This window comes from Suncus etruscus, chromosome 12 (genome assembly GCF_024139225.1).
Source record: "Suncus etruscus isolate mSunEtr1 chromosome 12, mSunEtr1.pri.cur, whole genome shotgun sequence".
NCBI lineage: Eukaryota > Metazoa > Chordata > Mammalia > Eulipotyphla > Soricidae > Suncus > Suncus etruscus.
The window spans coordinates 14,283,456-14,355,544 of record NC_064859.1 but is presented as its reverse complement, the minus strand read 5'-3'; the positions used below and the strand labels follow the sequence as shown (position 1 = coordinate 14,355,544).

Genomic DNA, 72,089 nt, shown 5'->3' with positions numbered 1-72,089 from the left:
TAGGATATGTATATAAAGGCCCCATCTCAGTACATTTCATTTTTGGCTTATACTAATGTCAACATATTATATATATGGAAATCTACATGCTAGGTGTCATAAGAAAAGTTTAACTCTTTTTTTATTAATAGTTTTTATTTTGACCAAATTGGATTACAAATTATTCACAGTAGTATTTCAGGTACATAGTGACATGGAATCAGGGGCATTCCCACCACCAATGTTGTCCTCCCTCCACCTCTGTTCCCAGCATGCATCCCATATCCCCCCTTTTTTGCCCCCCCAGGCTGCTAGTGTAAGTAATCTCTTCTGTGTCTAGCCTGTTATAGATTGGGTATCAATTCTATTATGATTGGTTTTTGATTTGGTGTTCATGTCTGATCATTTTTTATTTCTACTCAATGTTCATACAACTGTTTGGTCTTGGTGCCCTCCATTATTTCCCCCTCAATTTGTGAGGCAGAACAAGATGGTTCAAGTTATCTGGTTCTGTTTGAAGGTTAAAAAAAAAAAAGAAAAAAAGTAAAAAGTAAAAAGGGGGAGCAAAAATTCAAACAAACAAAAAACGGGAGGAGTTCTTCTAGAGACTATAAATATCAGTTTAAGAAAAGAAAGGGAAAAAAGAAGGAAAACCTAAAAATAATACAAGAAAAGTCAACCCCCCAAAACAAAAACAAACAAAAAACCTGAAAAGCACCACAGCAATAAAGACAACAACCAAACACTAACCACGGTCCTGAAATAAAAATGAATCAAAGCACAGGGGAAAAAAGGCAAAGAAAAGAAAGAAAAAAGGTTGTAGGGGCTGCGGCGATGGAGGTTCCCTGTTGCCAGGGCATAGCCCTTAGGCCCGTTCTGGCATGGGGGCACCATGCTGGCTCTTGCTCTTTGTGCAGGTGGCCTTCATCACGCTGGCCATTGCTGCTGCCCTCTATTACTTAGCAGACTGATAGAAGAATACACTGTTGTCACCAGCAGGATCATCAAATACATGACCCAGCTCAAATTATTTTATAAAAAACAAAACAAAACAAAACAAAAGAAGAAACAAAAAAAACAAACAACAACAATTACAAAAAAAAATTTTAAAAAGTAAATTTGTGCTTTTTTTTTTTTTTTGCCTAGGCACAGTAAAAATTGGGGAGATTAGAAAGGGAATTGCCCTGGCCCAAGAGATACAGGGTTTCTCCACTCTTGAAGTATACTCTCATGGGTATAGCTACAGCCTCTGTACATGCTCTTTTACTCTCCCCCAGGTCCTTTTGTGATGTCTGGAAGTTTTCCACTTCGTCGTGGATGATAAAATCAGACCTCTGGAGCTAGTGATCTTAGTATGGATGGAGTCTTCTTTACAGTTTCAGAAGTTTTGTTCCATTACTGTTGTTTTAATCAGTCTTCTGTAGTTGGTGGTCTTAGTTTTTGCACCAATCCTAGGACAAAGCCTAAGAAAGAGTCTTATATTTTTATACTTGAGGTTTTCTTCTCCCTTTCTTACTGATTTAAAGAGTCCATCTTTCTTTTTTTGTCATTTGGATTACAAATATCTTGGTGCTGGTCTGTTAGAGTCTGTTTTGTTTGACAAAGGTTAACTCCACAAAACTCAAAAAAATGGGGAGAGGAGATGAACAGGCACTTCTCTGAGAAAGACTAACATATGGCAACAGACACATGAAAAAATGTTCATCATCATATATCCTTAGGGAAAACCAAATCAAGACAACAATAAGATAACAATTTATGCCATGGAGGATGGCACATATCAAAAATATTGGGAACAATCTCTGTTGGTGAGGATGTGGTGAGAAAGGATCTCTCCTCCATTGTTGGTGGGAATGCTGCCTGATCCAACCCCTATGGAAAACAGCAGGTAGGGTTCTCACTAAACTAAAAATTTAGCTGCTACATGACCCAGTAATCCTCCTTTTGAATACCTATCCCCAGGATAGAAAAACATGCATCCTAAAGAATGTACAGACACCACTAGTTATTGCAGCACTCAGTACAGTAGCTAAGACTTGGAATCAATCTAGATGTCCAACAGCAGATGAGTGGATCATGAAGATGTGGTAATTATATACAATGGAATACTACATAAATGAAAGGAATGATACTATCATGAAATTTACAGCAACAAGGATGGAATTAGAAGATATTACGCTAAATGAAGTAAGCCAGAAGGATAAATACAGAATGATATTACTTATTTGTGGTATTTAGAAGAAATGTATGAAGCAATACAATGGTCTACTTGGTAGTTGTCCTTAAGAATATTGGCCCCAGAATATAGCAAGTAAAAGAAAAGCAACTGAGTGGAAGAGAAGAAACACAAAAACTTATATTCTCTTCTAAACTTCAAAGAGATCTTCAGCAATGGATACAGCTATTTAGACTGAGCAGGTTTCCAATCAGCTGCTCTTTATAGATGCCTATGATAATGTTATAATGCTTTTATGACAGAAAAGGGTGCAGAATGCATTTGGAGGCCATGGACTCCCACTAAAGTACTTGCTATAAGAAGTTTTAATGTTTTAATTTTACTATGTCTATAATAACTTCTTTATCATTTTGTCCATGTGGTACTTGGAAATATAGGTTGGTTGCCCATATCTCAAAAAACAATGTAATACTATATTAGACTCAGAAGATATTTCTCATTCAGATAATGTCTTGAAAAACATTCTAATTTATACATTTTCTAACTTGTTATGCCTGCTAATATAATCTAATGTTTATGTCCACAGATAACAATGCAATATGCAACTGCATGCCATAACCTCCTGCTACAAAACTCACTTATTGAGTATGTTATTGTAATTGTATTGTAATTGAGTATGTATTGTAATTGGTGTCTGCACAGGTCAAGGAACTGAGTTTATGCTGAAGTCTTTCTTTGTGGTTCTAGGAGTTCTAGGAGTTTTAATTTTAGGTTGATCATAATTTTAGTTTGCTTTTAGGAAAGAAACCTGGATGCTCAATACCCTCGAGAGAAATCTTTATGCTGTAGACTCCTCTTACAGTGCTCATTACCATAGTGCTTCATTTTCTAGACTTAAAAATTATGGTTATTTTTAAAAATGCCCTTTGTACAATCTAACTCATGAAGCCTTCTTACACAATCTAACCCATAAAACTGTTCTTCAGTATAGTTTACCCTGACCAATGATGATTGGACTAGAAAATAAAAAAATCATTTCTATCAGACTTGCTGACTTTATATATTTTAAACATACTCACCCATTCCATCTGGGTCAGTTTTTCAGCTATAACCCCAAAATCGATCCTCACTGTCTGTCTATATGTGTGTGAGTGTATGTGTTGGGCACCTCAGTGTCTATCTAAGGTCCATCTGTAATATACATTTCTGTCTATGTTCTATATTGTCTTTCCCCTTCCTTTCCCTCCTCCTTTCTGCCCTCTACTTACCAGTTGACAAATACTTTTTTTTCTAGACCTTCACTCTCTCTCATCCCTATCCATTATTCGTCCACATTTAACCCTTTTTACCCTAAGTTCTTAAGTCCTCAGGAACAGGAACTTGCCACCAACCCCAGCCAACTGTCAACCAGTTCCCAAGGGAAAAGAAATACTACTTCAGCCCGAGAAGAAGCTGCCACAGCCTCTGCTGCTGATTTGCTTTTGATGGCCCCTATTGCCTCACCACCCTTCACTGTGGACTGTTGCTTGCTACTAGATTCAGTTTCTGAGAACCCCACATCTCGAGGACATTTCCTGATATGTGACTGCTGGGAGCCATTTTTAGACTCCAAAAGACCATGTCACAGGCTGAAGCTGTGCTCCAGATTTTATCCCCTCAGGCCAGACTATTTCAAAAGATTTAAATGTGACATGTTTATCTCCTTCAAATATTTCTTTAGATGTATTTCCTTACTAGGTATAATTCTTATTGTCTATCTTCTTATGTAGCAGCAGTTCTCACCATTTTTTGGATCTGTTTAGTAGGATGTTCTAATAGATAAGTTTCTCTTGGGTTCCAATTTCATGATAACCATGTTATCAGGATTGTTTAGCTTGTTACTTTTACCTCCATATGCACAAGTAGTACCATGTGCTACTATTGTTCTTTTTTGCATAGGCACATTAAAATGGGTAAATTTTACATGTGGAAACAAGTTCTTATTTAATAGGGATAGGAATACAATTTTTTTTACTGCAGTGGGGACTTACACTCTGAACTCTAGTCATAGTGACCTGGCTTAGACTTCAAAAAATTGCATATTGGCCATTCACTCCTGAAACTTGATTCCCATCTATGGAACCAGCACGGTTTCTACTCCATCATCAGGAACTGATCTCCTACCAAGGAAGGCCCTAATGCTCCCCTGGCATCAACTTGTTTTAGAGTGTGTTCATATGACACCCTGATGACTTGGTAATAGCAACAATCTGCTTTTAGAGCAGGGTTCTCTGCATTGTCACCTAATGGTGACCAGAAGAATCTCTGTGTCACCCTGATTTTGACATAGGATCTGTACAGAAACCAGGACCTCTACAGAAACCTGAACACGACAATCATGATTGTGAAGAACTTTTACTAGGACCACAGAGAAAGACTCTGGAGTTAGACAACTTAATATGTCCAGAGCCTGTAGTTGATCTTATGCCAGAATGCTTCATGGGTAAGGTATCCCTGCTTTTAGGCCAAAGGTTTTTTTTCTATAAAACTAAGAAGAAAGGAGAAAAAATAAAAGCTGAGCTCAGGGGCCAAGTGGTCTTAGACGCATTGGTGGGGAAAAACATAAGGACAGAACTAAATATCCAAGTCAAAGTCAATGATAATAGAATCAAGGAACCTAAACTTTAACTAAACTTAAAGGGGCCTGTTATACTGGCAGGCCAGGGGACAAATGGTGGTGGTACAGAATTCACTCTGGGTCCATTGATGGAAGGCGGTTGATACTGGTGGTGAGAAGGACCCTGACTCTTCGTATATCTGAAATTCAACTATGAAGGACTCTGTAGATCAAAATTGTTTCAATAAAATAAAATTAAAAAAAATAATGTGAAATGCAACAATAGAAAATACCATTTACCTTAGTAAAAGATCTAACTATTGTTTTTTTTTCCAGAAATGACAAATAGCTACTGTATACATGACGTCAGTGAAGCTTTTAAGCAAATTGCCCTCTTGTATACCAAATGCTACAAGTACTTTTGTTAATTATTTGTAATGGAAACAGTGTAATAGAAGCTCTTATGGTGTTCCATAAGTGCTAATTAAATTATATGGTGAATACATGTGCAATTGATTTAAATGCTTTAAATTATTTTTAGCATTGTTATGAATAAATGCACATATGCTTACAGGTCCTAATGTGGTACTTTATTCCATTATCCTGAGTGTTTTGCTTCTATATCTGTAATGAAAAACATGAGAGGGAAAATGTGGGTTGTCAAATGCCCAGTGCAATGAGAAATAAATTATTCCGAGAAGTACCATAAGAAGAGTACTAGCTTCTGGGAATATAAGTTTTATAGTCTCATCTGCTCCTATTTATTCTAAATGTGGCTTAGCTACTTAGACAAAGAAGAAAGGAAGTCAAGGAAAAATTGGGTTTGTGGCCTGTCTCAGAGGATTACTGTCCTAGAGGCATTGACACAAGTGGTTTCTAAAGGTGGGTGTATGGATCCCACTGACAATATTTTGATTTTACTAGGCCCTGGGAATAACTTTTAGTATGTATTTTTAACATTATTTTTATTTTAAAGAATCTGTGATTGTCTCTTTTAGGCTTTTAAGAAAGGGTATTAAAGTCATCTTTTTATCTGTAATGAGAAGAATACATGCTTCTCTGTTTGAGTTTTGTATTAATGTCATTTCTTATAAGTGTCCACAGCTATTGGTTACATCTAGAAGCTCCAACATTCATTACTTGCTGAGGATCCTCACGATATTTAGCCTCTGAAATTATTTTTTTTTAATTTTTGTGAATTTGAGTGACTCAGGCTTCTCCCAGAAGTCTCTTCTAATTATGAGGATGTTAGCCTGAGCCCTACTGAGGTCTAATTAGTCCTTAGCATGAGAAAAATCATTTAAGAAGTATTCTATTTAACTATGACTGTTGTGGGTACATCTGATAGTATAAAGAATGACCTGAATGTAAGTCAATTAATCACCAGAACTCATGTTGATTTCTGTTATCTAGACCTGAACTCTTTACCTGGAGAACAAATCAGTTTATTTCCTAAAATATTAATAAGCATGCTAATGGTGATAATTGGACTTATGTATAGAGCTGCATCACTAAAGAATATAATCATCATCTAACTTTATACATACAGTTGATCTCTGAATAGATTGAAGTATCCTTTTAAAAATTAATGACTATCTCAAGACAAAAAAATGAAAAATAAAAAAACAACTTTTAGTTGTTAAGTCACTGAAATCATATTTTTATCATATTTGAGTACATTTTTCTAGAGCAATAATATCATGTTGATCCTCCAGCAGTGGTCCTCAAACTTTTTAAACAGGGGGCCAATTCACTGTCCCTCAGACCATTGGAGGGCCAGACTATAGTAAAAACAAAAACTATGAACAAATTCCTATGCACACTGCATATATCTTATTTTGAAGTGAAAAAAAAAAAACAAGAAAAAAATACTATGTATGACCCGTGGGCCATAGTTTGAAGACCACTATGTCTAGTGGAATTACTTCTCTAGGCCTCGGTTTTGAATATTGAGGATTAGTTTACATTCTTTTTTCTCTTCATAGGAAAAGAATATACATATTCAGTTAATTAGAAATGAAATGCATATATTATATATAAATACACACATATGTATATATTACATATTGTGCTAGGGACCTGGAATTGCAAGGATTATGCTCTAATTTTAAGTCACACCTCCTTTAGGAATGTTGTAGCAGTAATACTAATTTATCATGGGCCTACTTGATTTCTCCTTCATATCTGTGCATCACCTATGTTTTCCAGTTGTTTCTTAAGGGCTTTAGAGCCAGAAATAAACCAGCCCTCAGAGAAAACTGCAAGTTTTTGGAATCTGATCTGTTCCCTCAGAGCCACAAATAGAGTTCTTGCAACTCTGCTGTTTCATGAGACCTAGAGAGAAGATACCTTGGATACCTGGTGAGCCCAGACCTGAAAACAACTACATCACAAAACTCTTCATGAAATGCCTCCATTGAACCTCTGAAATTAGGCTAAGAAAGCAACATGGGCTCATTGCATGGTGGCACACTTTTGGCTGTTTTAGCGAATTCCTTCTTTAACTCAAGTCAATTTGGCTCTTTGGTGGCTAAGTGTGGCAAAGTTGGGAACATTACAGTGGAGTGGATAATATCAACAGTTCCAACATCCTCTTCTGTGCCTATGAAAGTGGGCATAAATACAAATCAATTCAAAGAAGAACCCTGAGGAACAAAATGTTTCCTGAGGTAATCATGACAAAGAAAATTCTGACCTTAGCTTTTATTTTTAAATGAAGATTAATATAAGGCCAACTCTAATTTGCAAGACTTTAAAAGACTCTGAGAAGTAAAATGATTTAAAGTTTTAGTGTGTGTGTGTGTGTGTGTGTGTGTGTGTGTGTGTGTGTGTGTGTGTGTGGTTAACAGGGCCAGAACTTTTCTATAAGCAGAACTTTGCATTTTTTGCACAGTACTAAGCAGCTCTAAATTGAATTATAACAGATTTTTGCAAACCATCATGAAGAATATGTATTTACCAGTTTGAAAAGCTTCCAGGAAGATTTAAGAGGGCAGGAGTAATTCAGTCACAATCCATTAACCCTATTTATCATCCATTGAAAATGTCTACGTGTGAAACCATTTTCAATCTCTGCTAATGTGCCTAGAACTGATATAGCATGTCATAGTTAATTTCCACAGTGCATTATGCAGTTGTGTTTTGTATTTTTGCATCCAAAGATGGCAGATCTCACAAATTCAGAAATTCATCCCTGCAATCAGTCAGCATGGCCTAGACTTGAGCTTTGCTTTTCCTTCCTTTTTTTTTTTTTTTTTTTTGCCACACCCTGCAGTGCCCTGGGTTTACTGCTGGCTATGTGCTCAGAGACCGACCTGGTGACTATATATGGGATTATATGTGGTTTCTGAGATTGAATACAATCAGCCATCTTCAGGATAAATTCCTAAACTGTTTACAATCTCTTCATTCCTTTGACTTGAGCTTTGCCTTTTTTTTTTCTTTTTGTTTCATTAAGGAACAGAAACCAGAGTTATGCAAAGTTGTTCCAATCAGTTCCCTCCTCAGTAACTCCTACAATCTCCCTATCCAAGAAAAAGAATCCAGCACAAAAAAAAAAAAAAAAACTCTACATGAGTTTGACTTATAAATTCAGTCCTGATGAATATGTTGATGTGTGCCCTTATTGTTTTTACTTTTTTCTCCATCGTTACATCTACTATCTATGAATGGGTATCCATTAGTACAGTAAGGACACATTTATTAAAATCGGACTTTTCTTAATCACTATATTAGTTGACAGTTACTGTATTATTAAGTATTTGTAACAATTTAAGCAATGACTTAAGCAACTCTGGCATTATCATCATTAAAATTTTACATGTTGAGGAACTAAGACTCAGCACAGTTAAGTAACATGTCCAAGGACAAAGTTATTAAACATGTATAAACCAAGTACCATCTGACTATAGAACTCAACTACTCAACTATTATTCTACAAAACAGGAAAGGTGCTAAAAGAACAAAAATAAACACAAACACCTCGCAGGTAGACGATCATAAATCATTTAAGAGAAAAGTAGGAGAGAAGTCAGGTTAACACTTAGGACAAATCTAGAGGGAAAATACTTAGAAAGGATCCAGTATCTGGATTTCAAGTAAGAAAATTTAGAGAGCCATGAAGTATCTAAGAAGGAGAGCAATGATATGCAGGAAGAGCCATGGGGCTTGCAGGAATGAGGTCAAAGAGACCAGAGTAAGAATTCAAATAAAGCTCAGGGCACCTCTATAAGCTAATGAGGACAACTCAAGCTGATCTGTTGGTAGAAGATTCCAGAAAGAGTGTTGTTGTCATCTGTAAAATTATAGACACCTATCAAATCACTTTTTTTCTTTTCTCCTTTCACCTTTTACTGAGTTAATTAGCACAAGCTTCCTTAATTACATCAGGTGATTTATGTTAAATTCTGGTTAATAAAATCATCTCAGGGAAGAAACAGGTAGAATAGCAAGTTAGAAGACAGCTAGCTACATACTAGAGGCTGCTCAATCCCTTGGGCCTCTTTTGCACCTTTTCTGGTGACTCGGTCTATTTCCTTCTTATGCAATAATAACTCTAGCTACTGACCCATCCACCCCCAAGGTCAGCACAAACATAAACACAGCAAGTACTGTGAACTGAAGGAGGCTGGCAACAGGCTTCAGGTAGTCACTGTCACCCCCAGGAAACCAGCTGAGAATTATCTCCTCAGATAATGGTAATGTACAAGTAGGAAAGAGGAACAGGGTAACACTCTAGATATTGTGAAAGGAGTAATCTATATGCTTCATACTATCCACACACATGCAAGGAGCTTTCTTTACTCCATACTATCCACACACATGCAAGGAGCTTTCTTTACCCCAGGTCCCAACTGGTATCTGGAAAAAGTGATCATACCAATACTCCAGAGCAGGCAGATAGTTCAAATAGAGACGATCATGTCTGAGTTCAGTCCTGCATCATGTGGAGCCCTGAACAACACTGGGGTATTTTGTGAAGCCCCAAAACTACCAGGTATGAGCAGCACTGCACCACGAAGCATAAGTACTGAACTGTCAGATATGCATTAACCACCACCCACCCTCACCATGCCAGCACCACTTGTTATGCTCGCTATGCATGATGCAGCCCACATACCAACAATATTAAATCAGTTAAAACCATAATTACAAAATTTCTTCTGGTATTTCCAAAACACTGAACAGGTAACCCTGTGAGGCACATAATAAAACAGTGTTTGCCTCACACGCTTGCTTACTAGAAAGTGTTCTAAAGCTATAACCTTTATTAAAGATTGTAACTATCTTAATGATTCCCTTAGTGACTTACCAAGCTTTGCATGATTAATTTTATTTTCCCTTCCTCACTATCTGTAGCAATATTCTCGGTCCTTGAGACTTGATTCCCTGAATCTCTACTGCAATGGGCAAAGCTTCCTAGGAGATCTTTGGAGCAGAAGCTCATTGTGCTTGTGTCTTGGGCCAGAGCTTGTTTTAGTAGCTCTGTGAGGCAGGAACACTGGGACATATAACCAGCTTCCCACCAGGTATCTGTGTGTCCCTGTATTTTTGTTCTGTTTTGTCCTTGTTCATTCCCCAGTGTCCTTATGCTTCACCCAGTCATCTGAACCTCTTCTCTTATTCTGATTCCCATCACAGATGGAAATGGAAAATATAGCTTACTTCAGTGGACTCACAGAGACTCAAGTAGATTAATAATTCTAAGTTTGGAAATGACTGTGCTCACTGAGGTAAGCAGAGAACATAAGATTTTTCACGCAGGGAGAGTGGTGAGTTCTGAACAATGGCTTTCCCAGAGGTGGTTCTCTGTGTAAAAACGAAGTACATTGATTGTCTGGGGCCAGACAAAACCATGCTGATTGCCGGGGTAGCAGGCGGGGGAGCTGAAACTCTTAGAAAAAGCACATTTTGTGCTAGGTTCTTCCTAGCTATTGTCCTACTTCCTTAATGTGTTTCTCTGAGAAATAATTTTATGACTGAGAGTGTGACTTCTGCCAACATGCAGATCTGAGTTTAAATGACAAATCTACCTACAAGTTACTTAATTTTTTGAAGATTTAAAAATTTCCTTATTTAGAATACAATTACTTTCAGGAGGTACTGTCTATGTCTAGAAAACATTCTGCAAATATTAAATGTTATAGCCACACTAAATCTATCTGCCAGTGACAATTCTTTATAGCCCTATCATGCCCTATGTTCTCACCGGTTTTAAGTATAAATTGTGACCAGATATTTGCTTTTTGTTGATGTACCACAGAACATGCATTGATCTATATCTTGAATCAACCTTCAGCACCTCACATTGCTGTTCAGATCTCTTTTACCTTCTCAATACCTAAAACAAAGAGAAAATCTCAGTTAGATTTTCAAAATCAGTTTCAGGAGTCAATGGTGTGGTTCTAAAATAGAGTTTTTTTTTGTCATGTGCAAAACCCTTAGTTTGATACCCAACACTGAAAAAATAAACCAACAACCCCAGAAATATAAATTCTTATATACTAAAAAAGTTTCAATTTATCCAAGTATATTTTTGTATTTGATTGGAATCAAGTTTTTAATACATCTGAAGAAGGTGGTAAGAGCCATACCTGGTAGAGTTTATTCAGAGCTTACTCAGAGATTACCCTTAAGCATGGTACTTAAGAATCACTCCTAGGGGACAGAGCAGTGGCACAAGTGGTAGGGTATTTGCCTTGCATATGCTAACCTAGGATGGACCATGGTTCCATTTCAGGGTGTCCCATATGGTCCCCAAGATTGAAGCGATTTCTGAGCGCATAGCTGGGAGTAACCCTGAACATCACCGGTGTGGCCCCAAAACGAACAAACAAAAACAAAAAAAGAATTACTTCCAGTAGTACTCCCAGAACAATATGCAATGCAAAGGGATGCAAATGGAGGTTGGTTTCATGCAAGTTCAGTTTTATAATATTTTAAAAGATTTGATTATGTTTATGTGATGTTGATTTATTTTACCATAATGATTTGTCACTTGAGTGAGATTTTTAATTCTTATGTATGAGCATGTAAAGTTGACTAACAACTCATTGTGGTTTGGGCCATATTAATAGAAAAAAAATGGAATTTAAGGGGCCAGAGAGATAGCACAGCAATAAGGCATTTGCCTTAGATGCAGAAGGATGATGGTTCGAATCCTGGCATCCCATATGGTCCCCCGAGCCTGCCAGGAGCGATTTCTGAGCATAGAGCCAGGAGTAACCTCTGAGCACTGCCGACTGTGACCCAAAAACCAAAAAAAAAAATGCAATTTATGAAATCAATCTCAATTAGTTTTATTATTTTAATTTTATGTTACTTAGATTTTTCTCTTTCATTTTTCTAGGTTGGCAAGAAACATGGTCAAATACTGTAATTTTATATTTTCCACTATTAAATATTTAAAAAACAGTTCTAATATTTTATTATCTTTTCATAACAAAACTCTAAAGTTATATTAATTTGATCTCTTATGGGTAATTTCTAATTTTACTTTTATCTTCTTACTCAGCTTTACTTAAAATTTGTCAGTTTCACTAAACTTTTTGATCACCAAATTTTATCATTGTAAATTTTGACTATTCTTTTCTATTTCATTGGCTTCTGTTTCACTTGTATTAATTTTTAAAATTTGAAACACATTGATTTAAATTTTCTTTTCTTTTGGGGGGAGGGCCAAATCCGGTCACACTCAGGGGGGTTGCTCCTACCTATGTGCTCAAAAATAGCTCCTGACTTGGGAGACCATATGGGATGCTGGAGGATCAAACCACAGTCCGTCCTAGGCTAGTTTGGGCAAGGCAGATGCCTTATCACTTATGCCACCGCTCCAGCTCCTAGAATTTTCTTTCTTTGCTCTAAGCTTCCCAATGCAAAACAAGATATATAATTTTTAAGTAGTCTTTTAAAAGTACACATTTATAGCTATATATATTGCTATGAAGCATTGCCAAGTTCATCCTACATCTTGGAGTTGTCTTCATACTCTCCATTTAGCTTGAAATGTTTTATTTTTCTAAGTTATTTTGTATTGGACCCCTGACCTCTTCAGCAACACCTTTTAATTACACATTATTTGATAATTTTATAAGTACCTTACTACTATTCATTTTTTGCTGAATTACCTGGTGCTGAATCAACATTGTCTATAATATTTAAGCATTTTCAAGTATATTTAATTATTTTGTGAGAGGTGGAGAGGTGCTTTCTAGTGGTGTTCAGGTGGTCTAGAATTACTTATTATGATTCTTAGCCAACTGGGCTGATAGTTCCATGAAAGGGATTAAGAAGGTTGTGGTACTTGGTCTTTGCAATGCCCAGGGAAACATGAGGGTCATTCATGGTGCTTAGGGGCCTTGAGAGCAAATGGCACCATACCTGGGATACCCTGTGGTGCTGGAGATTGATCCAATGCATTTCTATGTCAATCATGTTTTTAACTGCTCAACAATCTCTCTGATCCCAGATAATTTTACTCCTTTTCTTAATGTTCTCTAAAATTTTTGATATTAATATTTTCTAAATAGAAATTTGGTCATTTGCACAGATTATGTTTTTCAGAATCTCCATATACTCATGAATTCTTTGATCAATATTTTGTCACTTGCTGTCAATAAAACACTAAAATTTCTCAAGGATGATTAGAAAATCTATTTTTTACTTATTTTGTATGAGTTCTGTTAACTTTTACTTTACAAAATCTAAATTGCATATAATTTTGAAATTATTGTATCTTTCCATTGAATTTGTCCTTTAATTTTATAAACATATTTGTATGTAATAGTTTTCCCCTTTTATGCTATTAGCATTACATCATTTCTAAAATTATTCTTTGAGCCATCTGTGTCTTAATTTTTATAAGTGTTTTTACTTTTATGTCCCGACCTTGGTATATTATCCATTATGATATTATCTAACTTTAATTAGAGAGCTTACAACATGAATATACTAATTTATGATTGTTTCTTAATTAGCCCCATGTAATTTTACTTTTTACAATTTTCTCCCTCTTTTACTGATCTTTTTGTGCTATTTAAGCATCCTTTGTTTTCCACTTTATTTCCTATATCCACTTTTCAATGATGGTCTCATTAACCTCTTATAGTCTGTATAGACCCAATATTATAAGTCTGGAGAGATAGTACCATGGTCAGACATTGCTTATGATTCTATAGTTTTAATTCGTGGCACAACATATAATTTTCCAGTCACCACCTGAAGTTACTATTAAGCATTGTGCTGGGAATAGCCCTTGAGTACTGTGGGTATGTACAAAGAATAAAAGTCAACAACATGGTACTAGCTCACAATTTAATTTAATTTTTTTATTTTTTGTTTTTCTTTTGTCTGTTCATTTGTTTCTTTGTTTTTAGGCCACACCCGGCAGCACTCAGAGGTTACTCTTGTTCTCTGCTCAGAAATCGCTCCTAGCAGGCACTGGGGACCATTATAGGATGCCTGGATTTGAAGCACCGTTGGTCCTGGGCAGGCTGCTTGCAAGGCAAACGCCCTACAGATGTGCCCACAATTTAATTTTTCAATTTATCTTCATACCTGACTAGTATAATCTTCTAATACCATCATTCCATTTAAAACCATTCCCAGCACTTTTGTTCCAGTTACATGTATTGCATTTGATATAAATCCCAACTTGCAATCACAATATTTCTGCTGTAAACAATCATGTACCATTCAAGATACTTTTTTTGGCCTCACATATCCAGACATTTTTTATTAAAAATCACCGTTGTGAATAATATATTAAAATGGGATTGTATTATATTATGTTGTGTGTGTTTGTTTGTTTGTTTTGGGGGCATGCAGAGATTTGCTCAGGACTTATTGCTGTTCTTTTATATTTTTAGTATCTTTATTTAAACACCGTGATTACAAATATAATTGTAGTTGGGTTTCAGTCATGTAAAGAACACCCTCCCTTCACCAGTGCAACATTCCTACCCTCAGGGATCACTCTGGTGTGCTCAGGGGTGCTGGTGACTGAATCAATGGGAAGTGCCTTACCCACTGTACTCTGGCTTCATAGTATCTTCTTCTGAAGAGTCCTGAATTGACTTGTTTATCTTATCAGAGAGTTAATATTTGAATAACTATCCATCATTCTGTAGGAATTTAGTAATATGCCTAATAAACTTAAGCCCACCAAAGAATGACTTCTTTCTTGAGAGAAAGAAGCAATCCTCCAAGATGACTTTAGAACCATTAAATCCAATCTCTGCCTTCTCATCACTGAATTATCACTATGATTTTGTGCAAGATCCATCTTTATTCGAGAATCAGAAGACTGGTTCCAGTTAGAAACCTAAGGTGAACATGACTCAGATGGTTGTCCTGCCCATCATCAGTGTCTCAAAGCATTGCATTGTTGAATTGGCTAAATATAAGAGCTTGGTCAACTCTAACTCCAAAGATCAATTCATGTCATAGTTGGCATCTACACATATTTTATTTGTTTGGGGCCAATACCGAGTGGTTTTCCAGACTTACTCTCAGCTCTGCAATTTGGAATGATGCTTGGGGACCACAGAGAGTACTGAGTATTAAACCTAGGTTGGCTGCATGTATGGCAGGTGCCCTACCTGCTTTACTATTGCTTTAACCCCCAACTCTACATATTTTAATAGAAAGCTTACAATGTGAATATGATTAAATGTTGGTATTTATAGGGCATAGAATTATAGTATATAATTTCTTATTGTATATTATATAATTATAGGGCATATAATTACATTGAAAACAGTATGATTGTGAAGTCACATTTTTATAATATTTTATTTGATGATAATCTGATCTGAAGAAATGCCTAATTTTTCCAATAAAGAATGAATTCAAGGACTTGAGACATAGTATAAGGGTTAAAACATTTGTCTTGCACTTAGCAAACCCTAGTTGTTTTCTCTGCATCATGTATGGCTCATGAGTACAGAGTCTGAATTAAACTGGCACAGCTGGGTATGATTCAAAAGCAAAATAAATAGGAATAATAATAAATCTGTACCTAATTTATTCCCCCAATAAAAAATCATAAGTATATTGTCAAACAAAGATATAATAAAAAGTATGCAGTTAAAATATGTTTAAAACAACTAAGTATTTTAGGTAACAATAGCAATGTTATAGGGACTTTAAAATGTTTGCTATCATTTTTCTGAAATTTGCATTTTATGGTATATTATTTCCTTAACAAAGCATTCACTAGACTGTGTAGGTTTCATTCCCTTCACAATGTAAAGATTAGAAATTTCATATAGTCTTTAAATGATATAAATAAATCAAGAGAAGATTTCTAAAAAATATAATTTGGAGCATTTTGACTTAAAGCAATATGTAATGACTTTAAGGTGGAGGGAAAAAGAGAGCAAGATTAGACTCTAAGAGAAAATCAATCCCTTCCTTGTCATTTTTCTTCTTTTATTTTGATGAAAGAAAATTCCAGGGTAAAAAATGTCAAAAGCTCAATGAAAATAATTGAATGTGTTAAATAGGAACAATGTGGGAGTAACTCTATCAACACACTTTACAGGAAAGCAAATGTTCAAGATTCAAATTTCAAGAGTAATGGGATATATGTGTGTGCACACATAACTGCAATTTTTTGTGAATCCCTAATATTTTTATAATATAAATAATCATATGTTTATAACTCCCAGTTATTCATAATATAAATAATGATGTATGGAAAATTAAATCTATATACATAGTGATTGACAATAGCAAAAATGCTTCCTTCCCCTCTTCTTTAAACCCCAATAATTTCTTGCTTGGAGGAATGGGGAGAAGCCATGATGATTCTCTTATCTGTTAGGCTTAATTAAGACAACAGCTGTGCCCCAAAATAAATAAGAGAAGAGGCTATTTTGCATAAAAATGCATTCTGGGTAGAGTAAGGAAATGGCTTGATCAGGGATGATAGAAAATTATTACTCTCTTCACTTTTCCAATGTTTATGTGACTTAAGAACCAAATCCCTGTTCCTTGTCAAAGCCAGTTAAGAATAGAACTATATTTATATTAAATTTTTTAATTTTTTACAAGATTTTTAGAAAATAAGTGAATTAGGGCCATTCCCACAATTAGTGTTGACATTCCTCCACTATAGTTCCCAGCGTGTATCCCATGCCTACATGCTTAGCCCCCTAGACTGCTAGCATAACAGGTCCATTTTGTGTATAGCTTGTTATAGTTTGGTTCTCTTGATTCTACTGTCATTGACATTGGTTTGGATATATAGGGCTGATTTTTTTTATTTCCTTTCTATGCTCCTAGGACCATTTGGACCCTGGGTCCCCTCCATCTTTTTTTATATTTCCTTTTCTCAGTTTGTAGAGAGACATATAAGTTGAGGCAGAACCAGATGATTCATGCTCTATAATTCTGTAAAATAAAAATACAGGGGCCCCTATATAGAAGCTATCAGTATAAATAAGATTGTAAGAAAAGGGGGTAAATGAAAATATAATGGGGGTGGGCAGATGTGGCAAGTGTTTTGTTTGTTTGTTTTATTGATTGTTTTTCCTCCTCTTTCTGCATAGGCAAAGTAAACATTGAAGGAATTAGAAACAAAATTTCCTTAGCCTAAAAAATTCAGCCTTGAAACATATTGTCATGAGACCGAGGATAGACTCTGAGCTTGTTAGTTGTCAACCCCCAAGATCTTTCTTTATGATCCCAGGAAAAGTTCTGTTCAGTTGCGGTTGTCAGAATCATTCCTCTGTAATTAGAGATTTTGATGTTTTTCACAGATCCTAGGGTGATGTCTTTGTGGTACCAGGAAAATATCTGCTAATTCAAGGTTGTTGTAATTTTGTTTAATTAGTGATCTTGGATTTTGCACAGATCCTAAAAGGTTTTATGATTTCATCTCACTGTTAGGCTGTGAGATATGGAACCTGCCCTTAGATTAAGTTGTTCCTGCTTCCTCATCCTCAGGGTGTCATATGAATCTAACCTGGCATGAGATGGTGCCAGAGCAGTATTAACTATTAAGGGGAAGTTTGATTCCTGGTGCAGGAAACATTGCCACTTCTAAGACTGGGATCCAGGGATCGAGGTTGGGTGGTTGATGTTTGATTACATTAGGTCTATATCAGGTCCCCGTGATGAATGTTCAGGGTGGAAGGTGCCCCTGTATTATAAAATGTATGAGTTCTTATTTCTATTAGATAGGAACTTATTTCTATACATAAGATTTCCCTATTTTAGTGTGCCTATGCAGAAAGAAAGCCAAATAAAATGATGCCAAATTATATTACTCGTGCATTTGGGGTCAAAGTAACAAGCCATAAAATCTCTGTGGTCTGGTTTTGACCTGAGTTCTTATCCCAAGCAAGAATTTTTACTAGAATTTCCTGCTAAGCAGAATCAAAACAGCCCCCCTCACAATAAAAAGAAAGAAGAGGGGAAAAGAGAAAAGAAAGAAAAAAGAAAAAAACAGGTGGTAGGGGAGGGCTACCTCTATATGTGGAAATAAACACTAAGAGTCATAACTATTAAGGAAGTAAACATACAAAGAAAATGTAGATATTTCCATTGAATCTTTTGAGGGACTTAGGGGAAATAAAGTTCAGGGCTCATTTTCATCTCACACAGTGGTCTTGTGGAATCTGAACACTGGTTTGCAGCAGTCAGGGTCCTCAAGTAAAGCCCTCAAGCTGAGTGTCCCTCTGGAGCTGAATCCTGTAATAGGCCATAGTCCACATTGAGGGGTGGTGGGAGAAAGAGGGCCTCATAGAGTACGTGCTGCAGCTTCTTGCTGGAGTAATAGATGGCAGGCTGAGATGTCCTTTTACTTTGGTAGCTGTGTGACAGCCTACTGGGTGGAGGAAGATCCCGTCTCCTGGGGAGTTAAAGACTGAGGGTAAAGAGGGTTAAATAAGAAGAGATAATGAATCAGGGTTGAGCATGCAAGAGGATAGAGGGAATTTTGTAGGGTGGTGGTTGGGGGCGAGAGTCGAGGGATAGTATATAACATGGGCTATATACAATATAGGCAGGGACTATGTACAATCTAGGTTAGACAAATATAGAGGAGTCCAACACATACACACTCACACCCACTTATGTACAGATATTAGACACCTATTCGTAGTTGGAGGTCTGACCATTACGAGACGGATCAGAGCACTTAAAAAATAAATAAAACTAGAAAAGGCTGGCACACTGGAGGGGAAAGGTTTTCCAATTTTTAGGCCCTTCATTGATAGTGGGTGTGAACTTTGCCTAATGATGCTTTCGGGGTTAGGTTGTGCATGGAGTACATTAGGATAGGATAATTTTCATGCCTAGACTACTAAGCAATATGGTAATGAGTTCTATAATATGAGTCTTCTCCATGTGGTATCATTCACTCTGTCCTATGCATCGAGAATATCACTGGCTGTGATGACGATGTCTTTTTCAAGCCAGTCTAGTAAGGATGTGTGCCCATTCTTTTTTGGCAATTTTGAGCCTACTTGCTGTTCCCTTTTGGCAAAAATTTGGAGTCAGGTTCTAAAAACAATGTTGGCAACATAGGTCTCTATGAATAAAGCACTCTGGGTATTTAAATTGAATTGAAAATGACACTACATGATATGTTTTAAGACCATTGCTCAGTGAAAAGTTGAGAATCAGAAATCCCTATGTCATTCCTGTTTTATGTAGTAAATTTTATAAATTTATTAATTTTGTAAATTCTATTCTTCATTTCCATGCTTTTCAAATGTTTCTAATTAAAATTACCCACTTGTAGTGTCTTCTATTCCTTCAACTTTTGAGTGCAAAGTTACTGTTTTTTATACATCTCATAGGAGAGCAGAGTAACATTTTTGTTTTTTAATTTAATCTAATTTAGTTTAAAAAACATGTATCACAAAGTTGACATAATTCATCATAAGACATTTGTTTCCAGATAAGTGGGACCAAAATTACTAGAAAAGAAAAGGAAAAGAAAAAGAAAGGAAAAAGAAAAGAGAAAAAAGAGTATGGCAACAAGTGAACCTGTGAAAATTATTGTTTTTGAAATGAGGTTATTAAGTGATTGACAGAAGGTTTGGTAAGTTCTTATTAGTTAACAATTTTGTTACTTCTTTTGTTTCTGAATATTGGGTAGCTTAAAAAAATCTGTAATCCTACAAGGATGACAGAATAAAATAAAAAGAGTTGTTGTGTGAATGCAGCTATGGATATTCCAAGCACTATTCTGTACTGGATAAATGGGTACTAATACAGAGGCTATGATGGGGTGTGTTTTCAGCTGTCAGAGCTTCTGGAAATCCTAGAAGGGAGGGGTAGAATGTCCCCATTTACACCATAAAAAGTCCTAGTAATATTGTACAAATTCTGACATACTATGAGTTCTGGTATGCCAGGTTAATGTCTCTGTAGAGATCCATAGAGGAGTGTTAAAGCAGGGCCATTGGCAAAGTAGTGATTGTGAGTGATGGATGCATCAGGATTGTCTTAAGCAGGGCAAGGATTTGGTCCACCCTCTCCTTTTAAGATCACCAACTCTCAATTGCATAGTTGATGTACCCATAATTTTTTTACATCTCTTGTGAAAACAGAATAAGTCTATGCAGCTATCCAGGTATAGATATGTTGATTGTTTTTGAAGAGCTGAGTAACATTCTGAGGAATGAAAATAAAAGAGATGCAGAAGTAACAGTAACAGAAGGTCTAGCTCTTTATTGTCAATATTTCATTTTAAATCCTCCTACCAGGGGGAGGTGCTGGTTATTGGGTGTAGTTATTGAATGTTGTTGGGTACTCACTCAGTTTTCCATGAAGAAGACCCACTGCACTTAGGGTAAAGTACAGCACAACTATGAAAGAAATATTGTATACAGTCAGTGTACATACAAAGCATCTTGGTATTATGAAAGTTTCTATTTAAATTGAAGGTTTGGTTTCTGCATTAGGTGGGCTTTTATGTTTTCTGACTGCACAGTGAGATACATAATTTTTAGGAAAAACATTTTTATGGTTACTTTTTAATCACATATTAAATATCCAATCAGAAACTAACTGCTTTCTATTAATAGACTAAAACTAAATTGAATCTATTCATTTTGAATTCACAACTTAAATCAGTTAAAGATAAATTAAGAGGAGGTTGTGTGGGTTTGATTTCAGGGTCACGCCCAACTGTACTCAGGACTTCCTCCTTCCTTAGGGAATATTATGATGCTTAGAAGACTACATGTGGGGCCGGGGAGGTGGCGCTAGAGGTAAGGTGTCTGTCTTGCAAGCGCTAGTGTAGGACGGACAGCAGTTCGATCCCCCAGCATCCCATATGGTCCCCCCAAGCCAGGGGCGATTTCTGAGCGCATAGCCAGGAGTAACCCCTGAGCGTCAAACGGGTGTGGCCCAAAAACCAAAAAAAAAAAAAAAGACTACATGTGATGCCAGGTACCCAACCTGTGTCAGCCATACTATATCTATTGTGCCCCACTTAAAATGTTTTTCTTATTTTTAAATTGTCAAAAACTTAGTTTTATTACTAACATGTTAATTATCTAAAAAATTCATTTTATAAGAAAAATAGTGGCTTTTTTCCTGGGGCCTATTCTTAGGCCTTTTGGCTTTGGCCTCTTCATGGAATAAAGAGCTGTTTTCTTCGAAAGCCTGACTGCCTATTGGCTTTCTTCCCACCGCATTCACCTCAGTAACGCCAGCTGAACAGGGTAACAGACACGTGGTCCTAGGTAGAGGAGAAAGGCCTCATCCTCCATCCCTCTATCAGTCAACCTCATCAGGGACTGATTTGCAACACTGGCAGGCTTAGGGGAACATATAGGATGCCAGGATTCAAACCACCAACCTTCCTGGATCAGGACCACACTCAGCAGTGCTCAAGGTCTGTACTTAGCAAACTTACTCTTGGCTTTGTACTTAGTGATCACTCCTGGTGGGCTTGGGGAAACAAGGCAAGTGCTCTACACAGTACTATTACTCTGGTATCCTGACCACAACTTTTACACCTGTACATGGTCATCTGTACTTGGGTATTTGGAAGACTCCATATTTTGGCTATTGAACTAAGAGCAACAGTAGCTAACCCTGAGGGATGCCCCCACCTGCTGCCTGCTGTACACTGTGCATGGAATCTAGAAAATGCTCCATTCTTGGGGAACTAATGACTGGATGAGTAATCAGCGAAGTCAATTTTTCTGATGACTAAATATTGCTGGGTATCATTTGTGGGCGCTTATTGCCCTTTTTGAATATCTTCTTTGGTGAAGTCATTCTCAAGATTCTATTTTTAATTTTTTGTTGTTGTTTTGAGCCACACCTGGCACCACTTAAGAGTTACTCCTGGGCCCAGAAAGGGGAAGCTGCTGAACTCTGCTAGAACTCAGATGCCACCACCCGTATCTGCCTGTTTTCTGTGCTGTGCTCCATTTTCGGCCTGATTTCATCCTATGTGTGGCTCATCTGCAGATGGCTCGCCTTCCCTGGAGCCTTCCCTGGAGGTGAGTTTACAAGCCCAGGAAGAGGAAGCCGCTGAACTCTGCTGGAACTCAGATGCCAGCACCCCTATCAGCCTCTCTTCTGTGCTCTGCTTTATTTTTGGCCTGATTTTATCCTGTGTGTGGCTCCTCTGTGGATGGCTTGCCTTCCCTAGAGCCTTCCCTGGAGGTGACTTTACAAGCCCAGAAAAGGTGGAGCCAGAGGAGCACGGCAGCTCCACGTCACTTCCCAGCCATGCACATCATTTAGCCAATGAATACAACAACACGTAGAAAAACCCACAATAAAAGTGTGAAAATTTGAAAACAATGCAGGCCAGCGCCAGACATAGAGAATGATGATGGCAACTCTGATGACTTGAACATGACCAACCAACTAGTCAGTTTCTCAGGTAAGGAGTTTAGAGTCGCAATATGGAAGATGTTCAAAGAACTCAAAGAAAGTATAGAGAGAACACTAATAAGAATCAAGAGAATATGAAAATAGAAGTCAGAAAACTCCAAACTGAAATTTCAGGTCAAATAACAGGTCTGAAAAACTCAGTAGATGAATTGAAGAAAAACATGATTGAAATTTCCCATGGGTTAACAGCAGCTGAGGATAGAATTAGTATACTGGAAGATGAGAAATAACAATTCCATACAGCAGAAGAAATTAGAAAAAAGCCTTAAAGCAAACTAACAAACAATGGAAGAATTACTCAAAGAATGGGAACAGATGAAAATAGAAGTCTATGATAAGCTCAACAGAAACAACTTAAGAATCATTGGAGTCCCAGAGACCCAGGAAGAAAATCTCCAGAAAGAATCAATGGTCAAGAACTTCATTAAAGAGAAACTACCAGAGCTAATGAATACATGCGATCAAATACTGCATGCACAAATAGTACCAACAAAAGAGACCCCAGAAAAAACACCCCAAGGCACATCCTAGTCACAGTGACGAATCCCACAGACAGAGACAGAATTCTGAAAGCAGCAAGATCAAAAAGAGAAATTACATTCAAGGGAACACCCTTGAGATTTAATGCAGACCTGTCACCGGAAACACTCAAGGCCAGAAGGCAGTGGTGGGACATAGTGACAAAACTCAATGAAATAAATGCTTCACCTAGAATACTGCACCCAGCAAAACTCACTTTCAGGTTTGAAGGAACAAGACATGGTTTCACAGACAAAAAACAGCTCAGAAAATTTACAGACTCAAGACCATTCTTAAGAAAAACTTTACAGCCTACTTTAAGACAAGACTGACCAACAGACACACCAAACTTCGATATAAAGATGGCACTAACACCCAGGACAATTCTTTCTCTCAATGTCAATGGACTAAATGCACAAGTTAAGAGACACAGAATGGCTACATGGATTAAAAAAAAAACTCAATCCAACCATCTGCTGCCTACAAGAAACACACCTGAATAGTCAGAACAAATATAGGCTCAAAATAGAAGGCTGGAGGAAAATCATCCAAGCAAACAACACCCATAAAAAAGCTGGAGTGGCCGTACTAATATCAGATGATGCAAACTTTATACTTAGGAAAGTTGTAAGGGACAAAGATGGACATTTTGTATTAATCAAGGGATATGTACAGAAGAAAGAAATCACTCTCCTAAACATATATGCACCAAATGAGGGGCCAGCAAAATATTTAATAAAATTGTTGACAAATCTGGAAAATAATATCAATAACAATACAATAATTGTGGGAGACCTCAACACAGCATTGTCAACACTTGGCAGCTCAACCAGACTGAAACACAATAAGAATATACTAGACCTGAAAAGAGAAATGGAAGAAAGAGGCCTAGTAGATATATACAGTACGCTCCACCCTCAGAAGCCTGGATAATCATTCTTCTCTAATATACATGGGACATTCTCCAGGATAGACTACATGCTAGCACATGAAACATACCTCCATAATATCAAGAGGATAGAAATTTTTCAGGCTACCTTTGCTAATCACAAGGCCCTGAAATTATATGTGAACTACAAACGGACACAGAAGAAAAACTTTAATACCTGGAAGTTAAACAGCCTAATACTGAATAAGCAGTGGGTGCAAGATGAAATCAAAGAGGAAATCAAAACCTGCCTAGAAACAAATGACAATGGAGACACAAACTATCACAACCTATGGGACACATCAAAAGTGGTACAGAGAGGAGAATTTATAGCATTGCAAGCACACATCAGGAAAGAAGAAGGGGCATACCTGAATAGCTAAAAGACGCCACTCATAGAATTAGAAAATACTCAATAAAAGGACCCAAAAATAGGGAAACAGAAGGAAATAAAAAGATGAGAGCAGAAATCAATGAAGTGGAAACCCGAAAAACAATCCAAAAGATCAATGAAAGAGAAGTTGGTTCTTTGAAAAAATAAACAAGATTGATAGACCACTGGCAAAACTAACAAAGAAAGAGAGAAAGAGAAACTTTAAACTCGTATTAGGAATGAAAAAGGAGAGATCACTACTGATATGGTAGAGATCCAAAGGGTAATCAGAAACTACTTTGAGAAACTCTATGCCACTACAAATGAAAACCTGGAAGAAATAGATAAATTTTTGGATTCTTATAATCTTCCACTTTGAATGAAGAGGATGTAGCATATCGAAACACACCCATCACTATTGAGGAAATTAAGACAGTAATCAAATATCTGCCCTAAAACAAAAGCCCAGGCCCAGATAGATTTATTAATTAATTCTTTCCAATTTTTCAAGAGGAAATACTACCAATCCTAGCAAGACTCTTTCATGAAATCAAAAAAACAGGAACACTTCCAAATAGCTTTTATGAAGCCAACATCACCTTGACACCTAAACCAGACAGAGATGCTACCAAAAAAGAAAATTACAGACTAATATCGCTGATGAATACAGATGCAAAGATCCTCAACAAAATCCTGGCAAATAGGATTCAATGCCTCATTAAGAAAATCATCCACTATGATCAAGTAGGTTCCATCCCAAGAATGCAAGGATGGGTTAACATCCGTAAATCTATCAACATAATACACAACATCAACAATAAGAAAAATAGAAATCACATGATCATATCAATAGATGCAGAGAAAGCATTTGATAAGGTCCAACACCCATTCTGGATCAAAACTCTCAGCAAGATGGGAATGGAAGAAACCTTTCTCAATATAGTTAAGGACATCTACCACAAGCCAGAGGCAAATATTGTCCTCAATGGAGAAAAACTGAAAGCCTTCCCTCTAAATTCTGGCACAAGACAAGGTTGTCCTCTCTCACCACTCCTATTCAACATAGCACTGGAAGTACTTGCTATAGCGATTAGGCAAGAAAAAGGTATCAAGGGAATCCAGATAGGAAAGGAAGAAGTCAAGCTCTCGCTGTTTGCAGATGACATGATACTCTACCTAGAATACCCTAAATTCTCTACAAAAAAGCTTCTAGAAACAATAGACTCATATAACAAGGTTTCAGGCTACAAAATTAACACACAAAAATCAATGGCCTTTCTATACACCAATACTAATAAGGAAGAAATGGACATTAAGAAAACAACCCCATTCACAATAGTGCCACACAAACTCAAATATCTTGGAATCACTTGATTAAAAATGTGAAGGACCTATACAAAGAAAAATATAAAACTCTGCTCCAAAACATAAGAGAGGAAACGCAGAAATGGAAGCACATAACCTGCTCATAGATTGGCAGGATTAACATCATTAAAATGGCAATACTTCCCAAGGCATTATACAGATTTAATGCGATCCATCTAAAGATACCCATGACATTCTTCAAAGAAGTGGATCAGGCACTTTTGAAATTCATTTGGAACAATAAACACCCTAAAATAGCTAAAGCAATCATTGGGAAAAGGAACATGAGAGGAATACTTTCTCCAACTTTAAACTGTACTACAAAGCAATAGTTATCAAAACAGCATGGTATTGGAATAAAGATAGGCCCTCAGATCAGTGGAATAGGCTTGAATACTCAGAGAATGTTCCCCAGACATACAATCACCTAATTTTTGATAAAGGAGCAAGAAATCCTAAATGGAGAAAGAAAGCCACTTCAACAAGTGGTGTTGGCAAAACTGGCTAGCCACTTGCAAAAAATTGAACTTAAACCCCCAGCTAACATCATGTACAAAGGTTAAATCCAATTGGATTAAATACCTCGATATCAGATTTGAAACCATGAGATATATAGAAAAACACATAAGTAAAACACTCCAGGACATTAAGACTAAAGGCATATTCAAGGAGGAAACTGCACTCTCCAACTGAGTGAAAGCAGAGATTAACAGATGGGAATATATTAAACTGAGAAGCTTCTGCACCTCAAAAGAAATAGCACCCAGGATACAAGAGCACCCCCACTGAATGGGAGAAACTATTCATCCAATACCCATCAGACAAGGGGCTAATCTCCAAAATATACAAGGCACTGACAGAAATTTACAAGAAAAAACATCTAATCCCATCAAGAAATGGGGAGAAGAAATGGACAGATAATTTGACAAATAAGAAATACAAATGGCCAAAAGACACATGAAAAAATACTCCACATCACTAATCATCAGGGAGATGTAAATCAAAACAACTATGAGGTACCACCTCACACCCCAGACATTGGCACACATCACAAAGAATGAGAACAAGTAGTGTTGGCAGAGATTTGGAAAGAAAGGAACTCTTATCCATTGCTGGTGAGAATGCTGTCTAGTTCAACCTTTATGGAAAGCAATATGGAGATTCCTCCAAAACTGGAAATCGAGCTCCCATACGACCCAGCTATACCACTCCTAGGAATATACCCTAGGAAAACAAAAATACAATACAAAATTCCCTTCCTTACACCTATATTCATTGCAGCACTATTTACCATAGCTAGACTCTGGAAACAGCCATGATACACTTTAACAGATGAATGGCTAAAGAAACTGTGGTACATATACACAATGGAATATTATGCAGCTGTCAGGAGAGATGAAGTTATGATATTTTCCTATACATGGATGCACATGGAATCTAGTATGCTGAGTAAAATAAGTCAGAGAGAGAGAAAGACGCAGATGGTCTCACTCATCTATGGGTTTTAAAAAAAATGAAAGACATTCTTGCAATAATAACTTTCAGACACAAAGGAGAAAAGAGCTGGATGTTACAGCTCACCTCTTGAAGCTCACCACAAACAGGGATGATTTCAGTTAGAGAAATAACTACTTTTTGAGCTATCCTTAAAAATAGATTGTACAAGGGAAATAAAAAGCCTGTCTAGAGTACAGGCATGGGTTGGGTTAGGAGGAGGAAGACTTGGGGCATTGGTGATGGCAATGTTGCACTGGTGATGGGTGGTGTTCTTTACATGACTGAAACCGAACACAATCATTTATGTAATAATGTTGTTTAAATAAAAAAATTAAAAACAGAAAAGTAGTTATAAATTTTGGTAATGCTTAGCTTTCCATTGTTTTTAATATCACATCAAAAAAATTTTCCCCAAAACACCAGTCTCATCCAAATCCCAGGAGTTTGCAGACAATACTAGACAGAGCCCATATTAACTAGTGATGAGAAAAGCAAGACAATGAGATGTCTCAGAACAAAGGGAGGGTGGATGTTTAGAGGGTAAGTCATTGGTAGGATCAATAGATGAGAACTGAGAAATCTAATAAATTCAATGATGTAGGGAATAAGGCAGAACAATTTTACAAAGAAACCACATTAAATTGAAGGATAGAAAGTAGAAAAATATATCTTTTTGAAGGTTGACTCTGAGGAAGATCTAGACTTAGGCTACCATACAAGTGAGAATGAAAAGGCAGAAGTTCAGAGGTTATTTATTGGTTCTTTATATGGAGACACTTGATTGTACTTAAATGTTAATACACAAGGCAGGAATCTGGCATCTTTCATGTTGTTAATACATAAATATGAACAATCGTTAATGTACAATATGCCATTAATCTCACTGCCATCTCCCAGTATAGGAATATGGCAGATTTGTGTCCTCTAAGCAGCCAAAGATCAATATTAGACAAGCATCATTGTTTAGGCTTTGGGGCAAGGACAATGGTGCTTATCTGATATTGATCTTTGGCTTCTATCAATATGTGTTCATTACTCTTTATACCCAAAAGCAGTCCAAACTGCTTTTGAAATATATTAATATAGTTATACATTAACTATAATATATTAACATAATTATCAGGTAATTACATATTTATATATTATATATACATAGTTATCTTTTATTTCCCATTGGAATTTTAATCAACATTTGTAAAATGTCCAAATTCAAATGATTATCCTCTATCAACTCCTCCCACTTTGTATCCCAGTTAACTGAATAGGCAATGTAAATTAGCCCTTTTCTAGGCCCTAGTCAGCCCCATGAGGAGATTTCTTTGTCATTATTTATACATTTAGAAGTCCTTTCCACTCAGCTTTCAAATACTATTTCTCCCATCTGTAGTCACTACATTTACTCTATGTCCTTCTCTGGATAACTTGTCTCTACTAATTAAACTGAATTAGCTTTGCAACTTTTTGGTTCCTTTCAATTAATGATGTAAGTCAGCACCGGTGAAGGGGTGCATTTGTTAATGACTGAAACCCAAACCATGCTTGTAACCATGGTGCTTAAATAAAGATAGTGTTTAGAAAAAATATCATGTAAGTCATATTTTCCAAAATATAAATCTTAACTCCTGACATCCTCATCTTGTATAGCACTGAATAAGGTGAGACTCAAAAAATTTCAAGTCAAAATTGATCATTAAGCTATGAAAGATTTCAAAAGTCTGACTCTTCCCTTAAAAATATAAACATATAGTATATGGTTCTCACACAGAGCCAGAAGCAACCCTGAACCCATCTAGGTGTGTCCCCCCAAACAAAAACAGAATAGTGAAACTATGACTGGTAGACTTGTATTATAAAAAAAAATCTATCAAATGCCATCACCTTTCCTTGCCAGGAACAAAAAGATTGTCATTTCTGACTTCAATAGATTATTTTTTACATGCTTGGTAAGCCCCATCTCCTCACACATATTTTCAGTGCAGCTGTGAGCAGTCACTAGAAACTGAATGAAGAGTCTTTTTTACCTTCAGAGACAGGACAGCCAATATTAAATGTCATTTAATGTTCGCCATTTCATTGGGGACCTCTCGTCTAACTTCTATTGCATTATGAGTCTGTAATGGAAACATTTACCAAAAGTACTAAGCCATTTTTCAGAATGATTTGGGGTCCCCAATACTGAAGAAAATCATTTTGGAACACATTTTCACAGATCACCTTAATTCAACTTGAACTAAATTCATTTCTGGGAGCTGCTGGGATACACGTCTCAACTTATCTTTGCCTTGAATTTGCCTACGATGAATATTGCTCACACTGCATGGATCATTGAGCAGAGAGGAACACTTCTGCCCTTCCTTGCCCTTCTGGATAATCAGAGGAAACTAGCAACTTGCTCTCTGATTCCATAATGAAGAGTTCAGAATTGGTCATTGCATGTATCTTGGGAAAGAGCACTGTAAGATGGGATTTTTTTTAAATCCTGGTGTTAGATGCTGTTTCTGCTGAGAGCTGGGGAACATGTAGACAATGAGATTAAAACAAGCTCACAAAGGCTAATAGCTAAGGCCAGACTCTCTGAGTCTAAAAATGCACCCATTAAATCTTGGGGCCCAAACCAAAGTTGGTGAAACTGCTGCTCTCCTGCATGTCTAACTACCTTCAACCAAAGTCTTTAAGTTGAGCATCTTTGGAGAGTTATCCTGTTACTATCCTTTTTACAAAGAAATGTCTCTCTCATGTCTGTCCTACAATGATACTTTACTATGTGCTCTGTCAATGCTACTGGTTTCTTTCTTTCTTTTTTTTCAAACTATGTCTCAATTTCTATGTGGTAATGATGACTGAATAACCTTCATTATTGGTCAGCTCTCACCCTTGCACAACAGACACAGTTATATGGATGCAAGGACAAAAAAAAGACAATTATCTGGACAAAAATATGAAGACCCAGAAAAAAAAGAATTTTACTGTTCTTTCAAATATGCCATCTTTCAACAGAGATAATTTCTTCCATTTAAATTCAGCATTGAGCATAGTAAGGCCTTCATCCAAGATGTTATCACCATGTTTTTAAATTTCTAAAGTTTAAAATAATATTTTTGGTCTTGAGGCCATGCTTGGTGCTGCTTAGGACTTATTCTGGCTCTGTGCTTTTAGGTCTCTTCTGACAGTGTTGGGGACCATAAAGTGCTGGAGATGAAAATTAGGTAGAAAGCATATAAGGCAAGTACCCTACCCACTGTTTTCTTTCTCCAGTCCCTTTCTATCTTTGTTTATTATATTTCTTACCTTCATATATTATGTTCAGGTTCTTTGGGACACAAATTTTTGCTCTCTAACTCCCTAGTTATATACTTCAGTTATTTACCGAATATAGCAAACGTGGGTTTGAAACACAAATTCCATTTCTCTGCCTCACCATATTTTGGATTAATTGTTTATTCACTGTTTTTTCCCTAGGTTTGATATCACTTCCTCTGGAAATGCATTTTTATCCTCAAATGTCCTTCTTTCCTCTTCATCCGATGTGAAGCTTCAGCTGCCCACACTTGTTCATTTTTCTCTGCCTGTATCCCCTTTGTTGTGTGAAGTTTGTATTTATTACTTTGTATTATTATTTATTACTATTGCTTTTCTCTCTGTTGTATAGGATCCTTCTTATAAAATTATTATAAATACTTATTATAAATTTCTTCTATGGGTAGCATAATGAAATGAAGAGATAAGATCCTAATGAACAGTATTACATTCATACTTGGCACAAAAATTATTCAAATTATCATAAATGGTAACATAATCATTAATAAAAGGACATAGGATTATGGTATTCAAATAGCTCAAGGCTAAGATTTTGCGACAATGTTCTATCTGCAAAAAATTTATTTTCTGTCATCGTTTGGTCTCAATTATCAGTAAAATTTACACAAGGGCAGATAGTCTCATATCTGGTGGTTAGTCCCTAATTCATTAGCACAGAAGAATTAATAATTAGGCTCCTGTTTCTCTTCTGTCTCCTGAAACTCTTCTAAGCAGGCCAAGAAAGACCCCCAAAAAATGGTCTCTCAGAGGCGCCCCAACAGAAAGGTATACTTCTTTGTCTGTGAAGGGGAGATGTCTGGTCTCTGCTGTGTGTGTAGCAACAGGGAGAGAGACTGAAAGGATCTGTGCCTTCACCTATCCATCTTCTCTTCTGTCTCCTGAATCTCTCCTAAGAAGGCCAAGAAAGACCCAGCAAGGTGAGATTACCAACTGGGAGAGACTGAGGGGACCTGCCACCTTTGCATGTTTCTCTACTCTTCTGTCTCCTGAAACACTCCTGAGAGGGCCAAAAAGGGTCCAGAAATAACTGTCTCCTAGAGGCACCCAAGTAGAAAGGCCAAGAGACTGAGTGAGTGAAAACTGGCTACCAGAGGTGCCCTAGCAAAAAGGTAAATCCTCTGTCTGTGAAGGCAGGTGATAGGGGTCTGCCCTTGCTGTGAGTTTACCAATTGGGAAAGACTGAAGGGGCCTGTCACTTTTGCTTGTTTCTCTACTTTTCTCTCTCCTGAAACTCTCAAGAGAGGGCCAAGAAGGACCCAGCAAAAACTGTCTCCTAGAGGTGCCCAAGCCGAACGACCAAGAAAGACTGAGTAAATACCGGCTACCAGAGATGCCCGGCTGTGAAGGCAAGCAAAAAGGGTCTGCCCCTGTTGTGAGATTAGCAACTGGGAGAAACTGAGGGAACCTGTTGCCTTTGCTTGTTTCTCTGCCGTCTGTCTCCTGAAACTCTCCCAAGAGGGCCAAGGAGGGCCCAGCAAAAACTGTCTCCTAGAGGCTCCAGAAGAACATGGCCACTCTGCTTCACTTTGCGGCCACAAACTCTAACTAATGTACCCCACCATAACAAGCAGAAAAATCACACTACAAGCAAACACCACAAACAGAGAATGGATATGATAGCTCTAATGATCTAAAAAATATGAATCATCCGATTAATCTCTCAAATAAAGAGCTCAGAATAGAAATATGGAGGATCCTCATGGAAATCAAAGAAAATATAGCACTGGCTGAACAGAACACAAAAATAGAAATCAAAAAATTTCAAACTGAAATAACAGATCTGAAAAACATGGTAGCTAAACTGAAAGGTCTATTTAAGACAAGACAGACCAACTGACATGCCAAACTTACACACAAAGATAACAATAAATTCCATAACAATCATCTCCCACAATGTCAATGGACTAAAGGCACCAATTAAGAAACATAGAGTGGGTAAATAGATAAAAAGATGAATCCAATCTTCTGCTGCCTACAAGAAAAACACCTGAATAGTCAGAACAAAGATAGACTCAAAATCAAAGGCTGAAGGAAAATCATTCAAGCAAACAACACCCTTAAAAAAGCTGGGTGGCCATATTAATATCAGATGACACAAATTTTATACTCAGAAAAGTTGTAAGGGACAAATATGGACACTTCATATTAATCAAGGGATATGTGCAACAGGAATTAATCACACTACTAAACTTATATGCACCCAATGAGAGTCCAGCAAAATATCTAATAAAATTATTGACAAATTTGAAAGGGGATATCAAAAATAACACGATAATTGTGAAGACCTCAACATGGTCCTGTCAACACTTGATAGGTCAACCAGACCAAAACTCAACAAATATATAGTAGCCTGGAAAAGAGAAAAGGAAGAAAGAGGCCTAGTACATATATATATATATATATATATATATATATACCATATTTGCCGGCATATAAGATGACTGGGCTTACAAGATGACTCCCTAATTTTGCAGTTAAAACATAGGTTTAGGCCTATATTCACTATATCAGACAGAACATTCCTGTGCTGCAACTGTGAGCCAATCACAATAAGAAAAGGTTCAAAGGTTATACTGTAATAGACTTCCTCTCTGACTCTGGCCAATCTGAGAAGGCATTTTACAGTGTAGATTCAGGTCCAGAACATTGTCTAATTTGCATGCATAAAAAGCCTGCTTGGATTGGCTGATTTAGAGAGGTGTTCCGAGCAGCCTTGCAGTGATTGGTGCAGGATTGAGTTGGAAAATTCATTTTATGACAATATTCAGACAATTTTTGTTTAGCGGCATATTGAAACATTTTTTGGAATATACTCGGCGTATAAGACGACCCCCAATTTTTGGTGGATCTTTTTTTGTTTCAAAAGCCGTCTTATATGCTGGAAAATATAGTATATAACACTCCATCCTCAGACACCTGAATACACATTCTTCTCCAATGTACATGGGTCATTCTCCAGGACAGACCACATGCTGGTACATAAAATATACCTTCATAAAATCAAGAGGACTGAAAATTTTCAGGCTACCTTTGCTGACAACAAGGCACTGTAATTAGATGGGAACTACAAAGGGACAGAGAAGAAGAAATTTAACAACTGGAAATTAAACAGCCTACTGCTGAACAACCAGTGGGTTTGATATGAAATCAAAGAGGAAATAAAAACTTTCCTGAAAACAAATGACAATGAAGACACAAACTATCAAAATATATGGGACACAGCAAAAGCGGCACTGAGAGGAAAATTTGCAAGCACACATCAGGAAGGAAGAAGGGGCATAACTGAATAGCTTAATGATGCAGCTTATAAAATTAGAAAATAATCAACAAAAGAAACCAAAAATAGGTAGGCAGAAGGAAATAACAAAGCTTAGAGCAGAAATCAATGAAGTAGAAACACAAAAAACAATTCAAAAGATCAATGAAAGGAGAGATTGTTTCTTTGAAAAAATAAACAAGATTGATAGACCACTGACAAACCTCACAAAGAGAGAGAGAGAGAGAAACTTGATAAACCATATTAGAAATGAAAAAGGGGAGATCACTACAGATATTGCAGACATTTAAGGGGTAATTAGAGACTACTTAAGAAACTCTATGCCACTAAACATGAGAACCTGTAAGAAATAGATAAATTTTTGGACTCTTCTAATCTCCCATGGTTAAATTAGAAGGATGTAGCATATCTAAAAAACCCATCACTATTGAGGAAATTAAAACGTTAATCAAATGTCTGCCCAAAGGCAAAAGCCCAGGCCCAGATGGATTTACTAATGAATTCTTTCAAACATTTCAAGAGGAACTACTACCAATCCTGTCCAGGATTTGTCTTTATAAATTTCTTTAATGAAATTGAAAAAATAGGAACACTTCCAAATAGCTTTTATGAACTCAACATCACCTTGATACCAAAACCAGACAGAGATGCTGCCAAAAAATAAATTACAGAACAATATTCCTGATGAACTTAAATGGCAAGGATACTCAACAAAATCCTGGCAAATAGGATCCAAAGCCTCATCAAGAAGATCAATCACTATGATCAAGTAAGTTTCATCTTAGGCACACAAGGATGGTTGAACATCTGTATATCTAATAACATAATACACAACATCAGCAACAAGATGATAATCACATGATCATATCAATAGATGCAGAGAAAGCATTTCATAAGGTCCAACACAAATACTTCTAGAAACAATAGATTCAATGTGTCTGGCTACAAAATTTATACACAAAAATCAATGGCCTTTTTATACATCAATAATGACAGGGAAGAAATGGACATTAAGAAAACCCCATTCCTCTCAGGTGAGAACCATTGTTTTCTAAAGGCTGTATTGTAGGGAAGAAATATTATTTGTGTTAGATGTTTTTGGGGTTATGGAACATGTGTTTATTCATATTTAAACTGTACTTTGTTTGACTCATGCACTTTTTAAAATTCTTGTGGTAGGTTTCTCAGACTTGAAATCTTAAGATATAATAAAGGAGGAAACATGATTTCTTACGAAGTTCTAAGTGATTTCTAAAAACTCAAGAGAAAAATCCATTTCTCATTAATCCTAAAGTTTATAATTTCAGGCAAGACTCTATGTATCAAATACTGGAAAGTAAAAACAATTAAAAATTTATCACTTTAAAAAAAAAAGAAAACCCCATTCAAATTAGTGTCACACAAACTCAAATATCTTGGAGTTAACTTGAATAAAGATGTGAAGGACATATACAAAAAAACCTATGAAACCCTGCTACAAGAAATAATAAAGGATGGGGCTGGAGAGATAGCATGGAGGTAAGGTGTTTGCCTTGCATGCAGAAGGTCGGTGGTTCAAATCCCAGCATCCTATATGGTCCCCTGAGTCATTCAGGAACGATTTCTGAGCATAGAGCCAGGAGTAAACCCTGAGTGCTGCCGGGTGTGACCCAAAAATCAAAAAAAAAAAAAATAAGAAAGGACATGCAGTAATGGAAACACATACCCTGCTCATGGATTGGCAGGATTAGCATTATTAAAATAGCAATACTCCCCAAAGCATTATACAGATTTACTGTGATCTCTCTAAAAATATCCATGAAATTCTTCACAGAAGTAGATCAAACACTTCTGAATTTTATTTGGAACAATAAACAACCATGCATAGTTATAGCAATTCTTGGGAAAAGAAATGGGAAGCATTACTTTCCCCAATTTTAAACTGTATTACAAAGCAATAGTTATCAAAACAGTATAGTATTGAAATAAAGACAGATCCTCAGATCAGTGAAATAGGGTTGAGTACTCAGAGAATGTTCCCAAACATACAATAACTTAATTTTTTTTGTTTTTTTTTTTGGTTTTTTGCAGCGCTCAAGGGTTCCTCCTGGCTCTACACTCAGAAATCGCTCCTGGCAGGCTCAGGGGACCATATGGGATGCCGGGATTTGAACTGCCGTCTTTTTGTATGCAAGGCAAATGCCTTACCTCCATGCTATTTCTCTGGCCCCAATTACTTAATTTTTATAAGGGGAAAAGAAATCCTAAATGGAGCAAGGAAAGCCTCCTCAACAAGTTGTGTTGGCACAATTAGTTAGACACTTGCATATAAAAGTGAACTCAAACTCCCTGCTAACACCACGTATGAAGGAAAAATCCAAATGGATTAAAAATCTTGATATTAGACCTGAAACCATAAGGTATATGGAACAACACATAGGTAAAACACTCCATGACATTGAGGTTAAAGGCATCTTTAAGTAGGAAACAGCACTCTCCAAACAAGTGGAAGCAGATATAAACAGATGGAAATATATTAAGCTGAGAAGCTTCTGCACCTAAAAGGAACTAGTGCCCAGGATACAAGAGCCATCCACTGAGTGGGAGAAATTATTCACTCAATACTCATCAGAATTCAAAGAGAATGAGAGCTCTTAGGAAACACATGTTTAAAATAATTGAATTTATATTAAATAAATGGCTATTTTGTCTTATTTTAGATCCAAACATTTTTATTTGGGGGCCACACATAGATTACTCCTATTTTGACACTCAGGGGTCATTTATAGAGAAGCTTGAAGGACCATATGGGTTGCCAGGGATAAAACTTGCGTCAATTGTGTATAAGGCAAATTCCCTGCCTGCTTTAATAATTCTCTTTACCCCAATAACATGTTGTTTTGAGATATAATCATAATTTGTTTACTTATAACAAAATCAATTATTGAAAATCCTTATACTGCGGGGGGCAGATTTGACACCAAATTCAGAAATGTACAGGGTTTACTTCTAGCTCTCCACCCAGGGATCACTTCTGGTGGCCTCAGGAACCATATGGGATGGTGAGGATAATAATAATAAGTTAAAATTCTTTTAAACTCTGCAATTAGCAATTTTATGTATGAGAAAATTAAAAGATAATAAGTACTAAAAAAGTCCAATCGAAAAATGAATCCTCAAACAGAGTTCTTCAGACATGGAAGAGAAAAAAAGTAGAAAAACTGAACAGAGAATTTAGCTATGCTTTCTCTAATGAACTGATCTGAGACGTATAACCCCTCATTTTTTTAATTTGACATGAGTTCTCACATACTACATAGCATAAATGTTTCATTTTCATAAATAGGAGTTTAGAGGTTAAAAACATTAGTTCAAAATTGGAAGCTGGAGATATAGTACGGAATGTAGAAAAATTCGCCTTACAGGTGACTGACCTCTCAACCCTGCTCGGATGACCCTGAGCACAGTCAGGAGGAAGCCCTGAAACTACCAGGTGTGCCCTCCCCAGAAAAAAAAATCAAGACGGAAAACAAACCCAAAGTTTCATATTTTCTACCTATAATTCTGAAACCCAAGCGGCTGATTTGGGGAATAGTCGTAAGTAATGCTTTCACACTAAGATCAAAGACTCTGCAGCACGTGTGCTGCATTCAAACTATTCTCAGAATTTTACTCATTGATGACCATGGGCAAGTGAGTTGTTGACTTTTCTGTACTTCCATTTAATTATTTATAGACTAAATAACCGATTTTTTTTCTCAAATCATTGTTGGAATGTTTCAGTAAGCTAATAACTGCAGGATACCTAATCTAATCTTTGGTATATGGTACTTAATTACATAATCATATTTTTTGCCTTCTGCTCAAATAACAAATAGCTGGTTGTTCTGACTCTGTAGAAGAAACTCTTCATTTGAAAATTATAAAGGAAGGTACAAGGATCACTAACGCGACTTGCAATTGATTTTATACAGTGTGTGGGCAAGAGAGACCTGCTGTTGTTACAATGTGGGAACTACATGGGAGGTTTGTTCACAGTCAAACTAGGTGGCAAGTTTTTAAAAAAAAAAATATCACACCCAATGGGCTTTTGCTTATAATTGGTAGGTCTTGGAATTGGAGAAGAAATCAAAATATGATCATTGAATGTGGAGCTAGATATTATTCTAAAAATATGAGTCAGCGACTAATGGTCCAAAATATGGTCTAGATGATCCAAAAATGTGTCTGTACATGTGGTCTTTTTACCATTGTCATTTGTTTTATATATAAATATATGTGTATATGTACATATATACATGCTTATATATGTTTATATACATTTATGTACATATATGTATATACAAATATATGTGTGTTTTATAATTCTATATATCAGTTTTTACTGGATATCTTTGATGCCATGGACTCAAGAGTTAATTTAGATTTCATGTGAATGAAACAGAAGGTTCTTAATAAAGTTGCCTAGAAAACATCAGGGCAACATCAGGCAATAGTGCTTGGATTTCAAACCATCTTGCATCAATTCACACATGCCTCATCAATATCAAGGCAGTTTAGTGCCACTCAGAATCACTTCTGTTTGTGGTGAGTGGATCCATGTGACTGTAGACAGAGATTCAAAAGTTTCTAATTCATCCTGTGCTAGGTGTGGGCAGGCTGTAGGGAAGGGTGTAACAACTGGTGTTTCTGAGGAGTTTTGTATGCAGGCTCAGTTGCAAATTCCGTTCCTGCCTCCCCCCAAAAGAAATGAGACCATGCAGAAATTCTTTCACTTATTTTTTTCTATAAATAATTTGAGTTTTTTTCATTTTTTCTTTACATTTCCCTTTAGTAAATGTCTACAGTTTTATTATTTTTATTTTGTATGGGGGACTACACCTTGCAATGTTTAGGGGTGACTCCTGACTTTGCACTCATGGACAATGACTCCTGGCAATGCTCAGGAGACCATGTGGAATTTTGGTAATTGAACCTGCATAAAGACATGTTCCTTATCCACTGTACTATCATTCCAGTCCCATGTCTAGAGTTTTAAATGTGCATTTGTTTTATTATCAACAACCAATTAATACTTTTCTGTGTACAGAGGTCCAAGTAGCTACTATAAGCATTTTTAGAAGCGAAAAATTTGAATTTGCATTCTTTTTTTGTCTTCTGTATAGTATTCTGTCACAAGAATATTAAACTTTAGATTTGTCTTTTTTCTAGATATAATTTCCAAGAAAGTCAATATTATTTTAATCTTATACTCATAAAGCCTCTAATATTACCTGATACATTTCATAGATTATATACAGGAGCTATTATTTGATAAATATATTTTCATTAAAAAACTTCTAATCATAAATCCAGACGGGTTCTCTGGTGTTAAGACTCCTGCCCTGCTTTAGATATACTTCTGGTTTGATCCTTGGCTTCACTGATGGTCCCCTGAAAAATTCCAAAGTTGCTCCTGAGCACAAGGTCAGAAACAATCCCTTATAGCCACTAAGTATGGCTCCTAAATGAGCAGAAGGTTATAGAAGTTAAAGACTAAAGGCTTTCATGATAGATATTATCACTTATTTTGAAGGAAGTTCCTCTCAATTTTGTGGAAAGTCATTCTAATAAGTCTTTAAAGTGAAGTAGACAAAAGGCCATCATGAAGAAGAGATCAACTAAAATAATATGAATGGTTATATTTTAGACTTATTTTTACGTATTTGGTTAAAGGACAATGGCCAGATCTTTTAATGTATCTGAGGACCTGGCGCTTATACTACAGTTAGCATATTTATATTCTGCTAAATATATTACTAATGCTATTATTTATAAAGTTTATTAATATACTACTTATATGTAAGTAGGTTAGTCAGAAGAAAATAGAATAAATTAAATGTATTGGTTCATGTATTATAGCATATTATAGATTATATATGCTACTAGAAAATTTTCCCCAAATTTAGCAGCTTGAAACAATAAACCCTTATTTTCTCATTTCTGTCCATCTTATGTTGTCAGGGGCAGTAGACTGTGGTGGTTCCAGGGGGAAAAAAATCTCTCAAAGCATTGCCAGTAAAAGATAGAGGAGATTGTATACATCTCAAGACTAGTACTTGATAGGCTAGTACTAAAATTTCTCACCAGCTCAAATATCTTCAGTACTTTCCAAAATTCCCTCATAAGGAGCCGAAGAGATGTACAGGTGATTAAGGTGATTACCCTGCCCATGGCCAACCTGGTAAAATCTCTAGGATCCCATCTGTTTGAATCCACCAGGAGAGATTACTGGACATAGAGCCAGGAGTAAACCCTAAGCAACTCTTGGTGTGGTCAAAAGAAAAAAAATTAAAAAAAGAAACCATATGGTATTTTACATGTTTTTCTTTAAGTTTCTTTAATTTAACTTAATAATTTTGAAATCGATAAATATCTAAGTCTCATTGGCATGTTGCATGTATCAGCAGTATAATAATTTTATTGAAGTAATTTTTATTATATTTATAATTTATATATAATATATATAATATTATATATTATTATTTGTGAGCATAATTGAAAATGAACATTATCTTTACAAATTTTATTTTTTTATATGTTACCATGTTCTTTTTTAAAATTCATTCACAAGTTGATGGTGCTTGGGATGTTTTCTCATTTTTGGGCAACTATGTCTAAAATTACAATAGAGATTACATCTGTGTGAATTTACATCTCCACTTTTCCCTTGACTCAGAAATACTTGACCTGTCAACATTAGGAAATAAACTGGCTATAGTACAAGAAGAAAACATCAGCATTGAGAAAGGAAGCCTAGGATAAAGAGATAGATTTTAATGTTTAGGACTATGAGCTTTAAGTATAGCATACAAATGAAAATTTTTGTTAACTTGAAAATATATAACCTCACAAGACTTAATTGAAACAAATAGAAGTCCTGAACAGCTCAATAACAAATAATGAAGCTTATTTATAAAAGCCATTGATAAAAATCTCACAACTAACAACATCATGATGAAAGTTCTCCTCCTGTTGATCAGAAACAACAATTCCTACCCTAACCTTTTCAGAGAAATGAAAGTCCTGCTCAGAGTAATTGACCAAGAAAAAGAAATGTCATCTGAATGAGAAAATAAATAAACTATCTCTTTTGTAGATAAGATGATTTTATATCAAGAAAGATTCAATGTGCTAGAACTAATAAAAATTCATAAAAGTTGAAGGACAAAAGTTAACACACAAAATTTAGTTGTGGTCTTTAGGGCTTTGTTCTGATACTGTGTTCAAGGATAAATCCTAGTGTTGTTTGGAAAATCCTATGGGTTGCCAGGATCTAACTCAGCAGTATACAAACGAAGCCTCATTTCTCCAGTCCTCACTTACATTTTTATACACTAAGATAGCCTATCAAAAAGAAAATTAAAAGAATTATTTTATATTTATTTGAAATAGCACAGACCTTAATCTACTCAACACACTATTTTCATTTCATTCATTCCTGTCCTCAGAAAAGTTGATTCAATCATCATTTTGTGTCCTTAGCAATAATGCTGTGTGTCTTAAAAGTATTACTTTTTTCTTTTTAATTGCTTGTTTATTCAATTAATTTATTCCAACTTTATGTTTTGAGTACCTAGTATGGGTCAGGCACTATAGTAAGAGCAAAGCAAATAAACAAAGAGCCTGTGATGTGTGTTGCTTATATTCTTTTCCTATTAGTCTCTCCTAACTCTCCTCTTTCCAACTCTTCCTCTCTTCCTCTTTTCTCTCTGCTTGTGTCCCCTCCCTTTCACTTCTCTCACCCCTGTTCTCTTATTCTCTTGCCATTTCTTTCCCATTATTTCCTGTCCTTTTTCTTATATCTTCTACCTACCAATTTCTCTCTGTCTGTATCACAAACACAAACATACAGAGACATTCTTCCCCCAATACAAAGTTTTATATAGATAGAACCCTGAATTCCCACCCACTTCCTGACCCCCATCTGAACTGTTACATGCTGGATCTCATCTTATTGGAAGGGGCGCCAGATTCTGATTATAGTCTTAACTCACTGTCTGAGAAAACCGATTTCTTTTTTCTATACCACCTGCAAGATGATATAATGCAAGCTGCATTAGATATTCAAGAAAGACTTTTCTTCCTTTAAACTTCCATAACAAGCAGTCAGAACCTACATTTCCCCCAAATCCATGGCCCATTAGTACCTATAAGCATTTTCGACCATAGAACTCACAAAGTTTATTGCTCTTCTCTGACTCATATAGTTTCACCTAGTTTATATTTCTGCATAAATTTTGTGCTATTTCTGTGCCTTTTCTGCAATTTTTCCTTTGCAGTTTTTCCCTTGTCCTGGTTATATAACTAATTTGTACACCCAAATACAGCTACACAAAATAGAAATTGAGGGGGGAAAAGGTCTTCCTGACTCTGCAGTAGGAAACAAAAGCAGGACACTGACCTAAGAAATTCGCTCCTTAACCCAGGCAGATAGAAATTTGCCAAAACTTTCCAGAGAGAAACAAAAGACCCTAACAGAATTGTGAGCATAAATTTTAGATTTCTGGAGGCAGGACCCCCATATTCAGATTTAAAACTACACAGACAGGAGAGGAGAGAGAAGACAGAAAAGAGTGAATAATGGAGACAGAATAAGGGAGAGAGATTGGAGTGAGTGAATAAGTTGCAGTGTTCTCATTTTACTCTTATTACAGAGTGCAGGACAGACTAAGGAGTAAGCAAGCTCTTGGTAATTTGTGACTTTTTTTTCTCCCTTAGCTCTCTTAGTTCATGATCTTCCTCTCTCTCTGACTAGGGCAGCTACTAGCTTAGTAGCCAGCTTAGTAGCCCGACTCTCAGGCTCAATAGGACTTTATATTTGGACTTTATAGTTGGGGCATTCTTTTACCATTGTAGCAATTTTCTACCTCAGTAAACTCCTCTTCCTCATTCTTTATTTTTTATTTATTTTGGTTTTGGGGCCACACCCGGTGACACTCAGGGGTTACTCCTGGCTATGCACTCAGTGGTGGAGGAGAGTGGATCAAATGTGTGAGGATTTCTGGACATTTTCTGGCTCTGCGTTCAGAGATCATTTCTTCTGGTGTGGAGGGGAGTTGTGATGATGATTTATGTGATCCCAGGGAGTGAACTAGAGTGGGCCGCATGCAAAACAAGTGTTTTAAATTGTGTGCTATCGCTTTAACCCTTCTTTTTAGGGATTTTAAATTTCTCACATTATGAGTATTTGTTTTTCAATCATAGAATCCTGGAGAGGAAGGAGGCATTTGTTTCTTTGTGTGTGTGTGTGTGTGTGTGTGTGTGTGTGTTTTTTTTGTGGTTTTTGGGTCACACCCGGCAGTGCTCAGGGGTTACTCCTGGCTCCATGCTCAGAAATTGCTCCTGGCAGGCACAGGGGACCATATGGGATACCGGGATTCGAACCGATGACCTTCTGCATGAAAGGCAAACGCCCTACCTCCATGCTATCTCTCCGGCCCCTGTGTGTGTTTTTTAACAGATTTTTTAAACAAAATTTGTGGGGTGTTTTTTTTTTTAGCAGATTTTTATGGGCATTCAAAATAGTACCCAACAGAGTTTACAGCAGAATTTGATGAATAAAGAAGTAGATTATGACTATAATCTAAAATTAATACAGTGAATTTTTTTATTCTTATAAAAACTTTTGAAAATCACATGAACAGGGCTCCATATCACAGTGCATAATATAAAAAGAGGTTCTTTCCTTCCCAATCTTCCTGATTACAATAAAATGGGTAGAGCTTTGGGTAGAGCTAAAATCTCATGAAATTTTACTAATTTCATTTTTGATATCTTCCTCAGGTTAATCTCAGGCTTAGAGTCTTGGTAAAGAGTTAAGTTTAATATATTTTATTTTACCTAAAGTTTGTTATAAATGTTTATTGTCAACAAAAGCCCCTTTCTTAAAATATTTATTTTGAAGAAAGCAAAAGGAAAGAGAGGAAAAGAGTAAGGTAACAGAGATAGAAAAGAGATGTAAAAGAGGAAGAAAGAAAAAAAAAAGAAACGAAACCAATAAAGCAAAAGGTCCAGGTTGTGAATAGATTTTGCAGCAGATAAATAAAATTAATGAGATAAAGTAGGTAAATGAAATGAGACAAAATGGCAGAGAAATGAATAGTGCTTGGGAAACATTTATTTTCATGCCTCTGCATGCCTGGTTCTCTTTACAAGTTAGCAAGAGGTATATTCTTTGGCTCAATGAATAGTAGCAGCTGAAGACTAGTGTGGATGAACCTAGCCCAGAACATATGTACCAAAAGAGCTTGGTTTCAGGGGAAACAATTATCCAATGAGACTGAATAACTGACTTGCTCGTTGTGATGAAGCTGCAGCTATGTTTAGAATAGAATACAGGAAGAATAGAGTTAACCTATGGGAGTTCTGGCAGGGAGGGAAGCTTCTAGCAGGAGAGTCCCAAAGGGTGATAGATAAGTAAAACACTCCTTGCCCAGGAGTGAACCAGGGGAGACAGTCCCTTCATGTTGCTCTCTTACTCTTAAGTGTGTGTAACACAATACTCACAGGCCTCGGCACCAAAGTACTAGGTCTTATCTTCCTCCTCAAAATCCAGCACAATAACTTGCTGGTTAACTGCATCCCACACTCCTTATCCTGTCCTACTTCAGACATAGGGTGACTGCAACTTAGACTAAGAGCATTTATTATTTAAAAAAATAAAGATCTACCAGGAAAGGATAATAAGCCACATATTTTCTCTTTCATCATGCATTTGAATGCCATTTGTTTTCACTTTTATGTTTCAAAGAACTGTTGGAGATATGAAGGTTAGGATAGAAATGAAGTACATAGCACAGCACTTTTTCTCTCTTTTCTCCCCACACTGACCAAGCAAGATGAATGTGTGCCTTCCTCTGTGAAATTTGTATTCTCTCCTATCTGGGAGGAAATGTAGAATAATGTTCATTGTGCTACCTTACTCTATCATTTGATTATCCTTGCAATGTAGACTTTGAAATAAAAAAAAATGATACACATTAATCATTATCTGGTCATTTATTTCACTGCCATAAAATGCTTTAAAAGGCATATTAGTATAAGTGACCTTGTATTTATTTACAGAATCTGCTTTCTTTTCAGTCCTATTCAAGTTGAACAAAACCCCGAGCTCAATTTAGTCCCAGGAGGAATAATTTTCACTCTTTTTTTTTCCAGATGTGCTCTAAAGAAACTTGGGTGTCTGTTGGAAAATTTCTATGTAAAGAAGGGGTAATGGGATCGGAAACAATAACCAACTCAAGATTTAACTCCACATGGGACCAGCTGTTAAGTACTGCCGCTATGACAAGCAGTCCCTTGGTTCTTTAGGACAAAAGCACGATCTTATGATGCAAGTCTGTGATTTTTCTTACAACTAGCCATTTCAATCTTAAATCAGTTTAGTTTTATTTTTGGAGATCCCACCCAGTTGTGCTAAATAAGAGTTTATTCCTGGCTCTGTCAGTCTCAACATAAACCCAGATTGTATCTTCTGCTCTTTTTGTTTAGTCCTAGTACATCAGAAATAAATTAAAATTTCAAAGGTAAAAGAGGTCAGGCAGAGGTTATCTTACTTCAGACACTTTCTCAGTGTCTCTGATAATTTTATTCTCTGTCAGATCTTGATCCCAACCCTACAAAATTCTAACAGCTTCCATAATGAGTAATGACTCAAGATTGCCTTTTGTGGTTGTACAGTGTATCAAATCTAGGACCTCAGATCTATAAGGCAAGTTCTCAGGTTGGGCCAGCTCCCCAGTTCTGTATTTTTTTATTCTAACAGGGGTCTTTTCACAGTACAAGGTGACCCAGGAACCCCTCCAAATAATGCTTAGTCCTGCAGTGCAAATGTGAGCTCCAGAGTTCTCTTCATTTAAGCAATGCAGTGCTGTTCAGGTCCACTGATACTGGAAGCCACCAGGACTACACCTGGTATTTCTGGGAGCAGAGGACGGTCAGTATTTCTGTAGATCAAACTCTGAGCGAAGAGTTTTCCCAGTTTTCTATCCAGTTTTAAGTAACTTGAAAATGTATGCCTGGAGTATTTCTCCCTTTTCAAATAAGATTTTCTTTTGAAACATCATATCCTTATAGAATTTCTGATAAGAAATGTCAGTTATCTCATTTAAACTGGATATCATGAGATAGATGTTCTCCCTCCTCTGCAGTTGGAGACAATCAGGAAGTCAAGAGTTAAAACAGTCTCTTTGAGAAGGAAGGATACTTTTATTACCCCACTATATTTTCTCTCTGTCCTAAAATTGGATTTGCAAAATTTATGTCCATATTTCCTGACATTCAAATATTTCTATTTTGCTTTGTTGCCAAAACTTGCTCTTGCACTAATTAAAAATATATTTTTTTTGTAAATGCATCTGAGGAAAAAGTCTTCTTATGTCCCTAAATTCTGATTTCTTTCAGATATCTAATTCATCAAAATATGTTAAATATTTTAGCCAAATTGCTTAGTTGTATTAGTGAAAAATTTTATCTGTAAATTACTAGATCAGCGTAAACAGGAGATTTATTCTTAAAAAATATCTGATACTCTAATCATCAAGCTGCCTGACTGTTTGTTAAGCCTATTATGTTTCTGTGGTACTATCTTTGTTCTCTCTGCTATAAATTGGGTTCATTTCTAGGAGACAGGGTTAAGGTCTCAAGATGTTTTATTTGTTTGGTTTGTCCCAACCGTGATTTAAAGTGTATTTCAGCTGTAATGCAAGTTATTAAGATTTTAAGGGCACATCCATAACATGGCATAATTCTGAGTTCATTCCTGAGATATTCTGTTGTACATATTTCTGTCTGTTTTATAGATCCCTGAAATCTCTGGCACTAGCTTGTTAACTGAGTCTGGCTCACATAGCAGAGAACAAATGGATAAAAGAACTTTAGAACTATTTAAAGCAGGAGACCACTCTGTGATCTTAGAATTTTGAGACAAATGTGGCCATGACTGTTAATATTTGGATGATGAATTCTTGTTGTAAAAGCAAGCTAAGATGGTTTGAAGGGGTAGTCCTAGGAAAATGAACCGCCAAAAAGAATACACCACCTTGATATGCACTGTCATTGGGTCTTATAACTGTGGCTTACCAATGAAGCACTGGAAAAAGAGGAATTTATTATCCCCAACTGAAACTTGTGCAAAGGGTCATGGGCCAAATTACTAGGATTTAGGAAAGGAGAGAAACTGGCAGAGACTCAATGGAAGAAGTGAACTGCTAGAGAAAACAAACAAAGCTTTAGTGGTCTTAGCAGAGAGTTCTGAAAGATGTACTGCTAATTCAATGTTCCAGTTTTGGTCATTTGGACCAAATATCCAGTCATTTCTACACTGACATTTTTTAGTCTCCGTGGAACAGTTACACCTAGAAAGCACCTTGGGAGAAGAGGTTTTCTGAAAGTATAGCTAAAGGTTAAATCTTACCAGTTGTCAGCTTCCTTACAATAGGAAGGTACAGTTTTAAGAAAAATTCATGTTCATCTTCTACTCATTAAGTCCATAATTGATGCACACATACATCATAGAAGAGAAAGGAGGGGTCAATGATTCTTCAATTCTGCTCTCAGAGTGATGGAAAGTCCCAGGTAGATAAACTCAAAGTTCTTGAATACTATATAAATCCCTGACCCCTAATGTCAGGAAGCCACCGATAATCACTGGCCTGATTTGTCCCACAAATTGATAGAAAGTATTCTTGTCATATGTCTGACCTTTGGAGTAATATGTCCAAAGACTCTTCATTAAGTACAATACTTGTTTTATATCTGTGGTGGCTAAATTTGATCAGAATAAAAAATTATCATCTCTTTTTGGTTTCTAAACTTTTTAAATAATAATAATAATAATAATAGTATATGTTGACTATCAAAAGCTTTGTTTTTATGTATTAATGTATCATGTACTTTTTACCTTTATCTATTTTGTTGTTGTTTGTGGGTCACACCTGACAGCACTCAGGGGTTACTCCTGGCTCTATGCTCAGAAATTGCTCCTGGCTGGTTCAGGGGGCCATATGGGATGCTGGGATTCGAACCAACGTCCTTCTGCATGCAAGGCAAATGCCCCAGCTCCATGCTATCTCTCTGGCCCCTACCTTTATCTTTTAATGGGAAAAATTATCTCAATATATTTTCTGACTTGAACTAGTTTTGCATCCTTAATATAAATTCTTCTTAATATTGACATGGGTATAAGCAATACTCTCAAGTATTTTACATTTAATTTTTTAATGTTTTGCAAAAACAAATATTTTTTGTCTTTGGGGGGCTATTTTTACTTTATCAGATTACCCTCTTTTTATTTATTCTGGTAGAGCCTTCATTAGAAAAATAAAGTGTTTCTGAACATGTTATAAAATTCAGACATAAAATGTTCTATGTTTCTATGTTCAGAAAGAAATATGATTTTTTGTTTTATTTTTGGACCACACCTAGTGGTATTCAGGATCTAATAGATCTGACTCTGCCCCTAGGAATAACTCCTGTGGTGCTTAGGATTTATTCCTAGCTGTGCACTCAAGGATCACATTTAGTGGGCTCCGGGGACCATTCATGATGTTGAGGATCAAACCTGAGTTGACCACATATGAAATAAGAGCCCTACCCACTGTAGTATCTTTCTATCTTGAAGTATGTTTCTTATTTAATTTCTATAAATGTTTATTAGGTTACTTATATTTATTCTTAAAATTCTAACTATTTAGTTTAATATTCCAGAAGATTAACTATTATATTTTCAAATAAATTAGTATGATACTATATCTTACTTTATATATTTAGATATTTATAACTTTTTATATGTTCACCATTTATTTTATCAATGTTTATCTTTCAAAGATTTTCTATTTCATTAATCTTTCCAAGGACTGGCTTTTAAATGCATTTTACATTTTCTATGTTTCCATTTCTTAATTTTTACCTTGAGTTTAGTGTTTCTCTCTGTCTTATTTTTTGATATTTTCCTAGTTCTTAGTGTTACAAGTTTAGATTTGCTTGCAATTATTTATTGTTTTGCTAAATTTCTGCTGTATGAATTCAAACCAATGTCATATTCTAAACTGTTTGACACATAGTGTCTTAAAATTTACTAAGATATAAATGTCTTTATTTGTTTTTTTTTTTGCTTTTTTCTTTAAATAATTTTTTCTTAGTAAAAAGTTACTTAAATTAAAGAAATGTGAATTATTTTATTAGATATACTTTTAGATTACTTTTGCATTTTCCACATTTAGAATCTACTGTACCATCTCTCTGACCACAATGTTTTATCTTTTGAGGAAGCACCATACTATTTTTCACACCAGCTAAACAATTTTATTTTCCAGAAAAAAAGTTCCAATATTCTCTACACTTAATCTAACCAGTTCACTCTGTTGCTTAATTTTATTTTTTATTGATTGAATCACCTTGAGATACATAATTACAATGTTATTTATGTTTGAATTTCAGTCCTAGTGTTCCTAGGATTTAATTTATCTTGAATTGAGTGATCTAAGGTCTATTTGTTTTGAGGGTCAACCAAGATATGAACCATCGTTTTATGTCTTCTCTGAGCATATGAACCTTTCTGGTATATTTGAAGTAACTTCCTAAATTGTCCTATGCACAGTCTGGATTTTCATTGCCTTCATCTGATTTCCAAAAGAAAAAAAAAAAGGAGAGAAAAAGGGAAAGAAGCTTCAGTCACTTGTCTTTTAAACTGGAAATAGCTTCAGCTAAAGAAGCTGGTAGCACTATCAGTGATGATACTCTGCCTTTGTGTCTGCATCTCACAATCAGAAATAGCAATCATAAATCAGGATTCATATCCCCAATATTTGGAAGAGTAGAGGACCCATTGAACATCCTGTCTCCTACAAGCTGTCTACAAACTACTCCAAGAATGCAGGATTAGCAGAAAGCAGGATCACTACAAAGCTCTGAATTGGTGGTCAAATTACCTGATTTGTTTAGGTTGAAACCTTCCTTGCAGACAGGTTTCCAATAGCTTCAGAGTTCCCAAATATAAAAACACATTCTGCCGGGGCTGCTGTTGTCTAGATGAGAAAAGGATGGTCTACTTTATTTCCTGTCTTGCTATCTTCCCCAATGTCCAAAGCTCACATTAAAAAAAATGGAATTCCCGGGGCCAGCGAGGTGGCGCTAGAGGTAAGGTGACTGCCTTGCAAGCACTAGCCAAGGAAGGACCGCAGTTTGATCCCCGGCATCCCATATGGTCCCCCCAAGCCAGGGGTGATTTCTGAGCGCTTAGCCAGGAGTAACACCTGAGCATCAAACAGGTGTGGCCCAAAAAAACCCCCCAAAAATGGAATTCCCAGGTATGGGGTTAGGGGACACCCCATGCTGGAGGCATTCTCCCTAGCTTGAGGGGTGCTGGGAGGCTTGGCAGGCCTCCAGCCATTCCCCTATTTCCCCCTGGACTCTAGGCCTGGCCTGAGTGCCACCTCGGGTGGCCTGCTGTGGGTTCCAGGTGGACTCTATTAGGGGTCCCCAGGCTTCCCCCGTCCCTATTCTAGGGAGGAGGAGCAGAGGGAGAAGCCAGGCAGATAGCTGGCTTCAGGTGCCTTGATACTGGAGGCCAGCTCTTCCCAGGTATGGGGTTAGGGGACACCCCATGCCGGAGGCATTCTCCCTAGCTTGAGAAAGAAAGAAAAGAAAGAAAGAAAGAAAGAAAGAAAGAAAGAAAGAAAGAAAGAAAGAAAGAAAGAAAGAAAGAAAGAAAGAAAGAAAGAAAGAAAGAAAGAAAGAAAGAAAGAAAGAAAGAAAGAAAGAAAGAAAGAAAGAAAGAAAGAAAGAAAGAAAGAAAGAAAGAAAGAAAGAAAGAAAGAAAGAAAGAAAGAAAGAAAGAAAGAAAGAAAGAAAGAAAGAAAGAAAGAAAGAAAGAAAGAAAGAAAGAAAGAAAGAAAGAAAGAAAGAAAGAAAGAAAGAAAGAAAGAAAGAAAGAAAGAAAGAAAGAAAGAAAGAAAGAAAGAAGGAAGGAAGGAAGGAAGGAAGGAAGGAAGGAAGGAAGGAAGGAAGGAAGGAAGGAAAGAAAGAAAGAAGGAAAGAAGGAAAGAAGGAAGGAAGGAAGGAAGGAAGGAAGAAAGAAAGAAAGAAAGAAAAGAGAGAGAAAGAAAGAAAGAAAAAGAAAAAGAAAGAAAGAAGAAAGAAAGGAAGAAAGTAGAAAGAGAGAAAGAAAGAAAAAAGAGGAACGAAAGAAGAGAAAGAAGAAAACAAAAAGAAAAAGAAAGAGAAAGAAAAAAAAGAAAGAAGAGAGAAAGAAAGAAAAAAGGAAGAAAGAAAGAAAGAAGAAAGAAAGAAAGTAAGAAAAAAGAAAGAAAGAAGAGAGAAAGAAAGAAGAAAAGAAAGAAAAAAGAGAAAGAAAGAAAGAAAGAAAGAAAGAAAGAAAGAAAGAAAGAAAGAAAGAAAGAAAGAAAGAAAGAAAGAAAGAAAGAAAGAAAGAAAGAAAGAAAGAAAGAAAGAAAGAAAGAAAGAGGGCCCGGAGAGATAGCACAGCGGTGTTTGCCTTGCAAGCAGCCGATCCAGGACCAAAGGTGGTTGGTTCGAATCCCGGTGTCCCATATGGTCCCCCGTGCCTGCCAGGAGCTATTTCTGAGCAGAGAACCAGGAGTAACCCCTGAGCACCGCCGGGTGTGGCCCAAAAAACCAAAAAAAAAAAAAAAAGTCTTAGAAAGAAAGGAAAGAAAGAAAGAAAGAAAGAAAGAAAGAAAGAAAGAAAGAAAGAAAGAAAGAAAGAAAGAAAGAAAGAAAGAAAGAAAGAAAGAAAGAAAGAAAGAAAGAGAGGGAAGAAAGAAAGAAGAAAGAGAAAGAAAAGGAAATAAAGGAAGAAAGGAAGAAAGAGAGAGAAAGAGAGAAAGAAGAAAGAAAGAAGAGAGTAAAAAAGAAAGAAGAGAGAAAAAAGGAAAAGAAAGAAAGAAAGAAAGAAAGAAAGAAAGAAAGAAAGAGAGGGAAGAAAGAAAGAAAGAAAGAAAGAAAGAAAGAAAGAAAGAAGAGAGAAAGTAGAAAACAAAAGGAAAGGAAAGAAAGAAGAAAAGAAAGAAAAAGAGAGAAAGAAAGAAGGAAGAAAGAAGGAAAGAAGAAAGAAAGAAAGAAAGAAAGAAAGAAAGAAAGAAAGAAAGAAAGAAAAAGAGAAAGAAAGTAGAAAGAAAGAGAGAAAGAAAGAAGAAAGAAAGAAAGAAAAAAGAGGAAAGAAAGAAGAGAGAGAAAGAAGAAAGAAAGTAAGAAAAAGAAAGAAAGAAAGTAGAAAGAAAGAGAGAAAGAAAGAAGAAGAAAGAAAGAAAGAAAAAAGAGGAAAGAAAGAGAGAAAGAAGAAAATAAAAAGAAAAAGAAAGAGAGATAGAAAAAAGAAAGAAAGAAGAGAGAGAAAAAAAAGAAAGAAAGTAAGAAAAAAGAAAGAAAGTAGAAAGAAAGAGAGAAAGAAAGAAGAAGAAAGAAAGAAAGAAAAAAGAGGAAAGAAAGAAGAGAGAGAAAGAAGAAAATAAAAAGAAAAAGAAAGAAAGAGAGATAGAAAAAAGAAAGAAGAGAGAGAAAAAAAGAAAGAAAGTAAGAAAAAAGAAAGAAAGAGAAAGAAAGAGAGAAAGAAAGAAAGAAAGAGAGGGAAGAAAGAGAGGGAAGAAAGAGAGGGAAGAAAGAAAGAAGAAAGAGAAAGAAAGAGAAATAAAGGAAGAAAGGAAGAAAGAAAGAGAGAGAAAGAGAGAAAGAAGAAAGAAAGAAAAGAGGAAAGAAAGAAAGAAGAGAGAAAAAGTAAAAGAAAGAAGAGAAAGAAGAAAAGAAAGAAAAAGAAAGAAGAGAGAAAGAAAGAAGAAAAGAAAGAAAAAGAGAGAAAGAAAGAAGGAAAGAAGAAAGAAGGAAAGAAAGAAAGAGAGAGAAAGAAAGAAAGAAAGAAAGAAAGAAAGAAAGAAAGAAAGAAAGAAAGAAAGAAAGAAAGAAAGAAAGAAAGAAAGAAAGAAAGAAAGAAGGAAGGAAGGAAGGAAGGAAGGAAGGAAGGAAGGAAAGAAGGAAAGAAGGAAGGAAGGAAGAAAGAAAGGAAGAAAGAAAGAAAAGAGAGAGAAAGAAAGAAAGAAAAAGAAAAAGAAAGAAAGAAGAAAGAAAGGAAGAAAGTAGAAAGAAAGAGAGAAAGAAAGAAAAAAGAGGAACGAAAGAAGAGAAAGAAGAAAACAAAAAGAAAAAGAAAGAGAAAGAAAAAAAAGAAAGAAGAGAGAAAGAAAGAAAAAAGGAAGAAAGAAAGTAAGAAAAAAGAAAGAAAGAAGAGAGAAAGAAAGAAGAAAAGAAAGAAAAAAGAGAAAGAAAGAAAGAAAGAAAGAAAGAAAGAAAGAAAGAAAGAAAGAAAGAAAGAAAGAAAGAAAGAAAGAAAGAAAGAAAGAAAGAAAGAAAGAAAGAAAGAAAGAAAGAAAGAAAGAAAGAAAGAAAGAAAGAAAGAGGGCCCGGAGAGATAGCACAGCAGTGTTTGCCTTGCAAGCAGCCGATCCAGGACCAAAGGTGGTTGGTTCGAATCCCGGTGTCCCATATGGTCCCCCGTGCCTGCCAGGAGCTATTTCTGAGCAGAGAACCAGGAGTAACCCCTGAGCACCGCCGGGTGTGGCCCAAAAAACCAAAAAAAAAAAAAAAAAGTCTTAGAAAGAAAGGAAAGAAAGAAAGAAAGAAAGAAAGAAAGAAAGAAAGAAAGAAAGAAAGAAAGAAAGAAAGAAAGAAAGAAAGAAAGAAAGAAAGAAAGAAAGAAAGAAAGAAAGAAAGAAAGAAAGAAAGAGAGGGAAGAAAGAAAGAAGAAAGAGAAAGAAAAGGAAATAAAGGAAGAAAGGAAGAAAGAGAGAGAAAGAGAGAAAGAATAAAGAAAGAAGAGAGGAAAAAAGAAAGAAGAGAGAAAAAAGGAAAAGAAAGAAGAGAAAGAAGAAAAGAAAGAAAAAGAGAGAAAGAAAGAAAGAAAGAAAGAAAGAAAGAAAGAAAGAAAGAAGAGAGAAAGTAGAAAACAAAAGGAAAGGAAAGAAAGAAGAAAAGAAAGAAAAAGAGAGAAAGAAGGAAGAAAGAAGGAAAGAAGAAAGAAAGAAAGAAAGAAAGAAAGAAAGAAAGAAAGAAAGAAAGAAAGAAAGAAAAAGAGAAAGAAAGTAGAAAGAAAGAGAGAAAGAAAGAAGAAGAAAGAAAGAAAGAAAAAAGAGGAAAGAAAGAAGAGAGAGAAAGAAGAAAGAAAGTAAGAAAAAGAAAGAAAGAAAGTAGAAAGAAAGAGAGAAAGAAAGAAGAAGAAAGAAAGAAAGAAAAAAAGAGGAAAGAAAGAGAGAAAGAAGAAAATAAAAAGAAAAAGAAAGAGAGATAGAAAAAAGAAAGAAAGAAGAGAGAGAAAAAAAGAAAGAAAGTAAGAAAAAAGAAAGAAAGTAGAAAGAAAGAGAGAAAGAAAGAAGAAGAAAGAAAGAAAAAAGAGGAAAGAAAGAAGAGAGAGAAAGAAGAAAATAAAAAGAAAAAGAAAGAAAGAGAGATAGAAAAAAGAAAGAAGAGAGAGAAAAAAAGAAAGAAAGTAAGAAAAAAGAAAGAAAGAGAAAGAAAGAAAGAAAGAAAGAAAGAAAGAAAGAAAGAAAGAAAGAAAGAAAGAAAGAAAGAGAGGGAAGAAAGAGAGGGAAGAAAGAGAGGGAAGAAAGAGAGGGAAGAAAGAAAGAAGAAAGAGAAAGAAAGAGAAATAAAGGAAGAAAGGAAGAAAGAAAGAGAGAGAAAGAGAGAAAGAAGAAAGAAAGAAAAGAGGAAAGAAAGAAAGAAGAGAGAAAAAGTAAAAGAAAGAAGAGAAAGAAGAAAAGAAAGAAAAAGAAAGAAGAGAGAAAGAAAGTAGAAAACAAAAAGAAAAAGAAAGAAAGAAGAAAAGAAAGAAAAAGAGAGAAAGAAAGAAGGAAAGAAGAAAGAAGGAAAGAAAGAAAAAGAGAGTAAGAAAGAAAGAAAGAAAGAAAGAAAGAAAGAAAGAAAGAAAGAAAGAAAGAAAGAAGAAAGAAAAAGAAAGATGGAAGAAAGAAAGAAAGAAAGAAAGAGAGAAAAGAAAGAAAGAAAGAAAAGAGAGAGAAAGAAAAGAGAGAGAAAGAAAGAAAGGAAGAAAGTAGAAAGAAAGAGAGAAAGAAAGAAGAAAGAACGAAAGAAAAAAGAGGAAAGAAAGAAGAGAGAGAAAGAAGAAAACAAAAAAAGAAAGAAAGAGAGAAAGAAAAAAGAAAGAAAGAAAGAAAGAAAAAAGAAAGAAGAAAAGAAAGAAAAAAGAGAAAGAAAGGAAAGAAAGGAGGGAAGAAAGAAAGAAGAAAGAGAAATAAAGGAAGAAAGGAAGAAAGAAAGAGAGAAAGAAGAAAGAAGAGAGGAAAGAAAGAAAGAAGAGAGAAAAAAGTAAAAGAAAGAAGAGAAAGACGAAAATAAGGAAAGAGAAAGAGAGAGAAAGAAAGAAAGAAAGAAAGAAAGAAAGAAAGAAAGAAAGAAAGAAAGAAAGAAAGAAAGAAAGAAAGAAAGAAAGGAGAAAGAAAGTAGAAAACAAAAAGAAGAAAGAAAGATGAAAAGAAAGAAAAAGAGAAAGAAAGAAGGAAAGAAGAAAGAAAGAAAGAAAGAAAGAAAGAAAGAAAGAAAGAAAGAAAGAAAAAGAAAGAAGAAAGGAAGAAAGTAGACAGAAAGAGAAAGAAAGAAGAAAAAGAGGAAAGAAAGAAGAGAGAGAAAGAAGAAAACAAAAAGAAAGAAAGAGTGAAAGAAAAAAGAAAGAAGAGAGAGAAAGAAAGAAAAAAGAAAGAAAGAAAGAAAGAAAGAAAGAAAGAAAGAAAGAAAGAAAGAAAGAAAGAAAGAAAGAAAGAAAGAAAGAAAGAAAGAAAGAAAGAAAGAAAGAAAGAAAGAAAGAAAGAAAGAAAGAAAGAAAGAAAGAAAGAAAGAAAGAAAAAAGAAAGAAGAGAGAAAGAAAAGAAAAGAAAGAAAAAAGAGAAAGAAAGAAAGAAAGAAAGAAAGAAAGAAAGAAAGAAAGAAAGAAAGAAAGAAAGAAAGAAAGAAAAAAGAAAGAAGAGAGAAAGAAAAGAAAAGAAAGAAAAAAGAGAAAGAAAGAAAGAAAGAAAGAAAGAAAGGAAAGAAAGAAAGTGGGAAGAAAGAGAAAGAAAGAGAAATAAAGGAAGAAAGGAAGAAAGAGAGAGAAAGAGAGAAAGAAGAAAGAAGAGAGGAAAGAAAGAAGAGAGAAAACAGTAAAAGAAAGAAGAGAAAGAAGAAAAGAAAGAAAAAGAGAGAAAGAAAGAAGAAAGAAAGTAGAAAACAAAAAGAAAAAGAAAGAAAGAAGAAAAGAAAGAAAAAGAGAGAAAGAAAGAAGGAAAGAAGAAAGAAGGAAAGAAAGAAAGAGAGAGTAAGAAAGAAAGAAAGAAAGAAAGAAAGAAAGAAAGAAAGAAAGAAAGAAAGAAAGAAAGAAAGAAAGAAAGAAAGAAGGAAGAAAGAAGGAAGGAAGGAAGGAAGAAAGAAAGAAAGAAAGAAAGAAAGAAAGAAAGAAAGAAAGAAAGAAAGAAAGAAAGAAAGAAAGAAAGAAAGAAAGAAAAGAGAGAGAAAGAAAAGGGAGAGAAAGAAAGAAAGAAAAAGAAAAAGGAAGAAAGTAGAAAGAAAGAAAGAGAGAAAGAAAGAAAGAAAGAAAGAAAGAAATAAAGAAAAAAGGAAAGAAAGAAGAGAGAAAGAAGAAAACAAAAAGAAAAAGAAAGAGAAAGAAAAAAGAATGAAAGAAGAGAGAGAAAGAAAGAAAAAGAAAGAAAGAAAGAAAGAAAGAAAGAAAGAAAGAAAGAAAGAAAGAAAGAAAGAAAAAAGAAGAGAGAAAGAAGAAAAGAAAGAAAAAAGAGAAAGAAAGGAAAGAAAGAAAGGAGGGAAGAAATAAAGAAGAAAGAGAAAGAAAGAGAAATAAAGGAAGAAAGGAAGAAAGAAAGAGAGAGAAAGAAGAAAGAAATAAGAGAGGAAAGAAAGAAAGAAGAGAGAGAAAAAAGTAAAAGAAAGAAGAGAAAGAAGAAAAGAAAGAAAAACACAAATAAAGAAAGAAGAGAGAGAAAGAAAGTAGAAAACAAGAAGAAAAGAAAGAAAAAAAGAACAGAAAGAAGAAAGAAAGAAAGAAAGAAAGAAAGTAGAAAACAAAAAGAAAAAGAAAGAAAAGAAAAGAAAAAGAAAGGAAAGAAAGAAAGAAAGAAAGAAAGAAAGAAAGAAAGAAAGAAAGAAAGAAAGAAAGAAAGAAAGAAAGAAAGAAAGAAAGAAAGAAAGAAAGAAAGAAAGAAAGAAAGAAAAGAAAAGAAAAGATAATCTACAGGGTCTAAAATCATGGTGATGAGTTCTTTCCTTTCAAGATGCCATCCTCTGCCCTCTGGTCTCATTTCTGGTGGAAAGTCAACTTTTGGTATCATAGTGGTTTCTTTGTATAGAGCTTATTTTCCTCTTGCTATTTTGTCAATGTTTTCTTTGGTTTTGACTTACAGCAATTATAATTCCACATGTCTGGGATTTTTTGGTTTTAATCTACTTGGACTTAGTTTTCTGTTATCACCAGAGCAGAACTTCCATCAGGATGAATTGGATCACTGTAAGGAAGAAACAAAATGGTGATATACCCTGATTATTTTTACTTGTCACGTCATGGATTTTCTTAAATAAGTGCTTCCTCTTTGGCTCTATACACTAAGAACAATTTCCAGAGGCAGCAGATGATTTTTCATAGATTAGATACATAGGTGAAAGTATATTATTTAATTGATAAATAGAAATATAAACACATATAATTCCTGATTATCTCAATATATGCCAGGATTTATATATACATGTATATTTGTATGTGTATATTATGTATATCTTTGGGGATAAAGAAATTTTCCAAAATATATATTAAAATTATTATCAATGTGTAATAACATGTATACATATATAATATAAATAATCGCTATAAATTATAGCTTTTATATCAAGTATATAATTATAATGTACTTAGGCATTTATATTTAATATAAGCATTATTTTCAATAAATCTATTTCCATTATAGCAAAATGGATTCAGATATTACATATATTTATTAGTGTTAGTTGTTGCTCTGAAAAACTCAGGCAAACCTCAGACATCTGAGGTTTTCATTCTAATACTGAAATTTTCACTGTGCCTCTTAGTATCTTCCAAGATTTACTTATTCCAAACTTTATGTATATTAACTCATATTTTAGGTTTCATTTTACATTTATTTCTCCTTGTCCATAGGTATCTTTGCACTCTGGAATCCTCCTAACACTTCAACTTTAGGAAATTATTTTGTCTGGCTTCTCAAACCTTTCATTATGTTTCATTGGTCATTGATTATATTTGGAAGATTAGAAAGTAGAAGAGAGGGGCTTGAAACAAATCTTTAGTAATTCTAATTACCAAAGGTATTGCTAATTCACCTTTTACCCTTATCTGATGTTCACTCATATAGGCTAATTTTACATTGTTTGGGATCACACTGTACCTACAACTTTTCTTTCCATTAGAAGCTATTGGACAGATACTAATATACTCACAACAATATATGTAATACAGAAGAAATTGTTCACACAATTTGCTGTAATCCCAATATCTGCTTAGAACACTCATAACCTGATTATATTGCTGTCCCTTTCTTCTGATTCTCGGCCATACTTAACTCACCTTCATATAACATCAGATCCAAAGACCAAATCACAGTAGTCCCAAAGTCTTTCACACTGCTTTGATTTTATTTGTTGAATGAATTCTGAAACACATTAACCTCGTTTTCCTTTTGAGGGTGATTTCTGATTCTATAAAAGGAAGCTAGTAAGTAGCTCTAATTTGTCTGTAACTGACCTAGAGCTGTATGCAGAGTTTCTATTATTTATAGCTATTAACTGATTACAATCCTCTTTCTTACTAGTATATGCGGGGGCAAAAATATTTTTTTCTCTTTTTTGCACTTCTAGTACTAGGACAGTATTAAACAGTCACATGGCCTGATATAGAATGAGTCACACACCAAGTGAAGATGTACTTAGCAGTCAATATAAAAGGAATAATGGGGGCTGGAGAGATGGCATGGAGGTAAGGTGTTTGCCTTTCATGCAGAAGGTCATCGGTTCGAATCCCGGCATCCCATATGGTCCCCCGTGCCTGCCAGGAGCAATTTCTGAGCATGGAGCCAGGAGTAACCCCTGAGCACTGCCGGGTGTGACCAAAAAATAAAAATAAATAAAAAATAAAGGAATAATGCTAGATCTGTCTCTTTTTAAACAACTTTTTTTTTAAAAAATGCAACTAACAAACCCATTTGTTTAAGAGTTAAACGTTAAATTTGCAGGATGGTTCAGAAATAGCCACCAGCATTAGCCTTGCCTTGTAGTTAAGGTCATGAATTTATTTTTTTAATTTTTATTGTGACCAAAGTGCATTACAAATCTTTCACTGCATCATTTATGGTACATAGTGACAATGAATGAGGGGCATTTCCACCACCAGTGCTGTCCTCCCTCCGCCCCTGTTCCCAGTATGTATCCCATATCTCCTTCCTCTACCCCCCAGTATGCTAGTGCAACTGGTCTCCACTTTACAGCTTGTTGTAGATTGAGCATCCATTCCACCATCATTGGAGATAAAAAGGATAAGAAAAAGGGGAGAAAAAAATTTGGTGACAACTACCAAAAAAAGAAAGGAGAGAAAAAAGAAAGAAAGAAAAATGGAAGAAAAAAGAAAAAAATGGACCTGGCAAATAAAAATAAAAATAAACCTCTAAATAATAACCACAAATGTGAAAAAGAAAGAGAAAAGTGGAAGAAAAAAGAGAAGGAAAATAAAATTAAAAACTAACAAATCAAAACAAAACAAGAAAAAGTATGGGTGCTGGAGTGGTATTGTTTGCAGTTCCCCCACTTTTTTTTTCTTTTCTTTTCTTTTCTTTTTTTTTTTTTTTTTTTGGCATAGGCACAGTAAGCATTGGGGAAGAAAGGGAATTCCCGTGGCCTAAGAGATTCAGGGTTTCTCCATCCTTGAAGCATACCATCATGGGATCAACCCCTGGCTCCATATATACTCATTACCCCATCCCAAAGGCTTTTTTGTGATGCCAGGAAAGTTCCTCTTGGTTGTATGTGAGAAAATCAAGCCACTGCTACTAGCGATCTTGATATTTGCGCAGGTTATAGGTCAGGGACTAAAATAGAATCTCTAGGTTAGAGGATCCTATCCATCATTGTTGTGGTATTCAGTCTTCTGTAACACTTGCTCCCTGTTTTCGTTCAGTCCCTTAGCCGAAGCCTAGGATATTATGGAGCCAAAGGTTCTGCTCAGTCTCTGTTGTCCAAGTTGGACCTCTGCAATAAGACATCTTGTTGTTGTTTTTATGTGTCCTGGACTACAGCCTAGGGTAGGGTTTTCCTTATTAGTCCCAAGGTAGGCTCTGTTCAGTCACAGTTGTCCAAGTCAGTTTTCTGTTGTTGGTGCTCTTATTTTTCACAGTTCAAAGGACGATAGCTCTCTGATTTTTATTTAGTGCAGCCTATTATCCTTACCCAGAATAGCACCAGCAACACAGTATTACACCATACGTTTTTGTATGGGCACAGTAAAAATAGGGGAAACCATAGACACAGAAACAAGATCTTATCTTCTAGGGAACTCACTTTTTATAGCAGAAGGGTGCCTCCCATCCTGAACATGTGTCATGTGGATACAACCAGTCCCCATGAGATTGGACAGTGTTAGTCTGAAACCCCATATCCCCGATGTAGAAATGATAAACACCACCAGGAACTAAGCTCCATTGGGATATTTATAACACTACTCTGGCACCAACTTGTGCCAGTTTTGATATGACAACGAGAAAAGGAAAACTTGACCTAAGACCAGGCTGTCCTATCACATCACCTAACACTAAAAGGTCATGTTAATCTTTAACACCACACACACACACACACACACACACACACACACACACACACCTGAGTGTTATCTGAGATAGACTAGGCAGTGTTTGAGACCCCAGCATCACAACCTAGTATGTGATAACTGGAGCAACACCACCAAATGTGCACACTTCTGGGCATCACAGAAACAAAGAGAAAAGAAGGGGAAAAAAATCTTTCCAAAAAGCCAGGCATTATGTGAAATGAAGATAGAAATGTAAGCCATAGTTTTAGCATGCCAGTCATAGAAAGAATGATCGAGGACTCTCCAGCATTATTGCATTGATAACTAATGCAAAGCGAGCCTTTAAGTTATGTATCAAAATGCATTTTTCCTGCCAGGTACTGCTAGACTCAAGTGCCTCCCAAAGCAATTGCATTTTTGTTTCTGCTTTTAATATCAACCCATTAATCCCAATGTTCTGTTTGAAGGAAGGTGGTGCACATTATCCCAGGCATAGGAATTATGATAGTTAAAAAACCACATTTAAAGAAGCTGATGCAAAATGGGAAATCATTTTTTTTTCCGATATTGGGCATTTAAGTGCCAGAGAAATAGCAATTTATAGGGAAGAATTTTTCAATACTAGATTCCACTTGGATATTTTCGGATATATTCTCTCCAAATCAACTGCAGATATGAATCTTTTTTTGAAGAACTGGTAGTTCAAGAAAGTGATTGTATAAAAATGATTTATAAATCCTTTGATAGTGTGGCCACATTTTATAGACAATCATGAAATTTAAAAAAAGGCATGGACCTTACTGGGACCACAAAGAAAGACTTTGGGGTTAGACAACATAGATGCCCAGAGCCTATATTTGGTCTTGTGGCAGGATGCTTTATTTTTATTTTTATTTTTTTGGAGGGATGGGGTTTTTGGAGGGGCCACACCCGGTGACACTTAGGAGTTACTCCTGGCTATGCCCTCAGAAATTGCTCCTGGCTAGGGGAACCATATGGGATGCCTGGAGATCAAACTGTGGACCATCCTGGGTCAGTCGTGTGCAAGGCAAACGCCTTACTGCTGAGCCATCGATCCAGCCCTAGTATCCCTGTTTTTAAGTTAAAGGTTTATCCTTTCTATTTTCTCAATAATTTGCTCTGCTGTACAAAAACAAACAAAAATAAATAAATAAAAAACAGCAAACAAAAACACTGCCACACACAACTTTTTTCTTCTTTTTCTTTTTTTATTCTCTTATCATTTACATAGGGGCTCACACCTTTTCCATAGAACCTTGGGATGCAAATTACTTTGTTTAACCACATATTTCTGCACTTTTCTATAGAACTAAGAAAAAAGAAAATAGAAAGGCTGAGGGCCAGAGGCCAAATAGTCTCAGATGCGTTGGTGAGGGAAAATAAGGACAGAACTAAATATCAAGCCAATGTCAATGACAATAGGATCAAAAGACCTAACTTTAACAATCTAAACTTAAAGGGGCCTGTTATACTGGCAAGCCAAGGAACAAAAGGTGGTAGTATAGGATGCACTCTGGGTTCATTGATGGAGGGAGGTCAACACTGGTGGTGGGAATGGTTCTGACTCAATATATATATGAAATTTGACTTTGAAGGACTCTATACATCACAATAATTACAAAAATAACTAAAAAAAAACCCTCAAATATGGGCCTTATTCACTAATTTTAAGCTGCTCATTCTTTAGAAAGCTGCCGAATTTCTGTGAATCAGATAATTTGGGGGTACATCTGATGGAAAAAGTAAAGGTGATCTGGAAACACTCAGTTAGGATTGACTGCCAATGAAATGGAAAGATCTTTTCATTTTTAAAGAAAATGAGAACTTTTTTACTGAAGTTTTCAGACTTTTAACATTTTCTAGGACTTGTAATGGGCTCTACATAGAAACAGATCAAAGTTTTTCTTCCTGAGCCTAAATAAATGAGGCACCAAATGCCATGGACTAAAGCCTGACATAAATGGCATTCACATGTATATGGATTCTACTAACAAGGCATTTCCTTATTAAAAGCAAAAGCATCAGCTCAGAGAAGCAGTGTGCTATATAGTCAACATCCAGCATTGGATCCCCATTATTTCCTCACTAGCGTTTCCATATTGATCCCTAATGGAGACACTAATTTTTATCAACTTCCTACCAAAATCCAGTAAATAACAACAATGACAAGAATCAAAAAAAGTTATGCATACTGCAGAGCAATTTTTTATTTATTAATTTTATGTATTGTGTCTGGGTATCTGGCAGACCCATGCTCAATCTCTGACCCAGGTTTCATTCCTGTTCCAGGTTCTATATTTTGGGCAACACCAAGACTTACTCTTGACTTTATGTTCAGGAATCACTCCTGGCGGTATTTGGGAGATCATATTCAATGCCAGGGATTGAACCCAGGTTGCCTGTGAACAAAACAAGAGCCCTCCTTACAGTGCTATCTAGCTGGTCCTATGAAATGATTTTCTAGCAGTTTCTTTAAAATGTCCCATACATTTTTTAAAAAGTACCCAGCAAATGAACCTGCATGATACAGCAAGTAGGGTGTTTGCCTTGCACACTGCCAACCTGAGTTCGATTCCCCAGGAACCCATACGGTCCTGTCACCCTACCAGAAGTAATTTCTGAGTTCAGAACCAGGAGTAATTCCTGATTGCCACTTGGGGTAGCCTCAACAAACAAACAAGCAAACAAAAAACAGCAGATTATAAATAAAGAAAAATCCTCCAAATATTTAACTATTTGCTTTGTATTTAATTTGCATTTCTATTTTAGTAAATTTTCATTTTCAAGTTTCATTGTATCTTATGTATATTATGACCTAATTTCAGTTTTATGTGGTAGGTGGAATACATTTTAACCTGGTTTTATAAGTGGGGAAGATGGGAAACCGGGAATAAATAATCTCCAGAGATCATGTACCTAGGAAATGCTTAAGGCTAGATTTGCATTCTGGTGTTCTGAGGCCTGAGCTCATGTTTAATCTGTATATAACATCTCTCCTGAATAGAACATTCTTTCAGCCTATGTTTCCATCCTCAGGCATGTCATCCTTTGACTTATCATTTTACTAATTTTGAGCAACTGCTGACTGAAAGGTGTCAAATGTCTGTAATTCTACTGGTGAAGCTGTGGAAAATACTGGAATATATTAGATAGTCATGTGGAAAATGGTAAACTGTATATATCTTTATTTCTATCAGTTTAGTGAATTGCAGTGTTACTTTTTTTTTGTATTTTATGTTATACTTAAAATATGACCTTATAAGAATTTAGGTTTTGTTTGAAGCTCGCCAATGCCAAGATTCAGCTGTTGCAGCCATGTTTTGAAGGATGGGGCACTCCTAGAGGGTGGTTAGAGCTTATTTCTGCCTCTGTCTACAGGAATCAATCATGACAGTGCTCCAAGGCCATATGCAGTGCCAAAAATGGAACATAGATGACTGCATTCAAGGCTCACATCTCTTCTAGTTACATTGTAAAATAAACTATTTTAATTCTTGGGCACTCATCTCTCCTATTTTAATGAATGTCTTTTTTTCATCTTCACAGTTTCACATTTATAAAGACTACTATATTATACTTATATTCCTGTTATGGTTCTTAACCTATTTAGATTTTCCATGAAGTTATACAATGACAATTTAATCAGTATATTGTCTTGCATATAAAATATTTGTAATTAAGTACATTTAATTGGAAAAAAGAATACCATCAGTATTGGTTTTGTCTTTCCAGCCAGATGCACAATTATGTGTCCATTTAGTGACTTTATTTTTTATTGTTTTGAGGTTTTAAAGTATTAATGCTGTTTCATAATATTTTAAATTCCAGAAAGTGGCTTGAAGACTTTCTGTGACTCTAGGACTCACTGCACCAGCCACCAAAGTTTCCGTGTCATCTCCACATCATCGAGTTCCAGCCATCTCTGTCCACTCTTTCCTCCATCTCCCCATTCCCTCTGATAATCCTTACATTTTTACTAAGTCTAAGGATAATGTATCTGTAGTTTTGCCTATTTGTTTCAATTATTTACATTCTTCAAATCTGTGAAATCACCCAATAATTGTCTTTGCCTTTCTTACTTTTCTGAACATAATTACTCCAACTTAAATTTCATTCCACACAGCATAATTTTATCTTTTTTCCTTCCCTTACTGTTCTTAGGAGAATCTACTGGTGCTACTCAGATACTTGAACCACATAATTAATGTTAGCATATGTATTTTATTCTTACTGTACCTTTATCATGTGTTGTAAAACATTTCCCACAAATGCATTAGTGTTGGTTTCACATTATTCCATATTTGTTCAGTTTCCTAAAGAACAGAGGGCCAAGGATTCAATTTGTTGTCTCTTTTGCTTTCATATTAATTTTAAAAAGTAAAAGAAAAATAAATAAATGATTGTTTCATCATTTTTTGCCAAAATTAGGGTATATATTTGAATTTCATAAGGATAATGGAACTAAAAAATGTTCTTGGAGCTTCTGGAGGATTTGAAGTTGTTTCCAGTCTTGTCCCAAGAGGTAGAGATATTGATCCCAAAAGATTCACACTACCTGCTTGGTCCTCTGCTGTACTATTGCTTTTCCAGCAAACTCTGCAGTGTGCCCAGCCCAAATAGCCAAGCTCTAAATTGCTGTAGTTATTGCTCTTAGCTCCTCTTCTCTCTAGGGAAGCCCAGAGTGGAAGCAAGGGAGTTTCTTGTTACATTTTCCTAAAACTGCTGAGAATTTGGACGTTACAATGTCACGTGAGAATGTTGACTTAATTGTAAGAATACTTTGAAGCAATAGGCCATTGCAAATATCTGCAGGCAGATGTGACCTCGTCTTTTGCTGGGTGATACTGGTTTGGTCATTTGATGCTTATTATGATAGGTTCCGGGTTACTCTTCTTTTTTCTCATGGTGCTATCTTACATTTTGGTGGTGAATGTCAGTTAGGTTATAATCTATCTACAATAATTTTCATCCTCCTATTCTTCAGCGTAAATATTTTCAGTAGTTCCATATTACTACCTACAATTCATTTGGTTTTTGAAACTCCAAGGAAAAGGAGTTAGTGATGAGTAATTGACAGAAACTAAGAATGTTATTATCCACTGAAAAGAATCCTAGGAATAATGGACAACAAAAATCAAAAATGAGATTAGCAGTGAAATTGAGAAACTCTGTTCCAAACTAAGGGAGTTGGCATTGTTCCTAAAGTGTTTTGATTATATAATTATCTCCAGGCACCATCAACTTTCTATCTTTAATTCTCTGAGGCCTTCCAGACAAACTATTCCTTTCCTCCTTTGATTTTGTTTCAGTTCCAGTTCTGGTTGTAATATACATTTTTAAGGGATAAGAAACTATCTTCCTTCTCATACTCTCCATATTTCTTCTAAAATGTCAGACCTTAAAATGCATGCTAAAAGTATTCATTTAAACATTAACAAAAGCACTTTAGTTTGCCTGAGAACTCTTATTTTGACTTCTTTGTACTACTTACTTTATAATCTGATTGCCACTACTGAAATCAGAGATTCCAAATAGGTAAACTCAAACAGGTTTCCTTTGTTTTAAGACACTGACAGTTTGACTAAAGCTCCAAGGAGGCATAATGGGATATTGGTGATCAGGTATGGTCCTATTGCCATTTGTCATGCTTCTTTGTCTGCTATTATCCTAAATGAGAGGCCATGTGGAACAAATGACAAATGTGAAGGACAAGGCAATATGACCAGGAAAGAAAGCATAAAATGCTAAATGTTTTATTTAATCTAGAATGAGATGGAAATGTATCATCTGATGCCAGCCTGCTGTTTTAAACAACCCCATTGTCATTATTCAGAGCTACTAACATTAATGCATCTTTGCAATGGAGAGCTGGCTAAGTCAAATAAAGAAATACATTAGTGGGATTTCATCTGTCCTGGTGGCTGTCACTCAACCAGATAAAGGGATTAATTTAATTTAATTTACCAAACTTGTATAGAGCTCCTCCCACATGAAATATACATATTAACAGCTTCTAGTTTTCAGGATGATATGAAGATGTCAATTGGAGAACTCTAATCTGGTAGGAATATAAAGTGAAATGAGAGAAATACCAGTAAAATGCAACATTATGAATACACAGAAATAGCATAACCAGGCTTATTCAAGAGTTTGTAAATTGTTACTTCAAGATACTAACCAGTAAAATCAGAGGAATAGAAGTATTTTATTTTGTCTTTATTGATATTTAAATTTGGTTACTTAAATTTAAATTTAAATTCTGTGGATTTATTTTCTTCAGAAGCTGAAACAAATGGCTACTTCCCTTTATTTTTGCCTTTCAAACAACATAATTGGGGTCAGGGAGATAGCTTAGTGATTAGAGTATGTCTTACTTGTGCAAGGATCCAAATTTGGTTCCTGGCATCCAATTGGCCCTCTTTACCCTCTGCTGGGTTTAACACCGAAGACCTTCTGATAACCACTAGCTCCTTGAGTACTAGAAGGATGAGCCTCATGATCCGCAGCAGCAAGGGCCTGGCCAGCACTGCACTGGGGTCCAAATGTTCTGCCATTGACCCAGTTGTCCAGATATGGTGAGATTGGCCCTCAGGCTCCCTGAATACTATTGAGTCCTCTACCCACTAAGAAGAAAATAAAATATAGTTCTGTAAATCAGAAATATTTCACGTGTCTTACTGAGCTAAAATATAGGTTTCCCAATGATAAAAATATGGGTTTTTTTGTATGTTTTGTTTTGTTTTGGGATTTTTGTTTTTTGGTTTTTTTTTTCGGGCCACACCCGTTTGATGCTCAGGGGTTACTTCTGGCTAAGCGTTCAGAAATTGCCCAAGACTTGGGGGGACCATATGGGACACCGGGGGATAGAACCGCAGTCCTTCCTTGGCTAGTGCTTGCAAGGCAGACACCTTACCTCTAGCGCCACCTCGCCGGACCGATAAAAATATGTTTAATATTTTTTTGTTTGGTTTTGGGCCACACTAGTGGGACTAAGGGAGATTATTATCTTTTAAATATTTACTATTTTTATGGGAGATATTTTCATACATGTTCCAGATTCAACTGTCACAATTCTATAGCTCATGGCCCCTTTATTTTGTTTCTTAAGATGTCAATAAGTGCAAGATATCTTCGCCGTTATCTTGGCTGGGTATTTGTGAATCCAAGAACAGTCCCCAGAATGAGAAATTATTTCCCATCCCCTTGTCCCCTTTCGGGGGAAGACCTTGGTAATATTTATCCGCAGCAAATAATAATCCACACAGACAAGAATGATAGGGTTTAAAAGATCGGGCAAGGAGAGCCAGAGAATCCTCCTGCAGCCAGCAGCTTTTTCACAGAAGGACCCCTCACTCCTGTCCCTCAAGCTATTTATTGCCAACTCCACAGCGCCCCACCTGGAAGGGTTAGGTGGGGCAAAAGTCACAGAACAATCCTAAGGAAACACTTTTAAATACAATTCCAAGAATCATCTTATGGAAACTTTTTCATATGCTACAAATAAGTGACCGAGTCTTTCTTAGATCTCATCTCTCTGGCCCATAGTTCTTTCATCCTCTTTTACAATGAAGCACTAATGTAAATAGATTAGGCTCACTCCTTGTTGTACTGCATAATCTCTCTGCCAGGATGTGAGCAAACAATATGTATCACTTTGCCTTGGATTTCTATTCCTCAATACTTTATCTGTCAAGATAATCTGCATTTATGTATTCCATGTTTGTTACTTGCGTTGTTATCTATTCTTACATCACTCCAAGTTATTTACCTTTCCTACCTGTGACTGACATTTATTTGGATTGGTAGCTTTGCTGAATTTAGCCACTCTGAGTTTTTTTTTAATATGTCTGTTGGGTCAGGTGTAGATGTATATTCTATTTCAGCAGATAGAACTGAAGAGTTTTCAAAGAAGTTGTATTCTTCCATGAGTTTAATAAGTCTCTTGCAATTTAGCCTCCAATCAGCAAGAATGCATGTTCATTGTGAGTCAATGCAACTTCACAACACTTGATGTTATATCTCTTAATTTGGGCTCAGGAAGAGTAACAGATACTGTCAGTATGACTTTCATTTTCACTTCCTGAAGACTAGTGATGCTGATTTCTTATGCTAATTGACTGAGTATATAATCTCATTACTTTTCCTATTTTACTTCTAGTTCAATTATCTGTATTTTCTATTGATTTATAACTATTCTTCATATATTTTGAAGAGTTCTTATACAAATAGAACAGAATTCATTGCAATATATTCCTTCTGCAAACTACTTTTTTCACCATTTATTTGTCATATTCCTTTTTCTTTTTTTCTTTTTTTTTGTTTTTTTTGTTTTTTTGTTTTTCATTTTTTGTTTTTTCGGGCCACACTCGTTTGATGCTCAGGGGTTACTCCTGGTTAAGCACTCAGAAATTGCCCCTGGCTTGGGGGGACCATATGAGATGCCGGGGGATTGAACCACGGTCCTTCCTTGGCTAGTGCTTGCAAGGCACACAACTTACCTCTAGCGCCACCTTGCCGGCCCCTATTTGTCATTTTCCATAGATATAGGATTCTAACTTTAATAAGACAATTTTAGCAACATCTTATAATTTATATTTTATAATTTATTGCTTACTCAATGAAACAGATATTCTTCCATGTCATCTTCTAGATCTTTAATTGCTTATACTTTTACATGTAGGTCTACCATTTGTCTCAAATACTTTTGTATATGGTGTAAAGTATCCATTATATAGTTATATCTCATAGTCCTATTCATTTAATTCAGCAGCATTTATTGAAGAAGTGCATTTTTTCCTCTAAATTATAGTGGCATATCTGCTTTAAATCAAATGACTGGATATACAAATATGCTTGTATATTTATATATATATATTGTATAAATATATATCACTGGACCACTGAGATTATACCTAGAAATGAAATATCTATATAGTCCATTCTAATCCCTTGGCTAGAATTACAAGCAGAGTTTCATGTTAGTGATTATAATCATTTGATCCAATGTTAAGTCGATAATATGCATCCATATTTATATCATAAATTTTTGTGAAAAGTAATCTTATTACTCATTTTGTATATTTCTATACTATAAATAGGAGGCAATAATAAGTGATTGTTTTCATTTTAAAGTTTTTAATTAATGGACAAATAAGAATGATTTAAAAATATTTATTAGATTAGAAACTTGTTTAGGAAAATTTAATAAAAACTATACTTGTTTTAAATGGGCTATATACTATTTCTCTAATTAGATGCAAAGACTGAGAATCAGGAAACTTTCCATATAGTCCTGGCATTGCAGGTTAAGCTATTCCATATAACCCCAGGCAAGCCACTTAGTCTATTGTGTTATGTTAACCTATCTGTAAAATGAGAAAAATAATAGTGTAATTTTAACCATACAGGACCACTGTAAAACTCAATTTTACCTAAATTTGATAAAAAAAAGTTTGATATATGATAAAAATTTAGAACCTTATTCTTTTAAGAATATATAATTCAAGGGCTGGTGAGGTAGCATGGAGGTAAGGTGTTTGCCTTTCATGCAGAAGGTCGATGGTTCGAATCCCGGCACCCAATTTGATCCCCTGAGCCTGCCAGGAGCGATTACTGAGTGTAGAACCAGGAGTAACCCCAGAGCACTAATTCAGTGTAAGGGTTTATTCCTTGTTAATAACTAATAATAATTAATCAATAATAGTGTATAGTTATGAATATGTTACAATATAGAGTATATTCTAGATTTTAATATATTCTATATTATATTATGTTATTGGTAATTTATATTAATAATATTATTGTTAATCTCAATAATTATCTGTTAATTATTATATATAATTTTTTGGTTTTTTTTTAAATTTTTTTGTTTTTGGCGGGACACACCTGGCAATGCTTAGGGATTATTCCTGGCTCTGCCCTCAGAAATTGCTCCTGGCTAGGGGAACCATATGGGATGCTGGGGGACCAAACTCGCATCCATCCTGGGTCAGCCACATGCAAGGCAAACGCCCTACCACTGTGCTACCACACTGGCACCATATTGACATACAATAGTAAATATTCAAAACTCTGAAAGATACTAGAAATACTTCAAATTATAAACAATAACAACCACCTTAGAATTCTGTTTATTGTGATAAAGTTTTAAATGGAAAACTAATTAATAAATTGCATTTTCATTTGTATAGAAAATTTCTGTTAATTTAATCCTTTCATAGTTCAAAGCAACAAAAATTTGTAATAGTCGCAAGTGCTTAGTCAAATCATATTTCTTTTTTTGAATTTTTCTGGTTTAATAACTGATTCTTTGATGATGTCAGAAACAGAGGCAATCATAGTTAGAAAGAATATAGACTAAAAATGTTATAGGAAACAAATTGAATATTTCCCTGCCCACATCTGGTAAAAGGAAAAAGGGAAAATTTTCAAAAGTAAATAACCAGAAAAAAATATATATGATTTTGACTTTTAAATGTTAAGTCATTTTTCACTACTCTATGCATGTCAAGCTCATATTTGATGCTTAGAACATGTGTAAATAAGTGAAAAATTGCTCCTTTGTCTGTCCTCCCAAAGTCCTGTACAATATGAGTTTCATATCTGTGAACATTGATTTATGAGTTGTTCCCCTAATGCTTTGAAGTCCCAGAGGAGCAGAAACACCTTAATATTCACGTGTCCTAAATGCCTAACACATGGTTGACACTTAGATGACACTTAAAATATACCTCTCAGATAATGCAGTTTGCCTTTCTACAATAACTTCAGGATGGTTAAAGGGAAAAATAACTTCTTTCATTCTTTATAATTTTTTCATTTTAATTTCCAAACTTAATTTTTCTTTGTGCCTTCTCCCCACCCCACTTCGGCCTGTGCTCTAGACAGCTTTCTACTTCCCTCATTCATCCACATTTTTTATGATGGTTCTCAGTGTAATTATTTCTCTAACAGCACTCATCACTCTTTGACCACAAAGAGTATATATGAGAAATAATTACACTGAAAACCATCATAAAAAATGTCATGAGCTGGAACTTCCAGCCCTCCTATCTTATGTCTCTGAGAATTATTGCAAAAAAGTGTCTTTTATTTTTCTTAAAACCCATAAATTAGTGAGACTATTTTGCATCTATCTCTCTCCCTCTGACTATTTCACTGAGCATAATATATTCCATATACATCCATTTATAGGAACATTTCATGACTTCATCTCTTCTGATGGCTGCATAATATTCCATTGTGTATATGTATCACAGTTTCTTTAGCCATTCTTATATTGAGGGGCATCTAGGTTTTTTTTTTCCAGAATC

At 35.6% G+C, this 72,089-nt stretch overlaps 1 pseudogene; it reads right to left on the bottom strand.

The window, feature by feature from the left end:
- Nucleotides 1–46,638: 46,638 nt before the first annotated feature.
- On the bottom strand, nucleotides 46,639–67,331 carry LOC126024101 (ubiquitin-conjugating enzyme E2 D3-like; annotated as a pseudogene).
- Between the last annotated feature and the right edge of the window lie 4,758 nt (nucleotides 67,332–72,089).